Source organism: Pristiophorus japonicus, chromosome 8 (assembly GCF_044704955.1).
Source record: "Pristiophorus japonicus isolate sPriJap1 chromosome 8, sPriJap1.hap1, whole genome shotgun sequence".
NCBI lineage: Eukaryota > Metazoa > Chordata > Chondrichthyes > Pristiophoridae > Pristiophorus > Pristiophorus japonicus.
This window is the reverse complement of record NC_091984.1, coordinates 222,512,279-222,584,367: the sequence shown is the minus strand read 5'-3', so window position 1 is coordinate 222,584,367 and position 72,089 is coordinate 222,512,279. Positions and strand designations below refer to the sequence as shown.

At 46.7% G+C, this 72,089-nt stretch overlaps 1 protein-coding gene across 2 annotated transcripts; it reads left to right on the top strand.

Annotated features, from left to right (window-relative positions):
* Positions 1–12,942: 12,942 nt before the first annotated feature.
* On the top strand, positions 12,943–68,480 carry tmem119b (transmembrane protein 119b). Of its 2 annotated transcripts, none has more exons than XM_070886387.1 (2): positions 12,943–12,983; positions 65,216–68,480. In XM_070886387.1, exon 2 carries the CDS (start codon positions 65,244–65,246, stop codon positions 66,393–66,395), a length of 1,152 nt encoding a protein of 383 aa, XP_070742488.1. In that variant the 5' UTR covers positions 12,943–12,983; positions 65,216–65,243; the 3' UTR covers positions 66,396–68,480. The 2 variants fall into 2 exon arrangements, with proteins under 2 accessions (XP_070742488.1, XP_070742487.1); XM_070886386.1 differs by lacking the exon at positions 12,943–12,983 and adding an exon at positions 40,278–40,582.
* The last annotated feature ends 3,609 nt before the right edge of the window (positions 68,481–72,089 follow it).

Below are 72,089 nucleotides of genomic sequence, written 5' to 3'. Positions count from 1 at the left end.
TGAGCCCTATTCATACCAAGCTAAGAACTTACACTAAAGAGCTGATCCCTGTAATTGGCAGTGCAGCAGTAAAAGTCTCCTATGATGGAGCAGTGCACAAACTACCACTATGGATTGTACCAGGATATGGCCCCACACTGTTCGGCAGAAGCTGGCTGGGAAAAATCTGCTGGAACTGGGACGATATCCTAGCGCTTTCGTCCGTCGATGACGCCTCATGTGCCCAGGTTCTTAGCAAGTTTCCGTCATTGTTTGAGCCAGGCATTGGAAATTTCTCTGAGGTGAAGGTGCAGATCCACTTGATTCCCAGTACACGACCCACTTCAAGGCACGTGCGGTGCCATACATGATGCAAGAGAAAGTGGAGATCGAGCTGGACAGGCTGCAATGAGAGAGCATCATCGTGCCATTTGAGTTCAACGAGTGGGACAGTCCGATTGTTCCGGTTCTCAAGGGCGATGGCACGGTCAGAATTTGTGGGACTATAAAGTAACGATTAGCCATTTTTCGCTGCAGGACCAGTACCCGCTGCCCAAGGCAGATGACCTATTTACGAAGCTGGCAGGAGGGAAGACATTCACCAAGTTGGACCTGACCTCGGCCTACATGACGCAGGAGCTGGCGGAATCTTCGAAAGGCCTCACCTGCATCAACACGCACAAAGGTCTGTTCATCGACAATAGATACCCGTTTGGGATTCAAACAGCCGCGGTTATTTTTCAAAGGAACATGGAGAGTCTGCTAAAGTCAGTCCCGCGCACTGTGGTTTTCCAGGACAACATATTGATCACAGGTCGGGACACCATCGAACACTTGCAGAACCTGGAAGAGGTTGTTAGTCGGTTGGATCGTGTGGGACTCAGGTTGAAACGCTCGAAGTGTGTTTTCATGGCGCCAGAGGTCGCGTTCTTAGGGAGAAGAAACGCAGCAGACGGCATCAGACCCACCGACGCCAAGACGGAGGCCATCAAGAACGCGGCGAGACCACAGAACGTGATGGAGCTGCGGTCGTTCCTGGTACTCCTCAACTATTTTGGTAATTTCCTACCCGGGTTAAGCACCTTGCTAAAACCTCTACACATGTTGCTACGCAAAGGAGATGACTGGGTATGGGGGAAATCACAAGAGATTGCTTTTGAGAAATCCAGAAATCTGTTATGTTCCAACAAACTGCTTGTTCTGTATGACCCATGCAAACATTTAGTACTAGCTTGCTGTCATGTATTCAACCAGCATTGTAACCCATGTATAATCTGATCTAAGTTGTACACTGTGAGAACAATGACCACTAGGTGGGAGACACTCCTAACCTGGACCTTCAGGTATAAAAGGGGAAGCTCCACCCACCTTCATCACTTGAGTGCTAAGGAATAAAGGACAGGTCACAGACTGACCTTCTCTCAAGCATGGGCCTCTTGTGCATTTATACTGTGTAGTAAGGACGTATCACTTGCGATGCGTCTTCGTACGGGGTCGGGTGTGTGTTACAACAAGCAAACGAAACGGGAACATTGCAACCGGTCGCTTATGTGTCCAGGAGTTTGTCCAAGGCCGAAAGAGCCTACAGCATGATTGAAAAAGAAGCTCTGGCAAGCGTTTACGGGGTAAAAAAAATGCACCAGTATCTGATGAGACTTAAGTTTGAGTTAGAAACTGACCATAAGCCGCTCATATCTCTATTTTCAGAGAGCAAAGGTATTAATACCAATGCCTCTGCTCGCATCCAAAGATTGGCGCTCACGCTGTCTGCATATAACTATGTAATTCGCCACAGGCCGGGCACAGAGAACTGCGCTGACGCCCTCAGTCAGCTACCATTACCCACTACTGGGGTGGAAATGGCACAGCCTGCAGACTTGCCCTTGGTGATGGATGCATTTGAAAACAAAAAGTCACCCGTTACGGCCCGCCAGATCAGGACCTGGACCAGCCAGGATCCTTTACTGTCCCTTGTAAAAAAACTGTGTCCTCCATGGGAGCTGGTCCAGCGTCCCAGTGGAGATGTATGAAGAGATCGAGCCGTTCCAGCGGCGCAAAGATGAAATGTCCATACAGGCATTTTGTGGGGTAATCACATGGTTTTGCCTAAGAAAGGCAGGGAAACATTCATACACGACCTACACATTACCCACCCAGACATAGTAATGATGAAAGCTATAGCCTGATCCCATGTGTGGTGGCCCGGCATCGACTCAGATTTGGAGTCTTGCGTGTGCCAATGCAACACTTGCTCTCAACTGAGCAATGCACCCAGGGAGGCACCGCTAAGTTTGTGGTCGTGACCCTCCAAACCGTGGTCTAGGATCCACGTTGACTTTGCTGGCCCATTTCTAGGCAAAATGTTCTTGGTTGTTGTGGATGCTTATTCAAAATGGATTGAGTGTGTAAGCACATCCACTGCCACCTATGAGCCATGTTTGCCACGCACGGCCTGCCTGATGTCCTTGTCAGCGACAATGGGCCGTGCTTCACCAGCGCTGAATTCAAGGAATTCATGACCCACAATGGGATCAAGCAGGTCACATCTGTCCCATTCAAGCCCGCATCCAACAGCCAGGCTTAACGGGCAGTCCAAACCATCATGCAAAGCTTGAAACGCGTGTCGGAAGGTTCCCTGCAGACCCGCCTGTCCCGAGTCCTGCTCAGCTACCATACTAGACCCCACTCGCTCACCGGGGTTCCCCCTGCTGAACAGCTCATGAAAAGGGCGGGAGTCGAGAGAGGCAGCGGCCTATAAAAGGCTCAGCAGTCCGGGGAGCGTCGAGAGAGGCGGGAGTCGAGAGAGGCAGCGGCCTATAAAAGGCTCAGCAGTCCGGGGAGCGTCGAGAGAGGCGGGAGTCGAGAGAGGCAGCGGCCTATAAAAGGCTCAGCAGTCCGGGGAGCGTCGAGAGAGGCGGGAGTCGAGAGAGGCAACGGCCTATAAAAGGCTCAGCAGTCTGGGGAGCGTCGAGAGAGGCGGGAGTCGAGAGAGGCAGCGGCCTATAAAAGGCTCAGCAGTCCGGGGAGCGTCGAGAGAGGCGGGAGTCGAGAGAGGCAGCGGCCTATAAAAGGCTCAGCAGTCCGGGGAGCGTCGAGAGAGGCGGGAGTCGAGAGAGGCAGCGGCCTATAAAAGGCTCAGCAGTCCGGGGAGCGTCGAGAGAGGCGGGAGTCGAGAGAGGCGTACTTGTGCAGCTCCAGCTGAGAGAAGTCAAAAAAGAAGTAGAAAGAAATCAAAAGGTGACGTCACAGCCAACGTGGTAAGTGATTGGCTGCTAATTGGTGAGTAGTTTTTCTTTTTCTTTATTAGTCAGTAACTTTTAACATTGTTGTCGGCAATTTAAGTGTATCTAAGGGTTAAGTCATGGCAGGACAGCTCGGTCACGTGATATGCTCCTCCTGTACCATGTGGGAACACGGGGACAACACCAGTGTCCCTGACGACTACATGTGCGGGAAGTGTGTCCACCTCCGGCTACTGACGGTCCGCGTTGCGGAGTTGGAGCTGAAGGTGGATTCACTCTGGAGCATCCACGATGCTGAGAATGACGTGAGTATCACGTGTAGCGAGTTGGTCTTACCGCAGGAGAAGGGTCCACAGCCAGCGAGGGAATGGAAGACCAGCAGGAAGAGTAGTGCAAGGAAGGTAGTGCAGGGGTCCCCTGTGGTCATCCCACTGCAAAACAGATACACTGCTTTGAGTGCTGTTGAGGGGGATGACTCATCAGGAGCGGGCAGCAGCAGCCAAGTTCATGGCACCGTGGCTGGCTCTGTTGCACAGGAGGGCAGGAAAAAGAGTGGGTGAGCGATAGTGATAGGGGATTCAATTGTAAGGGGAATAGATAGGCGTTTCTGCGGCCGCAACTGAGACTCCAGGATGGTATGTTGCCTCCCTGGTGCAAGGGTCAAGGATGTCTCGGAGCGGGTGCAGGACATTCTAAAAAGGGAGGGAGAACAGCCAGTTGTCGTGGTGCACGTTGGTACCAATGACATAGGTAAAAAAAGGGATGAGTTCCTACGAAATGAATTTAAGGAGCTAGGAGCTAAATTAAAAAGTAGGACCTCAAAAGTAGTAATCTCGGGATTGCTACCAGTGCCACGTGCTAGTCAGAGTAGGAATCGCAGGATAGCTCAGATGAATACGTGGCTTGAGCAATGGTGCAGCAGGGAGGGATTCAAATTCCTGGGGCATTGGAACCGGTTCTGGGGGAGGTGGGACCAGTACAATCCGGACGGTCTGCACCTGGGCAGGACCGGAACCAATGTCCTCGGGGGAGTGTTTGCTAGTGCTGTTGGGGAGGAGTTAAACTAATATGGCAGGGGGATGGGAACCAATGCAGGGAGATAGAGGGAAATAAAAAGGAGGCAAAAACAAAAGACAGAAAGGAGATGAGGAAAAGTGGAGGGCAGAGAAACCCAAGGCAAAGAACAAAAAGGGCCATTGTACAGCAAAATTCTACAAGGACAGAGGGTGTTAAAAAAACAAGCCTAAAGGCTTTGTGTCTTAATGCAAGGAGTATCCGCAATAAGGTGGATGAATTAACTGTGCAAATAGATGTTAACAAATATGATGTGATTGGGATTACAGAGACGTGGCTCCAGGATGATCAGGGCTGGGAACTCAACATCCAGGGGTATTCAACATTCAGGAAGGATAGAATAAAAGGAAAAGGAGGTGGGGTAGCATTGCTGGTTAAGGAGGAGATTAAGGCAATAGTTAGGAAGGACATTAGCTTGGATGATGTGGAATCTATATGGGTAGAGCTGCAGAACACCAAAGGGCAAAAAACGTTAGTGGGAGTTGTGTACAGACCTCCAAACAGTAGTAGTGATGTTGGGGAGGGCATTAAACATGAAATTAGGGGTGCGTGCAATAAAGGTGCAGCAGTTATAATGGGTGACTTTAATATGCACATAGATTGGGCTAACCAAACTGGAAGCAATACGGTGGAGGAGGATTTTCTGGAGTGCATAAGGGATGGTTTTTTAGACCAATATGTCGAGGAACCAACTAGGGGGGAGGCCATCTTAGACTGGGTGTTGTGTAATGAGAGAGGATTAATTAGCAATCTCGTTGTGCGAGGCCCCTTGGGGAAGAGTGACCATAATATGGTAGAATTCTGCATTGGGATGGAGAATGAAACAGTTAATTCAGAGACCATGGTCCAGAACTTAAAGAAGGCTAACTTTGAAGGTATGAGGCGTGAATTGGCTGGAATGGATTGGCGAATGATACTTAAGGGGTTGACTGTGGATGGGCAATGGCAGACATTTAGAGACCGCATGGATGAACTACAACAATTGTACATTCCTGTCTGGCATAAAAATAAAAAAGGGAAGGTGGCTCAACCGTGGCTATCAAGGGAAATCAGGGATAGTATTAAAGCCAAGGAAGTGGCATACAAATTGGCCAGAAATAGCAATGAACCTGGGGACTGGGAGAAATTTAGAACTCAGCAGAGGAGGACAAAGGGTTTGATTAGGGCAGGGAAAATGGAGTATGAGAAGAAGCTTGCAGGGAACATTAAGACGGATTGCAAAAGTTTCTATAGATATGTAAAGAGAAAAAGGTTAGTAAAGACAAACGTAGGTCCCCTGCAGTCAGAATCAGGGGAAGTCATAACGGGGAACAAAGAAATGGCGGACTAATTGAACAAGTACTTTGGTTCGGTATTCACGAAGGAGGACACAAACAACCTTCCGGTTATAAAAGGGGTCGGGGGGTCTAGTAAGGAGGAGGAACTGAGGGAAATCCTTATTAGCCGGGAAATTGTGTTGGGGAAATTGATGGGATTGAAGGCCGATAAATCCCCAGGGCCTGATGGACTGCATCCCAGAGTACTTAAGGAGGTGGCCTTGGAAATAGTGGATGCGTTGACAGTCATTTTCCAACATTCCATTGACTCTGGATCAGTTCCTATGGAGTGGAGGGTAGCCAATGTAACCCCACTTTTTAAAAAAAGAGGGAGAGAGAAAACAGGGAATTATAGGCCGGTCAGCCTGACATCGGTAGTGGGTAAAATGATGGAATCAATTATTAAGGATGTCATAGCAGTGCAATTGGAAAGAGGTGACATGATAGGTCCAAGTCAGCATGGATTTGTGAAAGGGAAATCATGCTTGACAAATCTTCTGGAATTTTTTGAGGATGTTTCCAGTAGAGTGGACAAGGGAGAACCAGTTGATGTGGTATATTTGGACTTTCAGAAGGCGTTCGACAAGGTCCCACACAAGAGATTGATGTGCAAAGTTAGAGCACATGGGATTGGGGGTAGTGTACTGACATGGATTGAGAACTGGTTGTCAGACAGGAAGCAAAGAGTAGGAGTAAATGGGGACTTTTCAGAATGGCAGGCAGTGACTAGTGGGGTACCGCAAGGTTCTGTGCTGGGGCCCCAGCTGTTTACACTGTACATTAATGATTTAGATGAGGGGATTAAATGCAGTATCTCCAAATTTGCGGATGACACTAAGTTGGGTGGCAGTGTGAGCTGCGAGGAGGATGCTGTGAGGCTGCAGAGCGACTTGGATAGGTTAGGTGAGTGGGCAAATGCATGGCAGATGAAGTATAATGTGGATAAATGTGAGGTTATCCACTTTGGTGGTAAAAACAGAAAGACAGACTATTATCTGAATGGTGACAGATTAGGAAAAGGGGAGGTGCAAAGAGACCTGGGTGTCATGGTACATCAGTCATTGAAGGTTGGCATGCAGGTGCAGCAGGCGGTTAAGAAAGCAAATGGCATGTTGGCCTTCATAGCGAGGGGATTTGAGTACAGGGGCAGGGAGGTGTTGCTACAGTTGTACAGGGCATTGGTGAGGCCACACCTGGAGTATTGTGTACAGTTTTGGTCTCCTAACCTGAGGAAGGACATTCTTGCTATTGAGGGAGTGCAGCGAAGGTTCACCAGACTGATTCCCGGGATGGCGGGACTGACCTATCAAGAAAGACTGGATCAACTGGGCTTGTATTCACTGGAGTTCAGAAGAATGAGAGGGGACCTCATAGAAACATTTAAAATTCTGACGGGGTTAGACAGGTTAGATGCAGGAAGAATGTTCCCAATGTTGGGGAAGTCCAGAACCAGAGGTCACAGTCTAAGGATAAGGGGTAAGCCATTTAGGACCGAGATGCGGAGGAACTTCTTCACCCAGAGAGTGGTGAACCTGTGGAATTCTCTACCACAGAAAGTTGTTGAGGCCAATTCACTAAATATATTCAAAAAGGAGTTAGATGAGGTCCTTACTACTAGGGGGATCAAGGGGTATGGCGAGAAAGCAGGAATGGGGTACTGAAGTTGAATGTTCAGCCATGAACTCATTGAATGGCGGTGTAGGCTAGAAGGGCCGAATGGCCTACTCCTGCACCTATTTTCTATGTTTCTATGTTTCTAAAACAAGGCTCGCTCTAGTCCACCCTGATCTCCATGATCATGTCGAGTGTAGGCGGCATCAACAAAGCATGTACCATGATCGCGCAAATTTGTCACGCGATATTGAAGTCAATGACTCTGTATTTGTACTCAACTATGGACATGGTCCCAAATGGCTTGTTGGCACTGTCAAAGCCAAAGAAGGGAGTAGGGTGTTTCAGGTCAAACTTGCAAATGGACTAACTTGCAGAAAGCATTTGGACCAAACCAAACTGCGATTCACAGACATCCATGAAGAAGACACCACCAACTTTGACCCTCCAACACACACCCAAGTGGCAACCGACATCACAGTTGACCACGAAGCTGAACTCATCATCCCCAGCAGCCCAGCAAGGCCAGCTGCGCAGCAGCCCAGCGAAGGCCCAACCAACTCACCTGCACCTGTGTTTGTACCGAGACGATCGACTCGGGAGCGGAAAGCCCCAGATCGTCTCACCCTGTTAATAAATGTACTATTGACTTTGGGGGGGAGAGTGATGTTATGTATGCAACAACATATAACCAGCATTCTACCGCCACCAGAGGGCGCATCTGTTGGGGTCCCAAGGATATAAGGAGGACTACCATGCTGTGCCAGCACTCTGGAGTCAGAATAAAGAGACTAAGGTCACACTTACTCAAGCCTACAGTACTCAGTCACATTGCTTTATTCGAGACGTAACAGTTTCAAAGGCCTGAGGATTGTACTGAGAAGAAAGGACTGAGAGGAAAGGGGAGTTTTGAGGTCCTGGGAAGAATGAGTTGGAGGAGACTGTGCGAGGAACGTTATTTTAACACTATGTGGAGGCAGGGCAGGGAGGCGGAGGAGTAGTTAGAAGAACTGAGACTGAGGATGAACAAGTTAGACTAGCTGGGAGCATGGGATAGAGCTCTTCAAAGCAGCTCATATTGGCAGTGCAGAGATAGAGTTGCTGCATCTGTTTTCCAGTCGTCCACCATACGAAGTGGGTTGTTACACACTTTATGGACATGATCCAGTGACATCAATGCCAATGGTTTTTCTCCTCACGGCACCATCTGTTCTCAAGGATGAAATCTCTTCACTAAAAAGGCAAAAGTATTTCATGCAAATAATATCAGTATTTATGGTTTCATTCTTGGTCAGAGAGGGTGACAAGCACCTTATCCCCAAGCTTTCTCTAACCAGCCAGCAGAGATTAGGTTACAGTGGCCCTGATGTGACTTTAAGAACATTAGAACATAAGAAATAGGAGCAGGAGTAGGCCATATGGCCCCTCGAGTCTGCTCCACCATTTAATAAGATCATGGCTGATCCGATCATGGACTCAGCTCCACTTCCCTGCCCGCTCCCCATTGCACCTTATTTCCTTATCGTTTGAGAAACTGTCTATTTCTGTCTTAAATTTATTCAATGTTCCAGCTTCCACAGTTCTCTGAGGCAGTGAATTCCACAGTTTTACAACCCTCTGAGAAAAGAAATTTCTCTTCATCTCAGTTTTACATGAGCGGCCCCTTATTCTAAGATTATGCCCCCTAGTTCTAGTCTCCCTTATCAGTGGAAACATCCTCTCTGCATCCCCCTCATAATCTTATACATTTCAATAAGGTCACCTCTCATTCTTCTGAATTCCAATGAGTAGAGGCCCAACCTACTCAAACTTTCCTCATAAGTCAATCCCCTCATCTCCAGAACCTAGTGAACCTTGTCTGAACTGCCTCCAAAGCAAGTATATCCTTTCGTAAATATGGAAACCAAAACTGCACGCAGTATTCCAGGTGTGGCCTCACCAATACCTGTATAACTGTAACAAGACTTTCCTACTTTTATACTCCATCCCCTTTGCAATAAAAGCCAAAATTCCATTGGTCTTCCTGATCACTTGCTGTACCTGCATTTGTGTTTCATGCACAAGTATCCCCAGGTCCCGCTGTACTGCAGCACTTTACAATCTTTCTCCATTTAAATAATAACTTGCTCTTTGATTTTTTTTCTGCCAAAGAGCATGACCTCACACTTTTTAACATTATATTCCATCTGCCAAATTTTTGCCCACTCACTTAGCCTGTCTATGTCCTTTTGCAGATTTTTTGTGTCCTCCTCACACATTGCTTTTCCTCCCATCTTTTTATCGTCAGCAAACATGGCTACATTACACTCGGTCCCTTCTTCCAAGTCATTAATGTAGATTGTAAATAGTTAGGGTCCCAGCACTGATCCCTGTGGCACCCCACTAGTTACTGATTGCCAACCCGAGAATGAACCATTTATCCCTGCTCTCTGTTTTCTGTTAGTTAACCAATCCTCTATCCATGCTAATATATTACCCCCAACCCCGTGAACTTTTATCTTGTGCAGTAACCTTTTATGTGGCACCTTGTCAAATGCCTTCTGGAAGTCTAAATACATCACATCCACTGGTTCCCCTTTATCCACCCTGTTCGTTACATCCTCAAAGAATTCCAGCAAATTTGTCAAACATGACTTCCCCTTCATAATCGGGCAGCATTTCAGAACATAGTGGGAGGGGGGGGTTGCATTAGAAGGCAAATTATGGGAAAAAAAATGCAATCTTTTTGATATATTGATAGGATTTGATGAAGAAGGGTAGAAGGAGGCTCGGTGGAGTACAAACTCTGGCACGGACCTGTTGGGCCGAATGGCCTGTTTCTGTGCTGTATGTACTTTGCAATAAAAAATACTTCTTGATATATTTGGGAATGGTAACCTGGTGCAGTTTTATTAGTACAGCCGAATGTGAGTTTATCGCAAAAAATAAGCATTTTTAATCATGTCTAGTTCACCACCTGTGAGTAAAGTATTTTAAATAACTGAAGATGAGTTTTAAAAATCTGTACAGAACCAATTACTCGTTTCAATGGTGTACAGAAGTCAGTTTCTTGGTGAATTAAATATATTTTTATTTTTAAAAGCTCTTAAAAGGTGCCGATGAGTATTCTTGCTCCGAAAAAGACCAGCTTCATTTGAAGAGCCTCCTGCGAACGGGCGTAATTAGCGGAAACTCGCCAGGGCGATTCATTCGATCTGTGGGCGGACCGGCTCCCAGCGCAAAGATTTTTTAAACTCGTCGATTTGCGGCGGGCGTAATTTATGCTTGAAATTCCTCGACCTTGTGCTTGGTTTGGTCGATTTTGGCCGGATTGCACTGGATGCACCAACACAGCCAAGCCGAAACTCTACCCGCAAATGTATCTCGATAAGGTCTCTTTCCCAATACTCTGTCCTTTCCCCTGTTACATACGTTGCATTGGGCCAGAAACCACTGCAATGGCGATATTATGTTGCGCTCCCTGATCCTCCCGCGGTGAATTCACGCCACAATTAGCCGGAATTAGAAGCCAGGAGCGGTGCGGCCAATGTCTGACACACATCCCGGGGCTTGGGGCCCAATGGAACAGGGCGTTTAATATTTCCATTAACGTAAAAGAGTGAAACAAGTTGGGCCAGTTTGCCATTGTCATACTTTAAATATTGATTAGTAGTTCGATTTTTTCCTTATTTTGTATTTAATTCTTGTTGCTTATAATTGGGGCACCAGTCTGCTTCAATATAGGCCGCTCACTGTTACTGCAAGGCCCAGTGTCTGGTTAACTTCACTTCTGACAATCCGTCTTGTCAAGTAAGTGGCTGACTGCTTTATTTTAAACAAGGTTATGACATTAACGAAAGGCTGGTTTGATAGAGAAAGACTGAAGCTGCCATTCTGTCTCTCTGTATAATACCTCATATACTGTGTGATCATTTCACTCTCATTCGAGCCTTACATGGTGTCAGGCACGTTATTGGCTGAATGCTAGGGGTTCAGTTGTTTACGAACTGCACTTCTAAGAAAGACCGAATATATTTGGTAAAATTGTTTATATTTTCTTTCCTGATAATAAGATGGACTAGTATGAAAGAAAATTCCTCAAACCCACACTGAACAACGCCAGGAAGTTCCTGAATCTCCCATCACGAGACTTTTGTTTTGTTTAAAAATAAATCCATACAATCCCATGACATATGAGCTAATCGTCTTGTTCCAAAATAGCTGAATTTGAGTCGAACTCGCCTTTTAAACCCAGAGGGTTTCATTTAGTGGGAACGTCAAACTGTCAAAACCTGCCGAGCGATGGAATACTTTACTGATGCTGAGCCCTCCAGTGCCATTCTGCAAGGGGCTAAGTGACTCTGGCCATCACAGTGCCAGCTGTGACTCAGTGGGTAGCGCCCTCGCCTCTGGGCCAGACGGTTGTGGGTTCAAGTCCCACTCCAGGGACATGAGCACATAAATCCAGGCTGATGCACTGTCGGAGGTGCTGTTTTTCGGATGAGATATAAACCGAGGCTTTATCAGGTGGATGTAAAAGATCCCATGTCACTATTTTGAAGAAGAGCAGGGGGGGTTATCCTCAGTCTCCTGGTCAATATTTATCCTTTAATCATTATCACATTGCTGTTTGTGGGAGCTTGCTCTGCGCACGTTAGCTACCGCATTTCCCACATTACAACAGTGACTACATCCCAAAGGTACTTAATTGGCTGTAAAGGCTTTGAAGTGGTCGTGAAAGCCGCTATATAAATGTAAGTCTTTCTTTCTTTAGATCAGCAAATTTGATCTCGCCATTGATTTCAATGGGGGGCGGAGCTCGGATAATTAGCTGTCCACCTTTATAGCGAAGGCCTCTGCAGGATAGTGCGTAAGTGCCAGCCATTTATGGCATGGCGTAAGAAACAGTACCATAATAATGGCTTGTAGCTTAGCGCAAGTTTCAGCAAATTCAGGCCCAACTTTGCTGAGGTATTTCAGGAATTCCTCGATTTTAAGCCCCGTGTCCCCTAGTGTTATCTGCTCCCCTTCTAAAGGTGCAGACTCTTGTTGGCTTGTGGCTCCAGTACCTTACCCCACTAGCCACGCTTCATGTGTGAACCTCGACAATGAGTGTTGACAGACTCCTGAACCACAGTGGGCATCAGAGCCTGAGCCTAATCTGGTTGCCAGGCAACACGAGCCAAGGCCCGCTGCCCATCGGGGATGACTGGATAACGATCAGGAGCAGGACATATGGCTTATTCCTTTCCTCCTCCATAGTCCAGGGACACAGAAGCCAATTGTAATGCAATATTAAGCATTTACACAAGGACGACAAGTACTATTTTACTATTAACCGTGTACTAGACTGATGGTGAAGTACAGTGCACCTCTGTTTGTTGCTGGCTAAAGGCCTGATTTATTCCCATATATTCCCACCCGTTCTCAAAGCTCCTTCTGTAAAAATCTGATTGATCAGTGACTTGGAATAATGTGCATAATCTGAGAGCAGTTTGCCAGCTGTGGTTTTTCTGATTCAGCTTTTTAATTCTGTCTGTACTGTAACTTGCCAAGACGGATAAAATAAATGATTTTTTTTCCTATTTCAGCATTAGCTGCTGCAGTGTCGCCCAGATGGAGAACAGTCAAACCCAATCTTTCCATAGACCACGCACAGTATACCCCATCATTGAATCCACCCCACCCATTTAGGCACCTCAATACTGAAGGAGCAGGAACATGGTGCACTGAACATCGGTGGAGGCCTCTAATAATAAAACACAAGACCCCCAGAGACCCCGTGAGTTTAACTTGAAGTGTGTATTGGTTCATAACCATGAATTGTGTGCTTTCAGCCTTCAACTGGTGCTGATCTTCTGTGACCTGAACTCCAATGGAAAAATATCTTTAATCTCCTGAGGGAAGGTTCGGCATAAACACGGCAGGATTTCCGTTTGTCTCTTTCACCTTGTTCACCTTCAGTGCTTTCTGTTTCCTTTCTCGCGTTTGACATCTGTAACTTTTTCCAGTTCTGACGAAAGGTCGTCGACCTGAAACGTTAACTCTGTTTTACTCTCTCTCCACAGATACTGCCTGAACTGTTGAGTGTTTCCAGCATTTTCTGTTTATATTTCTGCATAAATACTCCCCGATTCCTTCAGGGGATCAAGCAAAGCTCCATGGTATTCATCCACCTCTACCTACTGTCCTCCATAACAACAAAAAACAACTTTTATTTATGTAGTGCCTTTAACGTAGTAAAACGTTCCAAGGTGCTTCACAGCAGTGTTTTAAGACAAAACAAATAAATTTGACACCAAGCCACATAAAAAGAAATTACGGCAGATGACCAAAAGCTTGGTCAAAGAGGTAGGTTTTAAGGAGCATCTTAAAGGGGGAAAGAGAGGTGTGGAGAGGCGAAGAGGTTTAGGGAGGGAGTTCCCGAGCTTGGGGCCTAGACAACAGAAGGCACAGCCACCAATGGTTGAGCGATTATAATCAGGGATGCTCAAGAGGGCAGAATTTGAAGAGCGCAGACATCTTGTGGGGTTGTGACGTTGAACGAGATTACAGAGATCGGGAGGGGCGAGGCCATGGAGGGATTTGTAAACAAGGATGAGAATTTTGAAATTGAGGCGTTGCTTAACCGGGAGCCAATGTAAGTCAGTGCGATGGATGATCTGGACTTGGTTCGAGTTAGGACACAGGGAGACGAGTTTTGGATGACCTCAAGTTTACGTAGGGTAGAATGTGGGAGGCCAGCCAAGAATGCGTTGGAGTAGTCAAGTCTAGAGGTAACAAAGACAACATCTGCCCCTCCAGCCGCACAGGCCTGTATCCTGTGTGTAAAGTCCTGTCCCCTCAGTACAGATTCACACGAGGCATGTAGTGAAGTCAAGGTCACTCTGGACCTGCACCTTTATTTCACAGCTCTGGAATGCTGCACTTGCCTGAGACCTGTCCTTATATACCTGACTCTTGCAAGTGCACCCCTGGTGGTAAGGTATGCTGGTGGTTACAGGTCATATCTTGTTACAGTCATGTAAAGCATGTTAGGATACAGTTATATATAATAATGTAAGATACATGACCCTGTGCAGTATTGATGATCTCAATCTACATCTATAACCTCCAATCCCATTCTCAGCCAGATAGTTATCCAGCTCCTTTTCGAAGGACTTAATTGGCACGAGTCAACTGCTTTTTCTTATAGTCTGTTCCACTGATGTACTTTTATGTTGGAGGGGGGGAGGAATGTGGCTTGTTAATTTTACATCAGTGCCCTTGAGTTCTGTGCTCAGTCCTCATCCTATTAATCTATCGCTTAATCTCACCCCCCTTTTCACCCCTCCACTCAAAACGTAACAAAAAAAAATTATCTGGTCATTATTACATTGCTGTTTGTGGGAGCTTGCTGTGCGCAAATTGGCTGCCACATTTCCCACATTACAACAGTGACTACACTCCAAAAGTGCTTCATTGGCTGTAAAGTGCTTTGAGACGTCCGGTGGCCATGAAAGGCACCATATAAATGTAAGTCTTTCTTTTACTCTCCATCTCTTCTTTCAGAGTTTTTAATAACGTTGGTCGGACTTTACATACTGCCAGGTCTTAGTAAAGTTGTGAAATGGAACCAGTGGATCTGATCCACAACCAGAATCGAGCATTTCCCGCTCTCCCTCGCTCCCACCGACCCTGTCTCTAGAAGTGCTGAGTGAGCAGCCAGTTGTTTGCACACAGCAGTCCCAGACCCCTCTGCCGCTTCACAAACCTTTACTTTTCTTCAAATCCTGAGGCAAGAAAGTGAAGCCATGGAATCCTCTGCACCACTTGCGGGCGAGGGGGAAGGGGGTGGTCTGTGCTTTAAACTCCTTGCATCTGTTAATGTGTTTTCTCTAAATGTCTGTAGTTGTTTAAACATTCCTTGTGGTACTGTGACCAATTCAAAGGGAGCTCGGGATGAGTAACTCATCAAAAAGCCCATTGCGTGTTCAAACTATTGCAGTGAATCACCCACGGGTCAGGGACTTAAACCACAAGCAGGATATTCCTTTATTATGATTTTTTGGGGGGAAGGGGGCTGGGAAGGGGATTGACGTCAGGGCCCATCAACAGGAAGGTGGCCATAGCTCCCCCTCTGCCTCAGGTGGTACATGCGCTGATCAATGTGGGTTGGTCTGATCCACAGTCTGCGCTGTGAGTGAGGAGCGGCGAGGTCGGGGCGAAGGAGCAGCGAGAGCTCGTAGAAGGATGTGATCAGGGCCCAGGAGAAGTGAGAGTTTGGGGCCCAGAAGAGGTGAAGGCCCAGGGGCAGCACAAGCCAGCCCACACTGCGATATGTGTGCGCACTAGTCCGTGCAGCAGAGCTGGTCTCCAGTGGCCCTGGTTAACCCTTGCCATTGGACCAAGACCTAGCTCTGTCAAGCCCGTGTGGTGGCTGATGTGCAACAGTCACCACATGGTAATAAAATCAACGCACAGGCATCTTCCACCCTTCAACATGTAGTTTGGGATCCGGAATGTTAGGTCCTTCAGTGAAACACCTGTGAACTCATCCCTTTTCGGTGTGGAAGCAAGTCATCCTCGATACGAGGGATCGCCTATGATGATGATGATGAGTCAGCTAATATCAGCCAGGGCAGCAATTGACAATGGTAAGATTTGCATTTATATAGCACCTTTCACGACTTCAGTTCGTTCCAAAGTGCTTTACGTCCAAAGTGCTTTTGGAGTGTAGTCACTGTTGTAATGTAGGAAACACAGCAGCTAATTTGCGCTCAGCAAGCTCCCACAAACAGCAATGTGATAATGAACAGATTAATCTGCTTTTAGTGATGTTGATTGAGGGATAAATATTGGCGAGGTCACCGGGGATAACTCCCCTGCTCTTCTTAGAAATAGTACCATGGGATCTTTACGTCCACCTGAGAGGGCAGACGGAGCCTCAGTTTAACATCTCATCCAAAAGGTGGCACCTCCAACAGCACAGCGATCCCTCAGAGCAGCAAGGTCAGCCTGGATTTTTGTGCTTAAGTTCTGGAGCAGGACTTGAACCCACAATCATCTGACTCAGAGGCAAGTGTGCTACCCACTGAGCCGCAGCTGACACTTGGCTGATGTTGGGTGAGAACATCAGTGGGCTAAGCTGCTGTACTCCCTGCTGTGAGCATCCTGCAACACCCACTGCCTGGGCTCCAGAGCAACTAATGACCATTCGGGTAAGTTACTGGGGGAATAGCTGTGCCCGAGGCTTTGCATCCCAGCCAGAGTCAGCACCCTCGGGAGAGTAGGAGAATATTTGGGGGGGACATAAATCATGGATGTGACTGAGGTATTGTGACTTTGACCAAGAATTTCTTCAGGAGTGGGGGTGTGTGGGGAGGGTGGGTAACTCCAGATACACATGTCAAGACGGTTTACGCCGATCTTCCACTGAAATTACGGCAGCTGGTCAGGTGGGCCTCCTGTGGAAGTTCCATGTTTGCCTTTTCTTTGGTTGGGGGTGAGGGTCAGAGGCTTATACAGACTGAGTCTCAGTGCAAAGATCCTTTTTATTATCGTAGTGTAGTGGTTATGTGACTGGACTAGTAATCCCGAGGCGTGGACAAATGATCTGGGAACATGAATCCAAATCCCAGCCCATCACTTCTGCTTCCCCTTTCCTCTCCCTATTTTCTTCTTTTTTATTTAACCCCCTCCCCCCATCCTCCCTACCTCTGTAACCTCCTCCATCCCCTACACCCCTCCGACATCCCTGCGCTCCTCCAATTCTGGTCTCTTGTGCATCCCCCGATTTCCATTGCTACACCATTGGTGGCCGTGCCTTCAGCTGCCTGGGCCCCAAGCTCTGGAATTCCCTCCTTAACCATCTCCGCCTCTCTCTCCTCCTTTAGGATTCTTCAAGACTGTGTCCTTGTGCAAGAACGGAAAGCTAGCAGGCAGGTACAGCAAGCAATAAGGAAGGCAAATGGCATGTTGTCCTTTATTGCAAGGTGTTGGAGTATAAGAGTAAGGAAGTCTTGCTACAATTGTACAGGGCCCTGGTGAGACCACACCTGGAGTACTGCGCACAGTTTGGGTCTCCTTATCGAAGGAAGGATATACTTGCCTTGGAGGTGGTGCAACGGAGGTTCACCAGACTGATTCCTGGGATGGAGGGCATTGTGTAGAATAGGCCTGTACTCTCTGGAGTTTAGGTGATCTTATTGAAACATATAAGATCCTCAGGGGGATTGACAGGGTAGATGCAGGAAGGATGTTTCCCCGGGCTGGGGAGTCTAGAATCAGGGGTCACAGTCTCAGGATAAGGGGTCAGCCATTAGGACTGAGCTGAGGAGGAATTTCTTCACTCAGAAGGTGGTGAACCTTTGGAATTCTCTGCCCCAGAGGGCTATGGATGCTGAGTAATTATAGACCGGTTAGCCTGACATCAGTAGTGGGGAAAACGTTGGAATCAATTATTAAAGATGAAATAGCAGAGCATTTGGAAAGCAGTGACAGGATCGATCCAAGTCAACATGGATATATGAAAGTGAAATCATGCTTGACAAATCTTCTAGAATTTTTGAGGATGTAACTAGTAGCGTGGATAAGGGAGAACCAGTGGATGTGGTGTATTTGGACTTTCAAAAGGCTTTTGACAAGGTCCTACACGAGATTGGTGTGCAAAACTAAAGCACATGGTATTGGGGGTAATGTACTGACGTGGATAGAGAACTGGTTGGCAGACAGGAAGCAGAGAGTCGGGATAAATGGGTCCTTTTCAGAATGGCAGGCAGTGACTAGTGGAGTGCCGCAGGGCTCAGTGCTGGAACCCCAGGTCTTTACAATATACATTAATGATTTGGATGAAGGAATTGAGTGTAATATCTCCAAGTTTGCAGATGACACTAAACTGGGTGGCGGTGTGAGCTGTGAGGAGGATGCTAAGAGGCTGCAGGGTGACTTGGACAGGTTAGGTGAGTGGGCAAATGCATGGCAGATGCAGTATAATGTGGATAAATGCGAGGTTATCTACTTTGGAGGCAAAAACATGAAGCCAGAATATTATTTGAATGGCGGCAGATTAGAAAAAGGGGAGGTGCAACGAGACCTGGGTATCATGGTACATTGAAAGTTGGCATGCAGGTACAGCAGGCGGTGAAGAAGGCAAATGGTATGTTGGCCTTCATAGCTAGGGGATTTGAGTATAGGAGCAGGGAGGTCTTCCTGCAGTTGTACAGTGCCTTGGTGAGGCCTCATCTGGAATATTGTGTTCAGTTTTGGTCTCCTAATCTGAGGAAGGACGTTCTTGCTATTGAGGGAGTGCAGTGAAGGTTCACCAGATTGATTCCCGGGATGGCTGGACTGACATATGAGGAGAGACTGGATCAACTGGGCCTTTATTCACTGGAGTTTAGAAGGATGAGAGGGGTTCTCATAGAAACATATAAAATTCTGACGGGACTGGACAGGTTAGATGCAGGAAGAATGTTTCCGATGTTGGGGAAGTCCAGAACCAGGGGACACAGTCTAAGGATAAGGGGTAAGCCATTTAGGATCGAGATGAGGAGAAACTTCTTCATTCAGAGTTGTTAACCTGTGGAATTCCCTACCGCAGAGAGTTGTTGATACCAGTTCATTGGATATATTCAAGAGGGAGTTAGATATAGCCCTTACGGCTAAAGGGGTATGGAGAGAAAGCAGGAAAAGGGTACTGAGATAAATGATCAGCCATGATCTTATTGAATGGTGGTGCAGGCTCGAAGGGCCGAATGGCCTACTCCTGCACCTACTTTCTATGTTTCTATGTTTCTATGTTTCTATGTTTCTATTACAGCAGCTGGGGAATTTAAATTCAGTTAATTAAATAAATCTGGAATTTTCTTTTAAATAGCTAGTATCAGTAATGTTGACCATGAAACTACCAGATTGATGTAAAAGCCCATCTGGTTCACTAATGTCCTTTAGGGAAGGAAATCTGCTGTCCTTACCCGGTCTGGCCTATATGTGACTCCAGACCCACAGCAATGTGGTTGACTCTTAACTGCCCTCTGAAATGACTTAGCAAGCCACTCAGTTCTTCAAGGGCAATTAGGGATGGGCAATAAATGCTGCCCTTGCCAGCGACGCCCACACCTCATGAACAAATTTTAAAAAAATCAAAACCACGATAAGGAGTTATACAAACATACAAAATTGTTGGGCAGGAAAGGACCAGCTGGTCTATCAAGCCTGCCCCACACCATGATGGCCGGAGCAGCGTGGCAAATTATCTTTTGCCATACGTCATATCAGCTATGGCTCAGTGGGTAGCACTCTTACTCTCTGAGTCAGAAAGTTGTGGGTGCAAGTCCCACTCCAGAGACTTGAGCACAAAAATCTAGGCTGAGGGACTGATGCACAGCCAGAGGTGCCGTCTTTTGCATGAGATGTTAAACTGAGGCCCTGTCTGCTCTCTCAGGTGGATATAAAAGATCCCACAGCCACTATTTAGCAGGGGAGTTATCCCCGGTGTGCTGGCCAATATTTACCCCTCGATCAACATCACTAAAACAGATTATCTGATCATCATCACATTGCTGATTGTGGGAGCTTGCTGTGTCCAAATTGGCTGCTGCGTTTCCTACATTACAACCGTGACTGCACTCCAAAAAGTACTTCATTGGCTGTAAAGCGTTTTGGCACATCTTGTGGTCATGAAAGACTCTATATAAATGCAAGTCTTTCTTTCTACATTCTGGTGAGTAATAGAATTCTTCTAGTGAATAATAAAATTCTACCATCTGGGGATCAAATAATAAACACACATCGACTAAAATGTCTTTTTTCGTATTCAATATTTAGTTATATATAATGTTGGCTAAATATGGCTGTTTGATGTCCTTCCTTCAGAGACATCGCCACTGAGTCGGATTTTCACTTTAGTCTCTGGCTCTGTTCATGATAGAAATGTTGAGGTCAGAGGAGAGCACCAAGGAAGAGGGAAAATTACATGGAATGTTCCCACGGACCAAAGGTTATCACCAACAAGCCAGAGATTCCATCGTCGACGTTAAGTATCTGGAGTCCACATCCTATCAATAGCCAGTCCCTGGCCTTCTCCCATTCCTCATCACCTTGACTGAATCCCAGACTCAGACTCGGATCACCCTCCTGTGCCGATGAATCCCAGTGTGGGGCCAATGATCAAAGAAAGTGTCCTGGTTGCCAAGAAACAGAACTTGAGGCAGGAGTACTGACTCACTTCAGTAACTAGAACAACAACAACTTGCATTTATATAATGCCTTTAACGTAGTGAAACATCCCAAGGTGCTTCACAGGAGTATTATGTGCTAAAAATTTGACCCCAAGCCCCAGAAGTAGAAATTAGCGCTGGAGACCAAAAGCTTGGTCAAAGAGGTATGTTTTAAGGAGCGGATCTTGAAGGAGGAAAAAGAGGTAGGAGGAGAGGTTTAGGGAGGGAGTTCCAGAGCTTGGGGCCTAGCCATGGAAGGTACGACCACCGATGGTTGAGCGATTATAATCAGGGATGTTCAAGAGGGCAGAGTTAGAGGAGCGCAGACATCTCGGGGGGTTCTGGGGCTGGAGGAGATTACAGAGATAGGGAGGGTTGAGGAGGCCATGGAAAGATTTGAAAACAAGAATGAGAATTTTGAAATCAAGGCGTTGCTTAACCGGAAGCCAATGTAGGTCAGCGAGCATAGGGGTGCTGGGTGAACGGGACTTGGTGCGAGTTAGGACACGGGCAGCCGAGTTTTGGATCACCTCTAGTTTATGTAAAAGGAAGGTGGATAGGTTGGTGCTCTGGGAGGATGAGATCAAGTGGGTCGGAGGGCCTTCTTCACTTGAGCCTACCTTGCAGTCTAGTCATCACGGTAGGTAGCCATCTCAAGTACCTTGCTTTCTCATTTTTAAAATCTTAGTTCTTTTTTTAAATTAAAAGCTAAGTGAAATTTTCACAGTGCAGACACGGTTTACACGTAAGGCAAAACAACTGTACCTTGATATTAATGTAAAAGGTAATTTTTGGATGTGTTCAAAGGCCAATTGTTACTTGACACATTAGCCTGTGCCAACATATGGAAATTTCCTTGGAGCTTCTCCTGCTGTTCTTCAGCGCAAGTGCGGCAGAAACACACTCACTCACGGCCATCCGATGAAGTTGCAGAAGCAGAGCGAGTGCGGCTCCAAGGAAATAGTCGGCCATGATATGATTGAAAGATTGAATTTTATATTAAGTGTGAAAGTGATTTAGTTAAATCCGAAACTACGGTCTTAAATCTAAAATATCTAAGTTTACTGATGATACAAAGCTAGGTGGGAATGTAGGTTGTGAGGAGGATGCAAAGAGGCTTCATAACAACATAGATACATAGAAATTAGGTGCAGGAGTAGGCCATTCGGCCCTTGGAGGCTGCACCGCCATTCAATATGATCATGGCTGATCATTTTTGCAACTTTAATAACCCATTCCTGCTTTCTCTCCATACCCCTTGATCCCTTTAGCCGTAAGGGCCACATGTAACTCCCTTTTGAATATATCTAACGAACTGGCCTCAACAACTTTCTGTGGTAGAGAATTCCACAGGTTCACAATTCTCTGAGTGAAGAAGTTTCTCCTCATCTCGGTCCTAAATGGCTTACCCCTTACCCTTAGCCTGTGACCCCTGGTTCTGGACTTCCCCAACATCAGGAACATTCTTCCTGCATCTAACCTGTCCAATCTCATCAGAATGTTATATGTTTCTATGAAATCCCCTCTTATTCTTCTAAATTCCAGTGAATATAAGCCTAGTCGATCCAGTCTTTCTTCATATGTCAGTCCTGCCATCCCGGGAGTCAGTCTGGTGAACCTTCGCTGCACTCCCTCAATAGCAATCTCCTTCCTCAGATTAGGAGACCAAAACTGTACACAATATTTAAGGTGTGGCCTCACCAAGGCCCTGTACAATGGCAGTAAGACCTCCCTGCTCCTATACTCAAATCCTCTCGCTATGAAGGCAAACATGCTATTTGCTTTCTTCACCGCCTGCTGTACCTGCATGCCAACTTTCAATGACTGATGTACCATGACACCCAGGTCTTGTTGCACCTCCCTTTTTCTAATCTTTCACCATTCAGATAATAATCTGTCTTCCTGTTTTTGCCACCAAAGTGGATAACCTCACATTTATCTACATTATACTGCATCTGCCATGCATTTGCCCACTCACCTAACCTGTCCAAGTCACTTTGCAACCTCTTAGCATCCTCCTCACAGCTCACACTGCCACCCAGCTTAGTCCCATCTGCAAACTTGAAGATATTACATTCAATTCCTTCGTCTAAATCATTAATGTATATTGTAAATAGCTGGGGTCCCAGCATTGAACCTTGTGGTACCCCACTAGACTTTGCCTGCCATTCTGAAAAGGACCCATTTATTCCTACTCTTTGCTTCTTGTCTGCCAACCAGTTCTCTATCCACATCAGTACATTATCCCCAATACCATGTGCTTTGAACACCAATCTCTTGTGTGGGACATTGTCAAAAACCTTTTGAAAGTCCAAATGCACCACATCCACTGGTTCTCCCTTGTCCACTCTACTCAAAAAATTCTAGAAGATTTATTAATCCATGCTGACTTGGACCGATCCTGTCACTGCTTTCCAAATGCCCTGCTATTACATCTTTAATAATTGATTCCAACATTTTCCCCACTATGTCAGGCTAACCGGTCTATAATTCCCTGTTTTCTCTCTCCCTCCTTTTTTAAAAAGTGGGGTTACATTAGCTACCCTCCAATCCATAGGAACTGATCCAGAGTCTATAGAATGTTGGAAAATGACCACCAATGCATCCAATATTTCTAGGGCCACTTCCTTAGGTACTCTGGGATGCAGCCTATCAGGCTCTGGGAATTTATCGGCCTTCAGTCCCATCAATTTCCCTAACACAATTTCCTGACTAATAAGGATTTCCTTCAGTTCCGCCTTCTCGCTAGACCCTCGGTCCTCTACTATTTCCGGAAGGTTATTTGTGTCTTCCTTAGTGAAGACACAAAGGAGATATAGACAGACTAAGTGAGTGGGCAAGAACGTGGCAAATGGAATATAATGTGGAAACATATGAAGTTATCCACTTTGGTAGGAAAAATGGAAAAACAGAGAATTGTTTAATCAGTGAGAGATTGGGAAATGTTGGTGTTCAGAGGGACCTGGGTGCCCTTGTAATGAATCACTGAAAGTTAACATGCAGGTACAGCAAGCAATTAAGAAAGCAAATGGTATGTTGGCCTTTATTACAAGAGAATTTGAATATGAGTAAAGACATTTTACTGCAACTATATAGGGCCATAGTGAGATGACACCTGGAGTATTGTGTACAATTTTGGTCTCCTTACCTAAGGAAGGATGTACTTGCCATAGAGGGAGTGCAACAAAGGTTCACCAGACTGATTCCTGGGATGGAGGGATTGTCTTATGAGGAGAGATTGAGTAGACCAGGCTTATATTCTCTCGAGTTTAGAAGAATAAGAGGTGATCTCATTGAGACATACAACATTATTACAGGGCTTGACAGGGTAGATGCAGGGAGGATGTTTTCCCTGGCTGGGGAGTCTCGAACCTTCTTCACACAGAGGATGGTGAATCTTTGGCATTTTCTACCCCAGAGGGCTATGGATGGTCAGTCGTTGAGTATATTCAAGACAGAGATTGATAGATTTTTAAATATTAAGGGAATCAAGAGATATGGGTTCAGTGCAGGAAAGTGGAGTTGAGGTAGAAGATCAGCCATGATCTCATTGAATGGTGGAGCAGGCTCGAGGGGCCAAATGGCCTACTTCTGCTCCTAGTTCTTATGTTCTTATGAGTTAATCAAGTGGTGGTGTGACCAGATAGCGCTGTGGATGATCTGCCTTTGCAGCACAAACTTATGGGTGAGTTTTACTTGATGTTTCTTTTTAGCTCTACTCAGTACAAACATAGTCCCTTTAAATAGAATTACAGATAGATCCTTTCTCAGTGCAAAGTATTTGTGAAATAGATTAAAGGAAGCAGTTAACTGGAGTCTGTTCGACACAAGTTAAGACACAAGCTGACATGTGTTACATAAAGGATAATGGTTAGGCTGAAGCACGGTCAATACAAAGTAATGCACGGGTTGGAGTGTTTTACACATTGGCTGAGAGTGTGCTGTGCCATTAAAACCATGAGGGCATGTGATCACGTAACTTTATGTCCAGTTGGATTCTCACAATAGAAGCTGTGAGTACCTGATTTATACAAAAGCTTTCCTTCGCCCATCCCAAGGTGTCCAGTTACCTCTCTGTCTCTCAATCCATCTGTCTGTCTGTCCATAAATCCATCCATCTCTCTCTCTCTGTTAATATATATTCACGTTTGGTGCAGGTATACTTTGGCAGCTCGCAAAAGGTTAAGATTATGGGACCGAAATTCAGCCTCCCAAAAAGGCCGTTTACCGCCGGAAAGCGGGGGCCAAGTGGCGGAGTCCAATGGCCACCGACAGCCAAATTCACCTCGAGTGTTATTCCGGCGGTCTCCACGTCTGCCCCGCTGCTGCCGAACCCACCTAAGTACGTCATCAAAGCACGCACCGCCAATCTCCTGCACCCCCATCAAAATTCAGCTACAAAAATCTTCGGGCTGCCGAGCAGTGCCCTCGACAGGTTTTTCTGTAGTGCACTATGTTTGCAATGTGTGCGACATGGCAGTGCGGCGGCCATTCAACGGGAGGAGGCACTGCCGTGGCCGCCATTGAATTTTTTTTGTCGGCCGGCTGCCAGGTCGGGCCGACAGTTGTGCCCCCGGGGAGGCCCGGCTGAAACCCTCCCTGGTGGCCCAGTCCTAACTCAAATAATGGCAGAGCTTGCAGCGCTCTCCCCTTTCAGTGACGGGGAGAGACGTGGTGACTCACACGCGTCATGACGTCATTAGCACCAGGCTGATGACTGACAGTGGCGGTGACTCTGTCCCACCTCTACTTCCACACCTCTAGAGTGCTCACCGCCGCACTACTGCCCCCAGTATGACCGACCTTCGGTCCGCTCCAAAAAAAATGACAAAGAGCTGAATTTCGCACAGGAGGCCACCTCATCCATCACCCTCACAGGCGGTCCCTCGTATAGAAACATATAAACATAGAAAGTAGGTGCAGGAGTAGGCCATTCAGCCCTTCGAGCCTGCACCACCATTCAATATGATCATGGCTGATCATGCAACTTCAGTACCCCATTCCTGCTTTCTCTCCATACCTCTTGATCCCTTTAGCCGTAAGGGCCACATCTAACTCCCTTTTGAATATATCTAACGAACTGGCCTCAACAACTTTCTGTGGTAGAAAATTCTACAGGTTCACAATTCTCTGAGTGAAGAAGTTTCTCCTCACCTCGGTCCTAAATGGCTTACCCCTTATCCTTAGACTGTGACCCTTGGTTCTGGACTTCCCCAACATCGGGAACATTCTTCCTGCATCTAACCTGTCCAATCCCGTCAGAATTTTACATGTTTCTAGGAGATCCCCTCTCATTCTTCTAAATTCCAGTGAATATAGTCTAGTCGACCCGGTCCTTCTTCATATGTCAGTCCTGCCATCCCGGGAATCAGTCTCGTGAACCTTCGCTGCATTCCCTCAATAGCAAGAATGTCCTTCCTCAGATTAGGAGACCAAATTGCACACAATACTCAAGGTATGGTCTCATCAAGGCCCTGTACAACTGCAGTAAGACCTCCCTGCTCCTATACTCAAATCCCTTCACTATGAAGGCCAGCATGCCATTTGCCTTCTTTACTGCCTGCTGTACCTGCATGCCTACTTTCAATGACTGATGTACCATGACACCCAGGTATCGTTACACCTCCCCTTTTACTAATCTGTCATCATTCAGATAATAATCTGCCTTCCTGTTTTTGCAACCAAAGTGGATAACGTCACACTTATTCACATATACTGCATCTGCCATGCATTTGCCCATTCACCTAACCTGTCCAAGTCCCCCTGCAGCCTCCTAGCATCCTCCTCGCAGCTCGCACCATCACCCAGCTTAGTGTCATCTGCAAACTTGGAGATATTACATTCAATTTCTTCGTCCAAATCATTAATGTATATTGTAAGTTGAGGATGACTTGCTTCCACGCCAAAAATGGATGAGCTCACAGGTGTTTCAATGAAGGACTTTAAATTCCAGGCCCAGAACTACATCCTGAAGGGTGGAAGATGCCTGTGAGTGGATTTATTTAACGTGGGGTGGCCGTTGCACACCAGCCACCACACAGGTTTGACAGAGCTAGGTCTTGGTCCAGTGGCAAGGGTTAACCGAGACGACTGGAGACCAACTCTGCTGCACGGACCTAGTGTGCACACATAGCGCAGTGTGGGCTGGCCCGTGCTGCCCCTGGGCACTCGCCTCTATTCGCCACTTCACCCACAGCAGCAGTGCGACCCGTTTCGGGCGACGCTGAATTTCTACCCCTTAGCTTATGCCGCCCCTTGAATATGTATTTCTCCAGGATGTGACTCAGAGCGGGCTGGATACTGTGAAAGGGTGTCTGTACTTTCTGATAGTTTATCGGGATGCTTTTAACTCCTTTAATTACAGGTGATTTTTTTCCCCCTCCTTGAAGGTGAGGAACTCGGTAATGAGGAATGAGTCGTTTTGATACCCAGTGCCAGCAACAAGCACTGCTGAGTTAGGTACAGCACGAGTTCGGTTCAGAGTAAAGCTCCCACCAGTTTGAATCAACATCGCACCTTCAACCCAACCTCAGCAAAAGAGCCCCACTGAACCAGCATGATATTCATTTCTTGCGATCACCTGTCAGAGCCTGGGTTTGTGCAGTGAATTCACACACTGCCCTTTCACTCCTGAAACCCGTGTTAGGATCCTGCTCACACTAATGGGATGACAATCTCCTCTCTTTGTCAGGTGCAAGAGTTTCTGCATGAGATTGGTTTACAACGTACATGGGCAGAAACTGCCATGGTCGCTATGTTTAGCAATGTTATAAATGCACTCGTGAAGAATCCTCTGCTTGATAGCTGCATCGGCCTTGGCTTGGTCTCGCCTCTGAGTCAGAAGGTTGTGGGTTCAAGCCCCTTCTCCAGATACTTGAGCACGTAATCTGGGCTGACACTTCCGTGTAGTACTGAGGCAGTGCTGTGCACTCTGAGGTCCCGTCTTTCAGCGGGGGAGGCATTGGTTACGCTGGGTTTTCTGAGATCGAAACAAAGAAATTTACAGCGAAGAAGGAGGCCATTTCGGCCCATCGTGTCCGCGCCGGCCGACAAAGAGCTGCAAGGCCCTCGGTCAGCAGCCCTGAAGGTTACCCCTGATCGACTAGGCTTATATTCAATGGAATGTAGAAGAATGAGAGGGGATCTCATAGAAACATATAAAATTCTGACGGGTTTGGACAGGTTAGATGCAGGAAGAATGTTCCCGATGTTGGGGAAGTCCAGAACCGAGGGTCACAGTCTAAGGATAAGGGGTAAGCCATTTAGGACTGAGATGAGGAGAAACTTCTTCACTCAGAGTTGTGAGCATGTGGAATTCTCTACCACAGAAAGTTGTTGAGGCCAGTTCGTTCGATATATTCAAAAGGGAGTTAGATGTGGCCCTTACGGCTAAAGGGATCAAGGGGCATGGCGAGAAAGCAGGAATGGGGTACTGAAGTGCATGATCAGCCATGATCATATTGAATGGTGGTGCAGGCTCGAAGGGCTGGATGGCCTACTCCTGCACCTATTTTCTATGTTTCTATGTTACATATAAACCTATGAACAATGAACAATGGCAGAAAGGTAAAGAGCACCCAGCCCAACCAGTCCACCCCACACAACTGCAACACCCCTTACACCAAAACATTCTACATTCCACCCCACTGATGAGACACTTCTAATTTTACTGGCCTCCTGCACAAACCAAGTTCCATTCTTGCAGCAAGCACCAATGGCAGCGAAAGTCTTGCAAAACAAAAAATGTTCCTTATGCAAAAATGGCACCCACCTCAGCAGGAGAAATCAATGCAGGTGGCAGATTGCAACTACACAGTAATGCTTCTTAAAAGCCACATGCTTTGTGTGAACTCTTGCAACACAGACCTAGATTGAAGAACTTCTGTTATTTGTACACAGATGGGCAATAAATGCTGGCCTTGCCAGCAATGCCCACATCCAATTAATAACAAAAAACTAACCAGTAGGTTTATTCACAGATAGTCATTTGTAGCAGGAAGCAATAATAGCGAGGTGTTTATATAATGACTTCAAGGCAGAAAGGAGAACGTAGGAGTTAAAGTGGCAGAAGGTGGGCAGTGGTGTTCCACAAGGAACAGTGCTGGGACCACTGTTGTTCACAACTTATATTAACAATTTAGACTTTGGGATCCAAAACACTTTTGAAATTTGCGGAGGACACTAAATTGGGTGGGGATAGCCAATACTGAGGAGGATTGCAACAATTCACAGGAAGACATTAATAAACTTGCAGAATGGGCTTATAATTGGCAAATGAAATTCAACACGGATAAATGTGAGGTATTACATTGTGATAGGAAGAATAGGGAGGTCACTTATCACTTGGAGGGTGCGAGTCTGGGTGGGGTAAAGGAACAAAGGGATCTCGGAGTACAAATACACAAATCGCTAAAAGTTGCAACACAGGCTAACAAGGCCATAAAAAAGAAAACCAGCACTAAGGTTTATTTCTAGAGGTATTGAATTGAAAAGTAGTGAAGTTATGCTAAGCTTGTATCGAACCTTGATTAGACCACATTTGAAGTACTGTGTATAATTGTGGTCGCCATATTATAAAAAGGATTTGGGGCACTGAAGAGGGTTCAGAGAAAATTTACAAGGATGATGCCGGAAATGTGAGGGTATACATATCAGGAAAGGATTGACCCATCCACCTCCACGGAGGTGTGTGGGGGGCCTGACCCATCCACCTCCATGGCACGAACCTGGTATTGCAGTACTTCCAGGAACGGTGCAGTGGCTCTAAGCCTTTTGGCTAAGAGCATTGGCGCAGAGTGATCCTTGATGTGTGCAAGGTGACCTCTGGCGTTTGTGATTTGACAAAGAATTGGAAAGATTGGCAACGAATAAAAAAAAAAAAGATGATCAGGTTGGGTCTCTTTTCGCTTGAAAAAAGAAGGCTGAGGGATGACCTAATTGAGGTCTTTAAAATTATGAAAGGTATTGATGGAGCAGATACAGAGAGAGTGTTTCCACTTGTGGGGAAGAGCATAACTAGAGGCCAGTAATATGAGATAGTCAGCAAGAAATCCAATAGGCAATTCAGAAGAAACTTCTTTACCCAAAGAGTGGTGAAAATGTGGAACTCGCTACCACAGGAGAATAGTATCAATGCATTTAAGGGGAGGCTAGATAAGCATATGAGGGAGAAGAGAAAAGAGGGTTATGCTGACAGAGTAGGATGAGGAAAGACGGGAGGAGGCTCGAGTGGAGCATAAATGCCGGCATGGACTGGTTGGGTCCAATGGCCTGTTTCTGTGCCATATATCCTATGTAATGTAAACGCAGCAACTTTGAAGAAGTGACACTGGATGTGGGAGCTGGAGGAGTGGGAAGTATATGAGGAGGTGTCATCTTCCCACAGAAGGCTGCAGATAAGGCTGCCTACGGCCTTTGGTGTCTCGTGACCCAGAACTCGTGGGTCCACGTCTAAAAGGACGGCTGCTGTGGGAGCATCGTACCTTTGCGCAGACTCTGAGATCTATCTCTGAGGAGGTGCAGCAGCTAACATGTGTGACTCTTGAATTTACAGCTCTCATTTTGCGGCAATTTCAGGAATCATTTTTCTTCATTGCAAGCAGCTTCATTTGCTTCTGCACCGAGACCAGCCGTTACTTCCAGCTCCACAGAGGCACAGATTGCAGAGGAGAGAATAGATGGGCCTCTGCTCACTGGCTTCCAGGCCATGGCAGCCGCTATGTATGCTGCTGCCTCTCAGGGCTTTCCGACTCCGACCATCCCGCTGATCAGTGGGAGCACGGATCCAGGGCCCAGCGGAATGGGATGGCTGGGGTCCGCCTGCCGGATACCACCAGGAGAGCAGTCTGTGCCTGGCCTCTGATCAGAGACCAGGTATTTTAATAAGAACATAAGAACATAAGAAATAGGAGCAGGAGTAAGCCATACGGCCCCTCGAGCCTGCTCCGCCATTCAATAAGATCATGGCTGATCTGATCATGGACTCAGCTCAACTTCCCCGCCCGCTCCCCATAACCCCTTATCCCCTTATCGTTTAAGAAACTGTCTACTTCTGTCTTAAAGTTATTCAATGTCCCAGCTTCCACAGCTCTCTGAGGCAGCGAACTCCACAGAAATTTCTCCTCATCTCAGTTTTAAAGGGACGGTCCCTTATTCTAAGATCATGCCCTCTAGTTCTAGTCTCCCCCATCAGTGGAAACATCCTCTCTGCATCCACCTTGTCAAGCCCCCTCATAATCTTATACGTTTCGATAAGATCACCTCTCATTCTTCTGAATTCCAATGAGTAGAGGCCCAATCTACTCAACCTTTCCTCATAAGTCAACCCTCCCATCCCTGGAATCAATCTAGTGAACCTTCTCTGAACTGCCTCCAAAGCAAGTATATTCTTTCGTAAATATGGAAATCAAAACTGCACGCAGTATTCCAGGTGTGGCCTCACCAATACCTTATATAACTGTAGCAAGACTTCCCTGCTTTTGTACTCCATCCTCTTTGCAATATAGGCCAAGATACCATTGGCCTTCCTGATCACTTGCTGTACCTGCATACTATCCTTTTGTGTTTCAGGTCCCGCTGTACTGCGGCACTTTGCAATCTTTCTCCATTTAAATAATAACTTGCTCTTTGATTTTTTTTCTGCCAAAGTGCACGACCTCACACTTTCCAACATTATGCAATGTATTACGTTACAAAGTATTACATAGTATTTGCAGCATGGGAACAGGCCATTCAGCCCAACAGGTCTGTGCTTCACACCAGCCTCCTCCCATCCTTCTTCATCTCACCCCATCAACATATCCTCCTGTTCCTTTCTTCCTGTCTTTATCCAGCTTCCCCTTAAATGCATTTATGCTTGTCGCCTCAACTTCTCCTTGCGATAGTGAGTTCCACATTCTAACCACTCTCTGGGCAAAGAAGTTTCTCCTGAATTTCCTACTGGATTTATTAATGACTCCCTTATATTTATGGCCCCGAGTTCTGGTCTCCTCTGCAAGTGGAAACATCTTCTCTATGTCTACCCTATTAAACCCTTTCATAATCTTAAAAACCTCTGTCAGGTCACCCCTCCGCCTTCTCGTTTCCAGAGAATACAGCCTCAGCCTGTTCGATCTTTCCTGATAGGTATAACTTCTCAGTTCTGGTATCATTCTGGTAAATCTTTCTGTACCTTCTCCAGTGTCTCTCCATCCTTTTTATGATTTCCAAAAAGAAAGAAGAGGATAATTTGAACGTTTTTCTTAAAAAAATGCATACAACAGAGAGATTAGGTTGTATTAACTGTACAAAGTAAAACAATAAAAATGTAGGAGAGCAAATTGGGAAGGAAAAATGGAGGAAAGCGAAAACAGGGCAAGCAGAAGTAAAGTGACATTTATTATCATAATATTATTGACTGTTTCAGACTCAAGGAAGACCAATATTTCCACAAACCTGGCAGCAGTCGCAGGGTTAATGTGTGTTGCCGTATATTTTGTAACGTTACATTTAGTTTGTGATACATCTGCCCAGTTGCTATGCCCCTATCGATCTCTTTGACTTTTATCCGCAACATCCTGCTCTCCCACACAACTTGCTGCCTTCTGCACATTTAGACATTCTGCTTTTCACACTCTTTACATCATCGACATTGTAAACAACAGAGGTCCCCAAACTGACTCTACTGGCATACTCTGCTTTTTAAACTGAGAGGACTTGGAGATGACCTGAGTGCAGTAAAGGAGAAGGAGGAGGCAAGGTAAATGAATGAAGAAGTACTGATAAGAATTACACAGGATATACGGCACAGAAACAGGCCATTACAGAGCATGTACAACACAGAAACAGGCCATCTGGCTCAACGAGTCCATGCCGGCGTTTATGTTCCACTCGAGCCTCCTCCCATCTTTCCTCATCTAAATCTATCAACGTAACCCTCCATTCCCTTCTCCCTCATATGCTTATCTAGCCCCTTAAATGCATCGATACTATTTGCTTCAACCGCTCCCTGTGGCAGCGAGTTCCACATTCGCCCCACTCTTTGGATAAAGAAGTTTCTTCTGAATTCCCTATTGGATTTTGTGGTGACGATCTTATATTGATGGCCTCTAGTTATGCTCTTCCTCACAAGTGGAAACACTCTCTCTGTATCCACTCTATCAAAACCTTTCATCATTTTAAAGACCTCTATTAGGTCACCCCTCAGTCTTCTTTTTTCAAGAGAAAAGAGACCCAGTCTGTTCATCCTTTCCTGATCTGTATGCCCTTGCATTGGCAAGAAATGCCAATCTTGGATTTCGAAAGCCTGGAGATTGTAGATGGAGTGGAAAACTGAGGGAAGGTAAGGAACTCCACAGTTGTGACCTCCAGGAAAAGCATCAGATTTCTATAGCACCTTTCACGACCACCGGACATCCCAAAACACTTTACAGCCAATGAAGTACTTTTGGAGTGTAGTCATTGTTATAATGTGGGAAACGCAGCAGCCAATTTGCACACAGCAAGCTCCCACAAACAGCAGTGTGATCATGGCTGGATAATCTGTTTTTTTTAGTGATGTTGATTGAGGGATAAATATTGGCTCCCTTGCTCTTCTTCGATATAGTGTCATGGGATCTTTTACATCCACCTGAAAGAGCAGACAGGACCTCGGTTTAATGTCTCATCTGAAAGACAGCACCTCTGACAGGGCAGCGCTCCCTTGGCACTGCACTGGAGTATCGGCCTAGATTGTTGTGCTCAAGGCTCAGGGGTGGGATTATGAACCCACAACCTTCTGACCCTGAGGTGATAGTGCTACTCACTGAGCCACAGCTGCTACTTAGTAGGAGATGGCATGATAGATCTTGATTTCGAAACAGTGAGGATACAGTGAGGAGGAAGGCTGTGTCGTACAACACATTTGGAGCTTACAAGAGAGGAAAGTGAAGAAAAACAACGACCATTGTGATATTAATAAAATAGAGAAAGGCCGGAAAGAATGCTGTGGAGAGGTTGGTGGTTGGGAGAGAATCGTCTACAGGATAATAAGCTGCTTCTTGTATGCTGCCCAGGAGGGCAAGAGAGGTTCTCGGAGAGCATCCCAGAGGTTTGTCCACCAGCAGCATTATCATTGACCACTACCTATTGGGTACCCCAATGTAGCTTTCAGTTTAGCCACCTGTGAGGGATGGTGTGAAACATATTTTTGGAAATGGAGAATGACCTCATTATGATCATTCAACCATTCCCTTAGATTCTCAAAGCATCCCAATACATATCTTTAGGGAGCACCTACTTTTCGTAATCCAATCTGATCGAGCAATTTCTGATTCTACTTTTGATCCTGAATTGTTTCCTTCATAACACACTCCAGTCTTGTTCACTGTCAAGTTACCAGCCTGTAATCTCCAGAATCATCGTTCTAATCCAATTAAAATCGGAACAGCAATGGTTTTCTGCTCCTGCCTCTGTATTTGAGGCACAGTGAAACATTTTGGCCACAGCTCCCACTCCTTCTAACCTCACTTCCTGAAGTATTCGTGGATAAATGCCCTCTGGGCCTATAATCCTGTGATTATTAAGGACCAATCCATTACTTTTCTCTGTATGCTTGGAATGCTCTTCCACCCATTCAATTCGGAAGGGAAAATCATTAGGTTGGCTAAAATGAAAAAGTACAGATAATATTTTCATTGTACTGTACAGTTCCTTGTCCCACTACCCCAAGCGTTTCATCTTTGAAACACCATACTGGATCTTCAATACTTTGCCTGCTTCTGAGATTCTAAACATGGTCTCTTTCAAATTTATTTTTCCAATCGTCTCTTTCCTGCAGGTTTTGAGCTAAGGCATGTTTTACAATCTGCCTCAATGATGAGCATTAGCCCCAACCTCAGGAGAGACATTCCTCCTCCCCCCCACCCCCCCTTCCCCCGCCCTCCCCCCTGTCCCCCAGTAGCACCAGCATGGCATTTCCATTCTACACAAGCCATGCCCAATGCTTTTCTGAATGGGATTCTCAGTCTGGTGCCAACTTTAGGGCAGTTTTGTGTGTGGCTTGTGCACACTAAAAGTGAGGGTTCAGGTTGCCCTGAGTTCAGGCCTTAGCACAGTCCATGCCTGCGTGCAGCAAGACCAGGACACTATTCAAGCTTGGGCTGATAAGTGCCAGGCAATGACTCTCCAACAAGCGAGAGTCTAACCACCGCCCCTTGACATCCAATGGCCATGACCATTGCCGAATTCCCCACCATTACCATCCTGGGGGTCACCATTGACCAGAAACTTAACTGGAACAGCCACATAAATACTGTGGCAACAAGAGTGGGTCAGAGGCTGAGTATTCTGCGATGAATGTTTCATGTCGTGACTCCCCAAAGCCTTTCTACCATCTACAAGGCACAAGTCAGGAGTGCAATGGAATGCTCTCCATTTGCCTGGATGAGTGCAGCTCCAACAACACTCAAGAAGCTCAACACCATCCAGGACAAAGCAGCCCGCTTGATTAGCACCCCATCCACCACCTTCAACATTCAATCCCTCCACCACTGACACACCGTGGCTGCATTGTGTACCATCCACAAGATACACTGCAGCAACTCGCCAAGGCTTCTTTGGCAGCATCTCCCAAACCCGCAACCTCTATCACCTTGAAGGACAAAGGCAGCAGGCGCATGGGAATACCGTCACTTGCAAGTTCCCCTCCAAGTCACACACCATCCTGACTTGGAGGTACATCGCCGTTCCTTCATCGTCGCTGGGTCAAAATCCTGAAACTCCCTCCCTAACAGCACTGTGTGAGTACCTTCACCACACGGACTGCAGCGGTTCAAGAAGGTGGCTCACCACCACCTTCTTAAGGGCAATTAGGGATGGGCAATAAATGCTGGCCTTGCCAGCAATGCCCATATCCCATGAATGAATTTTTAAAAAATAACAAATTTTCATCCCCAACCCAAGGGTAGATTAAACCTCAGGGCCCGGAGATGAAAGGGCAGCATTTTAACTGATGACTCTACCCAGTCATTATTGAAATTTTACTGACTAGCAAATGTTTGTGGTGAGCATCTGTTTAGGTTTAAGGTATCCATAGCGACCACATTTTTTTTCCATTTGTAAAGAATGAAAAATGTTATATTCAAGCAATAACATATATAGATGTTTGCTGTACCAAGGGATTGTGGACAGGATGGCCAATTGAAATACAAGACCACAGTTTGAATCCACAGGTCGAATTCACTGACTGACTGATTCACCATCGCCAGACCTGGAACATGTGACACAGTGACGACTTATCTCATTGGTCTATTCCAGAGTCATTGTCATAGTACCCCTCAGTCAAACGTGATATCGTGGTCAATAGCCAATTGGAACACAAGATTGTGTGCTGGTACAGTCAGCTCTTATTTCTCGAATCAAAAGTCTTCTGATTGTAGTTATTCTTTGTAAAATTAGGTTTTCAATTATGATGTGTACTTTTGAAAATAACCTAGTGCTTTTGGTCGGAGGCACTTGCTGCTGAGAGATTAAGGGGTGGAAATTTGGCGGCGCCCGTACTGAGGCAGTAATACCGCCTGGCCGTTAACTTTAGCGCCGGGCGATGTCTACCGCCTCAAAGTGCGATATATGGTTGTTTCACCCCAAGAGGAGAGTGGCGCGCTAAGGGAAGCATTTCACACGCCTCTTCGAGCGCTAACGATGTGATAGCGCAGGAGGCCCACTCACGTTTTTGATGCTGGGATGCCACCATCCTGCTGCCTGAAGAGGGGAAAGAAAACCTATGGAAAATTCCAACGACCTACACCCACACTTCCCCATTGTTGCTGTAAATAAACAGAAGTTAAAAAAATGTAATTCCACCATTACCGCCCCGGGATCATCGCTGTACCGACTGCTTTCCCTGTCGGGAGTAGTGCCAGGCGCTACAGCAGGTGAAATCAGTCAGGTTCGGGATATTGCACACGCGGTGATGTCACCCAGTGGGCGGGGCTAGCGAGCGCAGCGCAAACTGTCAGCGCCGCCACTAAACCTTCGCTGAAGTTCGCGGCAGGCGCTGACAGCGCGGTGCTCGGGCAGGACATGCTTAGCGCTCCATTAGCGTCTCTCTGGAGGTGCTAAAATGACGAATTTCGCACCTTTAGTGCCCAGTATCACTATCAGGTCGAGACACAGCACAGGCTGGGTGCAAGATAACGGCCGGGCAATTCCCCGCAGCTGCTACTGCTCCGCTGATGGGACTTAGTCGAAAGTGTAGCGGAAACTCCAAGAGCTCCGAGGAGTTTCCTGCCCAATGTTTCTTCGACTCTAATCCTGTGTCTTAAATTCAAGCTCAGCAAATGACTCCCAGCTACAGCAATGCAACTTTTCCATTGCCCACACCCTCATATTGCCAGTTTAGGAGGTGGCATCCCTCTTTCCTCTGTTTTTAGTGCACTGCTCAATATATTCGAACAAAGTCGAGGAAAGATTGGAGATGCTGGGTCTGTTTTCTTTGGAAAAGAGGGGGCTGAGGGCAGACCTGGTGGAGGTGTATAAAATTATGAGGGGCCTAGATAGAGTAGATAGGAAGGACCTGTTTCCCTTGGCAGAGGGGTCAACAACCAGGGGACATAGATTTAAAGTAATTTAGGGGGAGGTATATAGGAGATAGGAGGGAAAATTTCTTCACCCAGAGGGTGGTGGAGGTCTAGAACTCACTGTCTGAAAGGGTGATAGAGGCAGGAACCCTCACCACATTTAAAAGATACTTGGATGTGCACTGAAAGTGCCGTAACCTACAGGGCTACGGACCAAGAGCTGGAAAGTGGGATTAGGCTGGATAGGGCTTGGTTGGCCGGCGCAGGCACAATGTGTCCAATTGGCCTCCTTCCGTGCTGTAAATTTCTATGATTCTATGAAAGTCATTATCCTGTTTAAAATTCAAATCAACAGCTTAGTTAAGGTAGCAGATGAGAATTCGATGCAAATGTGTGTAAAAGTCTAACAGAAATATAAGAATTTACCCTCCAGCTGTTAGTCAATTTGTGCCAAATTATGGCCGATTTTGTGCCCTAAATTTGCACTCATTGAGGTCGAGACTGAGAAATGAAAGCTGCTTGTTTCATGTAGGATGCCCACAGCTGACAGAGAGAGCACCAGCAGATTGGAGAACTTCAAATGTAACGCCCCTATTTAAAAAAGGAGGCAGACAAAAAACAGGAAACTATAGATCAGTTAGCCTAACATCTGTGGTTGGGAAAATGTTGGAGTCCATTATTAAAGAAGCAGTAGCAGGACATTTGGAAAAGCAAAATTCGGTCAGGCAGAGTCAGCATGGATTTATGAAGGGGAGTCATGTTTGACAAATTTGTTGGAGTTCTTTGAAGATGTAACGAACAGGGTGGATAAAGGAGAACCAGTGGATGTGGTGTATTTGGACTTCCAGAAGACAAGGTGCCACATAAAAGGTTACTGCACAAGATAAAAATTCACGGGGTTGGGGGTAATATATTAGCATGGATAAATTGGCTAACTAACAGAAAACAGAGAGTCGGGATAAATGGTTCATTCTCTGGTTGACAACCAGTAACTAGTGGGGTGCCGCAGAGATCAGTGCTGGGACCCCAACTATTTACAATCTATATTAACGACTTGGAAGAAGGGACCGAGTGTAACGTAGCCAAGTTTGCTGATGATCCAAAGATGGGAGGAAAAGCAATGTGTGAGGAGGACACAAACAATCTGCAAAAGGACATAGACAGGCTAAGTGAGTGGGCAAATATTTGGCAGATGGAATATAATGTTGGAAAGTGTGAGGTCATGCACTTTGGCAGAAAAAAATCAAAGAGCAAGTTATTATTTAAATGGAGAAAGATTGCAAAATGCCACAGTACAGCGGGACCTGGGGGTACTTGTGCATGAAACACAAAAGGATAGTATGCAGGTACAGCAAGTGATCAGGAAGGCCAATGGTATCTTGGTCTTTATTGCAAAGGGGATGGAGTATAGAAGCAGTGAAGTCTTGCTACAGCTATATAAGGTATTGGTGGGGCCACACCTGGAATACTGCATGCAGTTTTGATTTCCATATTTACGAAAGGATATACTTGCTTTGGAGGCAGTTCAGAGAAGGTTCACTAGGTTGATTCTGGAGATGAGGGGGTTGACTTATGAGGAAAGGTTGAGTAGGTTGGGCCTCTACTCATTGGAATTCAGAAGAATGAGAGGTGATCTTATTGAAATGTATAAGATTATGAGGGGGATTGACAAGATGGATGCAGAGAGGATGTTTCCACTGATGGGGGAGACTAGAACTAGAGGGCATAATCTTAGAATAAGGGACCGCCCATTTAAAACAGAGATGAGGAGAAATTTCTTCTCTCAGAGGGTTGTAAATCTGTGGAATTCGCTGCCTCGGAGAGCCGTGGAAGCTGGGACATTGAATAAATTTAAGACAGAAATAGACTGTTTTTTGAGTGATAAGGGGATAAGGGGTTATGGGGAGCGGGCAGGGAATTGGAGCTGAGTCCATGATCAGATCAGCCATGATCTTATTAAATGATAGAGCAGGCTCGAGGGGCCGTTTGGCCTACTCCTGTTCCTAGTTCTTATGTTCTTATGTACTCCTTCATCTGACCTGGAGATGAGCCCAAGGTCAATGTTGTAACCCACTGCAAAATGACATGTTCATTTTAACCCATCACTTCTTGCATTGAATTGTTGGAGCAGGCCCGTCTCCGAAAGGCTCAGTGGGTGGCTGCATCGCCCAGTGCTCAACAGAGAGCAAGAGATCCCATTTTTGATTCCCAGAATCAACAGAACTCAGCCAAGGCAGCAAGAAGCAGTTGTCTACAATTGGCTTCTGCACTTCTGGGTTAGCGAGTGGAAAAATGAATCATATTTCCTGTTCCTAATCACTATCCAGTGACCACCACCAGAAGGTACACTTGTGGCCAACTTAGGAGAACAGAATCGGGCTTGGCTGTAATGCTGTCTCTAGTTCAATATTCCACTAGTCCTCACTGTCTAGGCTCACACGAGGAATATCCACTTACCAAAGAGCTGCAGGCATCCATAGAACAGCGCCCTGGCAGGAAAAGATAAAGAAATAACTTGCATTTATATAGTGCCTCTCACGGCCTTAGGATGTACTTTTGAAGTGTAGTCACGGTTGTAATATGGGAAACGCGGCAGCCAATTTGCACACAGCAAGCTCCCAAAAAACAGCAATGTGATAATTACCGGATAATCTGTTTGTGATATTGATTGTGGGATAAATATCGGCCGGGGATAACACCCTGCTCTGCTTTGAAATAGTGCCATGGGATCTTTTACATCCTCCTGAGAGGGCAGATGGGGCCTCGGTTTAACATTTCCTCCGAAGGTGGCACTTCTGACAGTGCAGCACTCCACTGGAGAGTCAGCCCAGAGTATGTGCTCTAGTCCCTGGAGTGGGACTTTTAACCCACAACCCACTGACTCAGTCGGTGAGAGCGCTGCCCACAGAGCCACAGTTGACCCACAGGAGGCTGCTCCTTTAGGAGTGAAGAGGGAAAACTGGGGTGGGGGTATCAAACCAGTTCACCCTCAGAGTTAAGCATCCATAAATAGCTTCCCATTGGATACATGCAACACATTCCATTTCTCAAAATACAGTTATTTTTTCCCCCTTTGTTTATAGAACATTGGGAACATAGTTTCTTTTTTTGGAGGGCATGTTGAAAAAACATTGACAACAGACTTTTGTATCTGTTAAACCTTCTTTGTATCTTTCTTAGTAACCAATGATTCCCTATAATCTTCTGCTCAACTGAAACACACGCACACACACAGCCCCCTCTCACTCACTCACTCACTCCCTCCCTGCAGCTAGATCCGCTGCATAAAGCAGGAGATCTCTGCGCTCAGAGCAGCACACAAGAATCTGACAGGAAGTCTGTTGCTGAAGTGCACTGCATCCCTGCAGCGCAGTCCCCACATTAAACTCCCAGCTAATGAAAACAAGCTGGTGAGCAGGAGAAAGAGAGAGAGAGAGAGAGAGAGAGCGCAGACCCCACAAGCCTAACTCCTAACCGATGGCTTGAGGGAATTGAACGTAAGATAGTTGGCAAGAGAAAGTTTTTGCAAGGACGACAAAAGACAGACAAGAAGCGTAAAAACTCCTTCCAACTTTCCAAGATATCTTTTGTACCCCAGCCACTCATTGAGAAGACGCTTGTTTTATTTGAAGCAAAAGGTCAGCGGGGTAAGTCGAAGTTTATATATTTTTTTGTCTGCGCTACAGCAGAAAGGAGATTTGTTTTCTCTCTCACTCTCAAAGTCTCTGCTCTGTTAAAGTTACAGCTGCAACAAATATCTTTGCAGCCATGTGATGCAGCTTACTGTGAAGGCAGCCTTAGTTTAAGCTGGTTCATGTAAGGAGAAAAATCGCTAATATTTGTTCAAAGTTTTCATTCTCTCCTTTTCCTGATCCCTCTCTCCTCTCCTCACCCCATCCCTCCCCGCTCCCCTTACTCTCTCCATTCCCAGCTTTCGTTTTTTTAAATATATTTAAGAAGGTATAGGATTTCCAAACCACTAAATAATATATATCGGGGCAAGATATCCTCTTTTCATTGTTTTAGCAAAATCATAAATTCGACTTTAAAGCCCTGTTTATGATTTTCCCTCCATTAGCAAAAAGGGTAGACGTCTTCACCCATTGTTTCCCACTGAAGTTTCTGCTGTTACCCTTTCTATCTGAACTGTGTGATGTGGAATTACAATACTGCATTTTAAAGAGGGGGTTTGCCCTGAATTGCATAAAATCACAATCTGTGAATGATAGAACTCTGAAATAAAAGCTGAATTTGCTGGCGGTGCAAAGCAGTTCAGTCAGCATATGAAAAAGACAGCATAGTCTTTCAGGTTTATGTATGATTTACTTGGCTCTGGGGCTACCCTCTCTTTCCTCCATTTGCTCTACCATTCCCTGCAGAATCTTCCTTCATTTTCTCCAGCTTTCTCATCGGTGTCTTTTCTCTCTATTCACACATTCCTGTCTTTCTTCTCCCTTTTCTTTCCTCCCGCACTTTCACTCGTTTGGCTCTGTCGCGCTCATCAAGTATGTTGCTTCTGGCAGCCTCTCGGTTTAGCTGCCCGCCGTCTCCTTCTGCCTCTCATTTTCCTCCTTTACTCCTGCACTTTCTCCTTCCTCTTCTCTGACACCCGGTCTCTCCTCTTTTCTTTGTGCTCTGTTCTTTTGCGTTCTCCGTCTGCAGGGGGTTAAACGGATTTGACTATTGCAGCTCTTCTGCATAACTGAGCCCTGACAATGAATGTTAGTGGGCTATTCGACCACTGGGAGCATTGCAACCCGTCGATAAGCCCCTGGTCCCCACTTGCCATCTCCTGGCACCAGCAGATAATATCGCGAAGTTGGAGAATGGGTCATTGCAGAAAAACATATTCAACGGAGCTATTCCAGAACGCTGAATCTCAACTCACGGCCAGCAACTTCACTCTAAGTCATAATAGTCAGGACCTTCACGGACTATCTTACACAAAACACTTGTTTGACGTAGATTCAAGTGAAAGGTGACTCGGCGGACAATGCAGCCCAAAACACAGTTTGTATCTTGAGTCAAGGCTCACTTGCAGACCAGTAACCCGATGATGTGTCTAACTGTTTCAGGACTGATTTGTGGGATACAGGCAGGGTGTAAGTTTCAGGACGAAACCATCTCTGGGCCAAACTGAGATTGTCTGAACGGAATGTGTTTATTTGGCGAATGCAGAGGGTATCCCAATTTTCAAAGAGTTTTGTTGTAGTGGCTTTCTATTCGCTACACATTGCGCCTTAGCTGGGGGAGGCCTGGGGCTGGTTATTGGGAAGGGCTGGTGATACCCGCGCTGGACGCCGGAGGGACTGGAGTGCATCATCACCCCAGGGAACAGAAATTGAATTTAATTTGGCAAAGTTCCCAGTTACTTGGTAAATTTGAGGGTTCCAGTGCCCTTACCAAAAGAGGGCACTTGATTTAAAGTTATTTTAAAATAGTTGTATCCCTTTCAGAGGGGCATTTGATTTTTGATTTCAACTGAAATGGTTGTATCCCTTCCAGTGGAGACAATCCTGACCTCCACTTGCCAACATGGTGAAGGTGGTGAGCGGGATACTGCAGAATAATGTTGCATCTTAACCAGGCCATGCGGCGGGTTCTCTCCCCAGCACCGACCCACACAGCATGGTACTGATATCGACATGAGTCGGTTATTGGCGGAGGGGTGGGGCTTGGGGTGGAGCACGATTCCCCAATGGAATGAATGGTGCCTTTGCTGAATGTACAATCGATTGCCAGCTGCTGTATCAGGAGCTGTCCTGGGGGTGCTCTGCGCCCCTCTCTAAACCCCTGGACATCTTTCCCTCCTGCTCAAAGTTATGTAGCTCGCCACATCTCAGGCTACGAACAGCCCAGGAATCAAACGCTGTGTCTTCCACACATCTGCTCCTTCTGTTAAATGACCAGAGAGCTGATTATAAAAGCTAAAAGTTAGTGGGACCAGTAGCAAATTGCCTCATCATGTTACCCTTGACATCCCAGGAAAGTTCCTTCAGATTTCTCCACCTCATCCCCACCCGCACCCCCCCCCCCCAATTTTCTCCAATCTTCTGAAGGGTTTTGGCTCATTCAGGGAGTTATATTTCACAGGCGCCAGTTCTTCATAGAATCATACAGCACAGAAGGCCATTCGGCCCATCGGAGTTATCCAATTGGTCCCATTCCTCTGATCTTTCTCCATAGCCCTGAAAATGCATCCCTTTCAAGCATGGAACCAATTCCCTTTAGAAAGTTATTATTCTATCTCCTTCCACTACCCTTTCAGGCAGTGCATTCCAGATTCACGCCGTTAACAAAATTAAATTCTCCTCATCTCCTCCCCGGTTCTTTTGCCAGGATACTTGCCCAAAAAGTTATTCAGCTGAGTCTAGACAATGAATATTTGCCGGCTATTCGACCACAGGAAGCATTAGAACCAAGCCCAATTCTGCATTCACTCAATATCCACAGCTGTGTACTTTCTAGCGTGGTCACTTATATATTTTATACCAGCAATAACTGGAATTTGAACTGCACAGTCACGGGACTGATGCAACAGGTTGCTTGCTGAAACAGAAGATCACTAGCTACCGAAATGAAAGCACTTGATTATATCCTTATGCTTTAACTCTAAATCTCTTTTTCCAATATGTGACCTCTGGATTATTATAACCTTATAGAAATCTCAGGCGTGCATACAGTGAGGTAATACTGGCCACATCATGCAAGGTTACACATAACTGACAATGCCGCTCTCTAACACTACAACAACAACAAATTGTATTTATATAGCGCCTTTAACGTAGTGAAACGACCCAAGGCGCTTCACAGGAGTATTATGAGATTTTAAAAAATTGACACCAAGCCGCATAAGTAGAAATTAGCACAGGTGACCAAAAGCTGGGTCAAAGAGGTGTTTTAAGTAGCGTCTCGAAGGAGAAAAGAGAGGCGATGAGGTTTAGACAGGGAGATCCAGAGCTTGGGTCCTAGGCAACCGAAGGCCCGGCCACCAACTGAGAACTAGCAGAATAAAAGTTTATTTAATGTGACTCCTGCTGTCCATGGTTCCCTGCACCTACCCTCACACGATTTCCCAGGTGAGGAGGTAGCCAGGCAAGTCTGTGAGTGATGTGGCTCTACCAGCAGGATAGGCTTGTGAGAAACGCCCCAGAAGGTGGCTCTATTTTTCCTTCTACCTTGTACCCCCAGCCCAGGATAGCACTCAAAGCTGTGCCGTGAATCACGGCTATGAGTCCATATCTTCCAAGCCTGTGACATGCCCCCCCCTCCCCCCATCTCGCAGTGCTTCTTGTAAAATATTTAAAAAAATAACATCTTTGATCCATCTTGGGACTCTGCCCTCCCATTCCATTTCTAACTTACTGGGGTAGATTTTCTGATCAGGTCTCCGATTGGTTAGGAGCTGAGCCCACTTGATGTTGCACAGTCAGTTTGGTCAATCTCCGGGCGATACTGGCTTAAAGGGGGGCTGATAAGGGTAAATTTGCAGGGCTGTGGGGGAAGAGCAGGGGGTGGGATTCATTGGGCAGCTTTTACAAACAGCCAGCACAGGTGCAATGGGCCGAATAGCCACCTACGCAGTAAGATTCTATGAATCATAGAAGACCATCAACTACTGTAATGAAAGCACCTGATTTCCTCCTCATGCTTTAACTCTAAGTCCTCCCATTCCAAAATGTAACCTCTTTGAAGGCATGATGGGTAAATTTAAAGGGATGTGGCCACTTACAGGAAGGTGGCCGCATAATGAGGATAACATGTGTTTTACAAAGGAGATGACATAGGCTGCTAATATTTATGCATATATATATATTTCAGCCTTTGCAACGTTTCATTGGATAATAGAAATGTTTGGTGAAACCACATGATTGTGCAATAAATGTGGGCCCAGATAATCGAGCCTGTGGCCAAAGAAATGGAATGGTTCAACGCTCTAACCCCCTGGCGAAAGGGCAGTGGTTCAGGATGAAATGGTAACGAGGAGAGTGACCCAGCTTTTCACTCCTGGGGACTGCCCACTCCTGGGTACTGCCCACTCCTGGGTACTGCCCACTCCTGGGGACTGCCCACTCCTGGGTACTGCCCACTCCTGGAGACTGCCCACTCCTGGGTACTGCCCACTCCTGGGGACTGCCCACTCCTGGGTACTGCCCACTCCTGGATACTGCCCACTCCTGGGGACTGCCCACTCCTGGGTACTGCCCACTCCTGGGTACTGCCCACTCCTGGGTTGCTGACCGACTCAACAAATTGCACCACCAATAAAATATATCTTAAAAGAAAAATGTTGAAATTACAAGTTCATGTGCTTAAAATAAATCTCACTTTGTCTTCCTCAAGCAATGCACCGGTTTCTGACCCTCGTTCAATGGTGGGACGGATTTGATAGTCGTGGCTTTGTATTCCGCTGCTTTTATTCTTAGTATATCCTGTGGAGGTTGGCAAAAGGAGCAGCGTTGCGCTCGTGTGGGTTACTGAGCGAGACACTTGCTGCAGCCTGTGAAATACCAATGTCTCACTGCAGTCCAATCCCCTGCAGAGTCACTCAATTTGATCCAGTCATACACTCTCGCTCCTATTCCCAATCACTGCCCTATTCTCCATTGCTGCCTCATTGCAAGTTACTCCTGTTATTAGTACACAAGTCAAACAAATGTTTTTGACAATTTAGTCATGTATTTATAGCATTCAACTATATTTATATTCTGCTGTTTGTAATTTGCTGTCTCTCAATCCTTCCTTTTGCTCTCCAACTCACTTTTCTTTTTCTTCCCCCTCTCATTCCCCTTCTCTCCCAATCCCTCTCTCTATCGTTTTCATAAGAAATAGGAGCAGGAATAGGCCGTACGGCCCTTTGATACTGCTCTGCCATTCAATAAGATCATGGCTGATCTTTGACCACAACACTTTCCCACCCAATCCCCACATCTCTTGATTCCTATAGAGATCCTTTCTTTTGCTGTCCCTCTCACTTTGTCCTTCTATTCCCTCGCTCATGTATACTCTCTCACCCTCTTTCATTACAACATTCACTACACTCCAAAAGTACTTCATTGGCTCTAAAATGCTTTGAGACATTCGGTGGTCGTGAAAGGCGCTATATAAATCCAAGCCTTTCTTTCTTTCTCATTTATTCTCTCTCTTATTCCCTCTACCCACTATCTCACTTCCTCTTTCTCATTGATACACTGACTCTCTCATTGATCAGCTCCTGCTGATCTTATTCTCTCTCACTCCCCATCTGTCATTGAGACACCCTTACTCCTTGTCTCTTATTGATACTCTCTCACTACCCCTGCTTAATCTTTTGCTCTCTCATTTATAACCTCCATTGAACCCTCTCATCATCATAGGCAGTCCCTCGAAATCGAGGAATACTTGCTTCCACTCTAAGAGTGAGTTCTCAGGTGACTGTACACTCCAATACGGGAATTACAGTCTCTGTCACAGGTGGGCAGACAGTGGTTGAAGGAAAGGGTGGGTGGGGAGTCTGGTTTGCCGTACGCTCCTTCCTCTGCCTGCGTTTGTTTTCTGCATGCTCTCGGCGACGAGACTCGAGGTGCTCAGCGGCCTCCCGGACGCTCTTCCTTCACTTAGGGCAGTCTTTGGCCAGGGACTCCCGGGTGTCGGTGGGGATGTTGCACTTTATCAACTACTCTCCTTCTCACTCCCTCCTTGTTGATTCTCTCTCTCTCTGTCTCCTTTCATTGATACTCTCAATCCTTCTACTCTTTCTCTCACTTCCTCTCTTACTCTCTCACACTCTCACTACTTTCCTCTCTTACTTTCTTGCCTCTTATTCTCTCTCTCTGTTGCTCCTTCTGGCTCTCACTGTTTCCTCTCGTGTTTTCTCACTCGCTTGTCCTCTGCTTGTCTCTCATTTTGTCTTTCCAATCTCCCTATTCAGCTCCCAATTCTTAACACTTCCTTTCTAGCCCATAACTCCATCTCACCTGCCTTTTCCTCGTTTCTCCCTCTCCTCCATACTCTGTCCATATCTGAATCGTAACCAACGGGGAATCAAAAACTAAAATGAAGACCTTGTGTAGCCACAGAGCTTCAGATTTGCGCAGTGTGCTTGGGTAGCTGAGCTGGCCTCCCTGTGATGTTTGGAGTCTGCATTAACTCTCCAGATTTATAGCACAATGATGACAGTTTCTGTTAGACTCATCAGGTCTCTGACCTGTTCCATTCTTCCTTTCTGGAACGTGGGCTTTTCTAATTCCCAGTGCTCCAAGGACCATTTACAACATAGTATGGGCTTTTTTTGCAATAAATTATATATTTCCGATCTTTGTGTGATCAGTTATCTTCATGTTTTCAGTTTTTCTCATATTAAGCAAAACAAAAATCCCACAGTTAGTCGGAAAAATAGGTCGAGTTTGGGATGTATTTTGTTAAAAAAAATAGCACTGGCTACCTTCACATCTGAAGTAATACTCCATGTGCTGTGGTTTCTCCAGCTGTGATGTCCAAGAATGTGAGAACTCTCACTTGATCCAATGTCTAAAACGGTACAGACCTCCCGGGGACTGACTACCTCCAATTATTTTCCATATTTTCCCCTTCCTCTCCTGAAGAAGATGCTGACACATGGTTCCACAGTCCGCAGATGCCCATTGGTATCTCATCCAAGTGACCATTCATTGCAAGCAACAGGGTAGTACGCGTCGGCAGGCCATTCAAACTTGCAGGCCTCATGGCCAAGTCTGATCCCGTCCTTAGCCATATCCACACACTGATTCAAGTAAGGGGTGCTGGACAGCAATTGGGTTCAGGGACCCCAGCTCATTTACCCCCCTCCGTAACCCAGGGGCAATTAGAGCTCGCTCCCCTACCACTGCCAGGGATTGAACCTAGGACCTGCCAGGGCTCTATAACTTAGCGATGCCCGGATAAATGCTCTGAGGTACTGGGGAATTACCATGCTAGCGCACAAACTAAGAAGCCACAATAACTTTTTAACCAAACACCTTGCTCACCACAATTTGGCTCAGCTGGTACATCGAGTTACATCAAGTCTATAACACAGAAACAGGCCATTCGGCCCCACTGACCTGTTCTGACATTTATGCTCCTCACGAGCCTCCTCCCAGCCCTCTTCATTTAACCCTATCAGTATAACCTTCTATTCCTTTCTCTCTCGTGTGCTTATCTAACTGCCCCTTAAACGCATTGATGCTATTTGCCTCAACTACTCCCTGTGGTAACGCATTCCACATTCTCACCACTCTCTGGGCAAAGAAGATTCTCCTGAATTCCCTATTGGATTTATTAGTGACTGTCTTATATTTATGACCTCTAATTTTGGACTCCCCTCTCCCCAAGTGGAGACATTTTAGAACATAAAAAATAGGAGCAGGAGTAGGCCATTTGGCCCCTCGAGCCTGCTCTGCCATTTAATAAGATCATGGCTGACCTGATCATGGGCTCAGCTCCACTTCCCTGCCCGCTGCCCATAACCCTTTACTCCCTTATCGCTCAAAAATCTGTCTATCTCAGCCTTAAATATATTTAATGATTCAGCCTCCACAGCTCTTTGGGGCAGAGAATTCCATAGACTTACAATTCTCTGAGAGAAGAAATTCCTCCTCATCTCTGTTTTAAATGGGCAGCCCCTTAGTCTGAGTTTTAGTTTCCCCTATGAGTGGAAATATCCTCTCTGCATCCGCCTTGTCGAGCCCTCTCATTATCTTGTTTCGATAAGATCACCTCTCATTCTTCTGAACTCCAATAAGTATAGGCCCAACCTACGCAACCTCTCCTGATAAGTCAACCCCCTCATCTTTGGAATCAACCTAGTGAACCTTCTCTGAACAGCCTCCAATGCAAGTATATCCTTCCTTAAATACGGAGACTAAAACTGTACGTAGTACTCGAGGTGTGGCCTCACCAATACCCTGTACAGTTGTAGCAGGACTTCTCTGCTTTTATACTCCATTGTCCTTGCAATAAAGGCCATCATTCCATTTGCCTTCCTGATTACTTGCTGTACCTGCATATTAACTTTTTGTGTTTCATGCACAAGGACCCCCAGGTCCCTCTGTACTGCAGCACTTGCAATTTTTCTCAATTTAAATTTAAATTTGCTTTTCTATTTTTTCTGCCAAAGTGGATAACCTCACACTTTCTCACATTATACTCCATCTGCCAAATGTTTGCCCACTCACTTAGCCTGTCTATATCCCTCTGCAGGTTTTTTGTGTCCTCCTCACAATTTGCTTTCCCACCCATCTTTGTATCATCAGCAAACTTGGCTACATTACACTCGGTCCCTTCATCCAAGTAATTAATATAGATTGTAAATAGTTGAAGCTTCAGCACCGAACCCTGCGGCACCCCACTAATTACTCTTTGCCAACCGGAAAATGACCCATTTATCCCAACTCTCTGTTTTCTGTTACTTAGCCAATCCTCTATTCATGCTAATATATTACCCCCAACCCTGTGAACTTTTATCATGTGCAGTCACCTTTTATGTGGCACCTTATCGAATGCCTTCTGGAAATCCAAATACACCACATCCACTGGTTCCCCTTTATCCACCCTGCTCGTTACATCCTCAAAGAACTCCAGCAAATTTGTCAAACGTGATTTCCCTTTCATAAAACCATGCTGACTCTGCTTGATTGAATTATGCTTTTCCAAATGTCCTGCTATGGCTTCCTTAATAATGGACTCCAGCATTTTCCCAATGACAGATGTTAGGCTAACTGGTCTATAGTTTCCTACTTTCTGTCTGCCTCATTTTTTAAATAGTGGGGTTACATTTGTGGCTTTCCAATTCCCTGGACCTCCCCAGAATCCAGGGAATTTTGGTAGATTACAAACAATGCATTCAGTGTCTGTGCAGCCACTCCTTTTAAGACCCTAGGATGCAAGCCATCAGGTCCAGGGAACTTGTCCGTCTTTAGTCCCATTATATTACTGAGCACTACTTCTTTAGTGATAGTGATTGTATTAGGTTCCTCACTTCCTATAGCCCCTTGATTATCCACTATTGGGATGTTTTTAGTATCTTCTACCGTGAAGACCGATACAAAATATTTGTTCAACGTCTCTGCCATTTCCCTGTTCCCCATTATTAATTCCCCAGTCTCATCCTCTCGTGGACCAACATTTACTTTAGCCACTCTTTTAATTTCATGTACCTGTCATGAAACTCTTACTATCTGTTTTTATATTTCGTGCTAGTTTACTTTCATAATCTATCTCTTTATTATTTCTTTAGTCGTTCTTTGCTGGCTTTTAAAAGTTTCCCAATCCCCTGGCCTCCCTCTACTCTTGGCCACATTGTATGCCCTTGTTTTCAATTTGATATTGTTATATATGTGGACTTGTATTTACTCTGTACAGCCACCAGAGGCTCTTCCCCTGGAGTCCCAAGGGATCCCAAAATCCCTTGGAGCACAGGTATTTAAGGAGGCTTCACAGGTTGGAGAGGCACTCTGGAGACCTGCAATAAAAGACTAAGGTCACACTTTACTTTGAGCTCACAGTGTTCAGTCTAACTCTTTCTCCATACACAACAACTGGCGACGAGATACAGATAGCGATCCCAAAGATGCAGAGAACAGTGGGCATCCTGGAGAAATTTTCGTAGGGAGATGATTGGGAAACTTTTGTGGAGTGCTTCGACAAATACTTCGTGGCCAACGAGCTGGATGGGGAAGAGAGCGCTGCCAAACAAAGGGCGATCCTCCTCACCGTCTGTGGGGCACCAATGTATGGCCTCATAAAGAATCTGCTCACTCCAGCGAAACCCATGGAGAAATTGTATGATGATTTGTGCACACTGGTCCGAGAGCATTTGAACCCGAAGGAAAGCGTTCTGATGGCGAGGTACCGGTTCTACATCTACCAAAAGGTCTCAAGGCCAGGAAATGGTGAGTTATGGCGCCGAGCTAAGATGCCTTGCAGGACATTGTGAATTTGAAGGACATTTGGAGCACATGCTCAGAGACTTTTTCGTACTTGGCATTGGCCACGAAACCATACTTCGCAAACTTTTGACTGTAGAGACCTCAACCTTGAGTAAGGCCATAGTGATAGCCCAGGCGTTCATTGCCACCAGTGACAATACTAAGCAAATCTTTCAGCACACAAGTGCTGCTACAAGTACTGTGAACAAAGTGATGTTGTTTTCGAATGGTAATGTACAGGGCAGGTCACACATACCTGCAGCTGCACGTCCGCAGATGACTCAGAGTCCACCATCAAGGGTGATGAATGCAAGGCCATTAACACCTTGTTGGCATGCGGGGGTAATCATCATTTCCATTCATGCCAATTCAAAGAGTACGTTTGCAAGGCTGTGGAACAATGGGACACCTCCAACGAGTGTGCAGTGAGCTGCTAAGTCTGTTAAACCTACAAACCACCATGTTGCAGAGGAGAACAGATCCATGGAGGATCACGACGAACCAGAGCCTTGGATCGAGGAGGCAGAGGTACATGGGATACACACATTCACCACGAATTGTCCCCCGATAATGCTGAATGTTAAACTAAATGGATTCCCAGTGTCAATGGAGCTGGACACGGGCGCGAGCCAGTCCATCATGGGCAAAAAGACTTTCGAAAGGTTGTGGTGCAACAAGGCCTCAAGGCCAGTCTTAACTCCAGTTCGCACGAAACTAAGAACTTACACGAAAGAACTGATTCCTGTAATCGGCAGTGCTGCCGTAAAGGTCTCCTACGATGGAGCGGTGCACAAGCTACCACTCTGGGTGGTACCGGGCGATGGTCCCACTCTGCTCGGCAGGAGCTGGCTGGGAAAGATACGCTGGAACTGGGACGACGTCCGAGCGCTATCACCCGCTGACCACACTTCATGTGCCCAGGTCTTAAACAAATTTCCTTCGCTGTTCGAACCAAGCATCGGGAAATTCCAAGGAGCAAAAGTGCAGATCCACCTAATTCCGGGGGCACGACCCATCCATCACAAGGCGAGAGCAGTACCATACATGATGAGAGAAAAGGTAGAGATCGAGCTAGACCAGCTGCAAAGAGAGGGCATCATTTCACCAATCGAGTTCAGCCAGTGGGCCAGTCCTATTGTCCCAATCTTCAAGGGAGATGGCACCATCAGAATCTGTGGCGATTACAAAGTAACTAACAATCGTTTCTCCCTGCAGGACCAATACCCACTACCAAAGGCTGACGACCTCTTCGCAACACTGGCGGGAGGAAAGACGTTCACGAAGTTGGATCTGACTTCAACCTTTATGAGCAGAAACTGGAGGAATCATCGAAGGCCCTCACCTGCATCAACACGCACAAAGGTCTTTTTGTTTATAACAGATGCCCGTTTGGAACCCGATCATTCCAGAGAAACATGGAAAGTTTACTGAAGTCAGTCCCGCATACCGTGATCTTCCAGGACGACATCTTGGTCACAGGTCGAAACACAGTCGAGCACCTGCAGAACCTGGAGGAGGTTCTTAGTCAACTCAACCACGTGGGGCTCAGGTTTAAATGCTTGAAGTGCGTTTTCCTGGCGCCTGAAGTGGAGTTCTTGGGAAGGAGGTTTGCGGCGGACGGCATCAGGCCCACCAACACGATGACGGAGGCAATCGAGAAGGCACCGAGGCCACAGAACGTGACGGAGCTGCGGTCGTTTCTGGGACTCTTGAACTACTTTGGTAACTTCTTACCGGGTCTCAGCAGACTAATAGACCCACTACATGTCTTACTACGAAAAGGGGGCGAATAGGTTTGGGGCAAAAGCCAAGAAAATGCCTTTGTAAAAGCGAGAAAATTGTTATGCTCAAACAAATTGCTTGTGTTGTATGATCCATGTAAGCGTTTGGTACTAGCATGTGATGCGTCGTCATATGGCGTCGGGTGTGTATTGCAACAAGCTAATGATTTCGGGAACTGCAACTGGTTGCTTATGCATCCAGGAGTCTGTCTAAGGCTGAGAGAGCCGACAGCATGATTGTAAAAGAAGCATTAGCGTGTGTCTATGTGGTAAAGAAAATACATCAATACCTGTTTGGGCTAAAATTCGAATTGGAAACTGACCATAAGCCACTTATATCCCTGTTTTCCGAGAGTAAATGGATAAATACCAACGCATCGACCCGCATCCAGAGATGGGCGCACACGTTGTCCGCATACAACTACGCCATCCGCCACAGGCCAGGCACAGAAAACTGCGCCTATGCTCTCAGTAGGCTGCCATTGCCCACCACGGGTGTGAAAATGGCGGAGGCCGCAGATCTAGCCAAGGTTATGGAAGCATTTGAGAGTGAGCAATCACCCGTTACTGCCCGACAGATCAAAACTTGGACAAGCCAAGATCCCTTATTATCTCTAGTCAAAAGCTGTGTGCTTCACGGGAGCTGGTCCAGTGTCCCAGTGGAAATGCAGGAAAAGATAAAGCCATTCCAGCGGCGCAAAGATGAAATGTCTATACAGGCAGACTGCCTCTGTGGGGCAATCGAGTATTGGTCCCCAAGAAGGGCAGACACACCTTCATCAATGACCTCCACAGTACCCACCCAGGCATCGTAATGATGAAAGTGATAGCCAGATCCCACGTGTGGTAGCCCGGTATCGATGCAGACTTAGAGTCCTGCGTTCACAGATGTAATACATGCTCGCAGTTAAGCAATGTACCCAGGGAGACACCACTAAGTTTTTGGTCTTGGCCCTCCAAACCGTGGCCTAGGGTACACATCGACTATGCAGGCCCATTCTTGGGTAAAATGTTCCTTCTGGTTGTAGACGCGTACTCCAAGTGGATTGAATGTGAGATAATGTCGGCTAGCACGTTCGCTGCCACTACTGTAAGCCTGCGGGCCATGTTTGCCACTCATGGCTTACCTGATGTCCTGATGAGCGACAACGGGCCATGTTTTACCAGTGCTGAGTTCAAAGAATTCATGATCCGTAACGGGATCAAACATGTCACATCTGCCTCGTTTAAACCAGCGTCCAATGGTCAGGCAGAGAGAGCAGTGCAAACCATCAAGAAAGGCTTGAAGAGGGTAACTGAAGGCTCACTGCAGACTCGCCTATCCCGAGTCCTGCTTAGCTACCGCATGAGACCCCACTCACTCACTGGGATCCCACCTGCTGAACTGCTCATGAAAAGAGTACTTAAGACAAGGATCTCGTTAGTTCACCCTGATCTACGTGAACAGGTAGAGAGCAGGCGGCTTCAACAAAGTGCATACCATGATAGCACAAATGTGTCAAACGAGATTGAAATCAATGGTCCTGTATTTTTATTAAATTATGGACAAGGTCCCAAGTGGCTTCCCGGCACTGTCGTGGCTAAAGAGGGGAGCAGGGTGTTTCGGGTCAAATTTTTAAATGGACTCATTCACCGGAAACACTTGGACCAAATCAAACTCAGATTCACAGACTATCCTGAGCAACCCACCTTGCACCTTACCTTTTTTGATCTCCCAACATACACACCAGTGGCAACCGACACCACGGTTGACCACGAAGCAGAATCCATCATCCACAGCAGCCCTGCAGGGCCCAACACACCAGGCAGCCCAGCAAGGCCAGCTGCACAGCAGCCCAGCGAGGGCCCAACAAATGATTCAACAACACCAACTTTCACACCGAGACGATCAACCAGGGCAAGAAGGGCTGAGATTGACTCACATTGTAAATAGTTACACTATTGACTTTGGGGGGGGGGGGAGTGTTGTTATATATGTGGACTTGTATTTACTCTGTACAGCCACCAGAGGGCTCATCCCCTGGAGTCCCAAGGGATCCCAAAATCCTTGGGAGCACAGGTATTTAAGGAGGCTTCACAGGTTGGAAGGCACTCTGGAGACCTGCAATAAAAGACTAAGGTCACACTTTACTTTGAGCTCACAGTGTTCAGTCCGATTCTTCCTTCATACACAACAGATACCATCCCTTATTTCCTTAGTTAGCCACGAATGCTTATCCCTTTTCTTACAGTCTTTCCTTCTTGTTGGGATATATTTTTGTTGCAAGTTATGAAATAACTTTCTCTACATCTACCCTATTCCATTACCTTAAAGACCTCCATATCAGGTCACCCCCTCAGCCTTCTCTTTTCCAGAGAAAAGAGCCCCAGCCTGTCAGCTTTTCCTGCTAATTATAACCTCTCAGTTCTGGTATCAATCTTGAGAGTCTTTTTCTCACCTTCTTCAACACCTTTTTATTATATGGAGACCAGAACTGTTCACAGCACACCAAGTGTAGTCTAAGCAAGGTTCGATGCAAGTTTAACATAGCTTCTCTGCTTTTCAATTCTATCCCTCTAAAAAAGAATCCCAGTGCGTTGTTTGCTTTTTTAACGGTCTTATAACCTGTGTCACTACTTTTAGTGAGCTGTGAATGTGTACCGCAGCTCCCCGTACTCCTCTACCGATTTAGACTCCATTTAGATGATGACAGCCATGGCACTCGCCTCTGAGTCAGAAGGTTGTGGGTTCAAGTCCTGATCCTGGGACTTGAGCACAAAAATCTAGGCTGATACTCCAAGGTAGTGCTGCACTGTCGGAGGTGCCATCTTTCGGATGGGACGTTAAACCGAGGCCCCGTCTGCTCTCTCAGATGGATGTAAAAGATCCCACGGCACTATTTCGAAGCGTTATCCCCAGTGTCCTGGCCAATATTTATCCCTCAATTAACATAACAAAAACAGATTATCTGGTCATTATCAGATTGCTGTGTGTGGGAGCTTGCTGTGCCACGTTTCCCACATTACAGCAGTGACTGGACTTCAAAAAGTATTTCATTGGCTGTAAAGCGCATCGAGTTGGCCAGTGGTCGTGAAAGGCACTATATAAATGCAAGTCTTGCTTTCTTTTATTATCCAAGCATTATGTGGCCTCTTTATTCTTCCTAACAAAATGCATCACCTCACATTTATCTGTATTGATATTAATTTGCCAATCACACGCCTGTTCTGCAATTTTATTTTTTCGCATTCTTTCTTTCTATTAACCACGCCCACCCCCCCATTTGGTGCTGTCCGTGGACTCTGAAATTGTACTTCCGATTCCCGAGTCCAAATCATTGATGTAAATGGTGAACTACTGTTGGCACGGTAACGACCCCACACTCGACTACACCACCATTGGCTGCCACTGTTTTGTGATTGTAGCGGCAGGTATTAAAGCAGGTTTCGCGCCCTCTCACACTCTCCGACTCCCCCAGGGATGGGATGCATAGCACACCTACCGTTCACTGCCAATTCTAGCCGGTAAACCGGAGGCAACGTCTAGCGCAGAAACTTGGCAGATAATTAAGGTGAAATAAACATCTGTTGAACAGTGTATGTGAGGAGATTACTAGCTATGGGGAAATGTCACCAGTCAGCCTGGTACTGAGACGTAAAAGACCAGGAAGGTCTTAGGCCCTGTGGAAATGAGGTGGCCTCCCATTAGAAACAAAGAAACATAGAAAATAGGTGCAGGAGTCGGCCATTCGGCCTTTCGAGCCTGCAACACCATTCAATATGATCATGGCTGATCATGCAACTTCAGTACCCCATTCCTGCTTTCTCTCCATACCCCTTGATCCCTTTAGCCATAAGGGCCACATTTAACTCCCTTTTGAATATATCTAACGAACTGGCCTCAACAACTTTCTGTGGTAGAGAATTCCACAGGTTCACAATTCTCTGAGTGAAGAAGTTTCTCCTCATCTCGGCCCTAAATGGCTTACCCCTTATTCTTAGACTGTGACCCCTGGTTCTAGACTTCCCCAACATCGGGAATATTTTTCCTGCCTCTAACCTGTCCAATCCTGTCAGAATATTATATGTTTCTATGAGAACCCCTCTCATTCTTTTAAATTCCAGTGAATATAAGCCTAGTTGATCCAATCTTTCTTCTTATGTCAGTCCTGCCATCCTGGGAATCAGTCTGGTGAACCTTTGCTGCACTCCCTCAATAGCAAGAATGTCCTTCCTCAGATTAGGAGACCAAAACGGTACACAATATTCAAGGTGTGGTCTCACCAAGGCCCTGTACAACTGCAGTAAGACCTCCCTGCTCCTATACTGATCCATATTGATCTCATAAACCAGTGCAGGGCACCGGCATAACTGCTGGGATCACAGCATGCTGAGGGACATCTTACTCCAGCAAGGAATCTTCAGGGAAGGAAGGGCGAAAAATCAGAGTGATACGAGCAGAGACCCTAAATGGAACAACTTTTATGCCCAGAAGCAAGGGTAAGTGGGTGTGAGTCTCTGAGACATTCAAAGGGCTTAGATGCATAAAGTGGGGCAATGAAGCGGGTCCAGAGATTCTGTCAGCATTTAAACTTGGGTAATTCAGTTCTAATCTTTCAATCACTTGCTGGTATCTGGTGTTTGTTCTACAGAGGTAACAGGTCAATCTCCTCTTCCCTCTCCCGTCCCTTCCTGAATACGCCGACTCATACTGGGATACTGAGCTCCAGCAGCTCCCCAGGACCTTGGCCAAGTGGCTATTCTTCATGAGTGAACCTAGACAGTGAGTGTTGGTAGCTGTTGAACTATGGTAGGTGTCACAACCAAGCCTGATCCTGTCCTGATGACCCCACATCCACACACTGTACTATTGGGCGGGGATTACTTATGGCGATCACACATGTCAATCCCCTCACTAGCCAAGCTGTGACGAGGCCGAATGTAACGCACTGACTGAGATTATTAGCTCATTGAGCGCAGAGCGGGACTGGGTTGGGATTTCCTGCTTTGTGTGGCATAGTCTGGTACATGTGGCAAGGAATGGTACATTTGTGATCACTGTTACAAGTCAGTCATTTATGTAAGTGTCAGAACAGCGAGTTGGATGGAATTCTCTCAAGATTGACCATGCAGACCTCTAGGTTCTCATACAGACATTTCACAGTTTGGTGGGTGTGAGTTTTTTTTAACTGTTAGGCCTGCATTGAGAATTGGCATTTAACATAGACAAGTGCAGTGTTATGCATGTAGGCAGGATCAACATTAAGTTTATGGGGAATAGAACTGAAGCCTGTGAAGTAAGAAAAAGATCTTGGTGTCATAATTCATAACTCTCTGAAGGTTCATGACCAATGCTGTGCCGCTGTAACTAAAGCAAATAAGGTACTGGGCTGCATTCAGCGGACAATTCAATATAAAGCACAACATACAATGTTATCCTTGTACACAACCTTAGTTCGACTTCACTTAGAATACTATTTTCAATTTTGGTCCCCTGACATGGTGGATGATAGTGAGGCTTTGGAAAGGTTCCGCGGAGAGCCACCAGATTGATTCCCAGTTTAAAGCAACTTAGCTACCTAGGTAGATTTAAAAATCTGAATCTTAATGGTTTGAGGCGCAATTTGATTGCGGTCTATAAAATAACAAAGGGGGTAGATTGTGTTCACATTGACAAGTTATTTCAAATAGGGAGGTTGGGAGGACCAGGGCTCATGTTTACAAGTTACGCAAGGGTAGAACCAGTTAGATAATAGGCAGTTCTTCTTTTCCCAGAGAATAGTAGACTTATGGAACAATGTGCTGATTGGCTATCTGCATTCAAAAGAGAGCTGGGCAGATTCCTGGCTGGGGCAGAGCTTGTGTCATACAAAAGGTAGATGCTGTAATGTATGCACCTGTCTGTATGCTCACAGTTTGTAGAGCTGTTGTCCCTTGGGAGCCGACGCCTCACAACTTGAGCCTCCTCCGGGAAATCTCCTCCGTGCCTTTCAGTTCTGCATGGAGGGGATTCCTGTACGGGCTGCTCCTGCACACTCTCCACCTTGCCATTCTGATCTGCCGTCCGGACACGCCATGGCGCACCATCTTGCCGTCCGGAGGAGGCGGGGGTCCCCAAAGGAGTGCTCCCTACGCGGGAGTCCTCCCCTTATTTATTGGAGACTTGGCCTGGAGGGTGGTGAACGGAGCAGTCCCGTGAAAATACGTTTTTAAGTCGCTTCACGGGCTCCCAGGCCGCCTGCAATTTCTGCGATCTAGAAGAGTCCGTGTTCCATGTTTTTATGGAATGTGCGAGGTTGCAGCCCCTGTTTCATTGTTTGAAGGGGCTGCTCCTCAAATTCTGGTTGCACTTCAGTCCCACACTCCTGATCTTTGGGCACCCTGTGCGGAGGGGAGCGGGCAGGTCGGAAGGCCTCCTCGTAGGACTGCTCTTGGGCACGGCCAAGGGGGCCAACAACCGGTCCAGGCAGCGGGCGGTCGAGGGGGTCGTTCAGCCCGACTGCCTGCCTCTCTTCCGCGGTTACATCCGAGCCAGGGTATCCCTGGAGATGGAGAACGTGGTGTCCACCGGTACGCTCGCGGCCTTCCGCGAGAGGTGGGCGCCGGAGGGACTGGAGTGCCTCATCACCGCCGGCAACCAAATTTTAATTTCATTTTAGGTCTAAATGATCATTTGTTTAATTTGCCGGTTTTAGTGCTCCCCCTTTTAGCCAGGGGGCACTTCTGTCATTTGTGTTTCAGTGCCCTCAAAAAAAATAGTGGGCACTTGTTTGAAAGTGTTTGATGTGCCCCCCCTCCCTTTAATCAGGGGGCACTTGATTTATTGTTTTCTACAAAAATAGTTGTAGAGCCGTTGTCCCTCGGGAGGCTGTGCCTCACAACTTGAACCGCCTCTGGGAAATCCCCTCCGTGCCTTTCAGTTCTGCCCGGAGAGGATTCCTGTACGGGATGTTCTTGCACACTCTCCACGTTGCCATCCTTGTCTGAGTCCGGACACATCATGGCACACCGTCTTGCCTTCCGGAGGAGGCGGGGGTCCCCAGTGGAGTGCACTCTACGCGGGAGTCCTCCCACTATTTATTGGGGACTTGGCCTGGAGGGTGGTGCACGGAGCAGTCCCGTGCAATAAGTTTTTACGTCGGTTCACGGGCTCCCAGGCCGCCTGCAATTTCTGCGGTCTGGAAGAGTCCGTGTTCCATTTTTTTTTTGAATGTGCGAGGTTGCAGCCCCTCTATTTGAAGGGGCTGCTCCTCAAATTCTGGCTGCTTTTCAGTCCCTCACTCCTGATCTTTGGGCATTCTGTGCGGAGGAGAGCGGGCAGGTCGGAAGGTCTCCTCATAGGACTGCTCCTGGGCACGGCCAAGGGGGCCATCAGCCAGTCCAGGCAACGGGCGGTCGAGGGGGTCGTTCAGCCCAACTGCCTGCCTCTCTTCCGCGGTTACATCCGAGTAAGTTTGTCGGTTTTAGTGCTCCCCCCCGCCCCCACCTTTTAACCAGGGAGCATTTGTATAATTTTTGTTTCTAGTGCCCTCAACAAAAACAAAACAAAAAAAAACAAGGGGGCACTTGAAAAGTTTTTGGAGTGTGCCCCCCCTTTAATCAGGGGGGCACTTGATTACTGATACAACTAAAATAGTTGTAGAGCTGTTGAGTTGTGAGTGGCTTACCCAATCACGTGATGTTCCCAAGACTCAATAAAACCCCGGCCAGTTAGGTTCAGGTGATCCACAATGAGGCAGGTGGTTGTGAGCCTGGTGGATGAACTGATAATGAGTAGCGTAATTGTTAAATCTTTGCTAACAAATCCACTAGTTCTTAATAGCAATGTGTTGCTATGAATTCTTAAGCAAAGAACCCATGAAGCAAATACATTACAGGTGCCAAGTAATTCAAGTCATGATCAATGTGATCTCCTGGACTAGTTTCGATAGCCTTAGGGAGGTCGGGGATGAATTTTCCAGCTTGTATCTCTCCCAGGAGATTACATGGCCCCTGGTGGGTAGGGAATGTCTGAGTCATGATGCGTAAGGCATCATCACTGTATGGGGCAGGCTAGATAGTCCAGCTGGTACTTTCCTGCCCGACATTTTCTTATGTTCGTATGTAACCCATGTGAAGACGCCATCTAACTGACCATAACTGTGGGCAGTGCAGGGGGTTAGAACATAATCTTTTCTCCTTTGGGAACTGGACTGATGGGATGAAAGTCTCTTTGTGCTGAAGTTAAGGGCTTCAAGTGAGTTTCGAAACATCTCAACCTTGCTCCTACTGAAAGAGGCAGTATAGCTTGACATTGTCCATAGTTCAATATAGACTATTACTCAATTTAAATTTAAATTTAAATTCCACTGTGTGATGTGAGAACAGCATATCACACTGGACCAGCAGAAAGCACACTGCTAAAGGAGGATTTAAGGTACATACTGGGACACTGTGGAGGAAACTTTAGCCTCTATCTAACCCGAGTCGTACCTGACCTGAACGTGCTTGATAGAGCAGTGCAGTGGGAGCTTTATCTGGCATCTAACCCGTGCTGTACCTCAACTAGAGGGCAAAGGGAGCTTTATACAAAACAGGGTAAAATTATAACTGGAAGAGTAGGAGCAATCATCGTACCTGAGAGTCAGGTCCATAATATCCAGAACCCTGGGGCGATCAGCATTTGCTCTTCAAGTGACATGGGCAGTGCCAGCTGGTTTACCTCCTTCACTCTCCGTGACACTGTACCATGTGACTCACTCTCCCGTACCATCTGACTCACTCTCCTGTATCATGTGACTCGCTCTCAGTGACACTGCCATTGTAGTGTCCGCTGTGGCTCAGTGAGTAGCATTTGGGCCTCTGGGGCAGATGGTTATGTTGTTCAAGTTCCACTCCAGAGACTTGAGCACAAAAATCTAGGCTGACACTCCAGTGGAGTGCTGCACTATCAGAGGTGCTGTCTTTTGGATGAGGAGTTAAACCGAGGCCCATCTGCCCTCTCAGGTGGATGTAAAAGATCCCACGGCACTATTTCGAAGAAGAGGAGGGGGAGTTATGCCCAGTGTCCTGACCAATATTTATCCCTCAATCAACATCACTAAAACAGATTATCTGGGTCATTATCACATTGCTGTTTGTGGGAGCTTGCTGTGCGCAAATTGGTTTCCGCGTTTCCTACATTACTAAGCGTTTTGGGATGCCCAATGGTTGCGACAGGTGTAAATGCAAGTCTTTCTTTCTCAAGGCTCTCTCTCAATGATACTGCACGTGACTGAATAGTGATATAATTATCTAGCTTTTCTTTTAAATTTACATGTGGATTCTGTTCCCTTTCACTTTCCTGACAGTCAGTCACCACAGGAGCTGTTCTTGAGTGCTCATGTGTTACCCTGCTCACTGCGGCCATGATCTGTACTTCCGGACCTGTGCATCTGGTACAAGCTTTGGGCCTGTTCTATTTCTTTCACTTTTTGCTTGATTGCCTGCAGATTTATCCTCTTTTGTATTTTCTTTTACTCTGCAAATCATTATCATCAGAGGCAGTCCCTCGAATCGAGGATGACTTGCTTCCACATCAAAAAGTTCACAGGTGTTTCAATGATGGACCTAAAATTCCAGGTCCGAACTAAATCTTGAAGGGTGGAAGATGCCTGTGCGTGGATTTTTTTAACATGTGGTGGCCATTGCACACCAGCCACTACAAGGGCTCGACAGAGCTGGGTCTTGGTCCAGTGGCAAGGGTTAACCAGGACGACCGGAGACCTGCTCTGCTGCACAGACCTAGTGCGCACACATGTCGTGGTGTGGGCTGGCCCGTGCTTCCCCTGGGCCCTCGCCTCTTTTGGGCCCCGAACTCACGCCCCTCCTGGGTTCCGATCACAACCCTCTACATTCTCTCGCCGCTCCTTTGCCCCGACCTCGCCGCTCCTGCAGTACCTGCCCACGCTCCAATCACCGACCTGGACCTTGATGACGTCACTCTTCACTGCCGTTGTTCTCCTGCTCCTGCACGTGTTGCTCCCTGGAGTGGTGTGCTGCACGCTGCTCCTTCCGCTCCCGGCCTGCTCCGGTGCTCTGCAAATACCCGCGCCGTGGTACAACACCAGAATAATTCAAAAGCAAAATACTGCAGATGCTGGAATCTGAAATAAAAACAGAAAATGCTGGAAATCTCAGCGGGTCAGGCAGCATCTGTGGAGAGAGAAACAGAGTTAACGTTTTGGGTCAGCGACCCTTCGTCAGAACTGGCAAATGTTCGAAATGAGCAGATTCTTAAGGAGCACTGAAAGGGGGAGGGGAGGAAAGAACAAAAGGGAAGACGGGCCGATTTGAAATGGTAATGGCAGAAATTAGAAGAAGACTAGACTAGATAGGGTGTGAATGGGGGGGGGGGGGTTAAAAAAAGGGGGAAAGGGAGAAAAATACGGGCAGAGGTTACGATCTGAAGTTGTTGAACTCGATGTTGAGTCCAGAAGGCTGTAAAGTGCCTAAATGAAAGATGAGGTGCTGTTCCTCGAGCTTGCGTTGAGCTTCATGGGAACAGTGCAGATGGCCGAGGACCGACCAGTTCCCAGCTCTTTGTTAAACGGCAGCAATTTGTTTTTAATTCATGCTGGACATTAATTATTTTCCACCACGGGCCTGGCAAAAACAGGAGGTTATTACAGGCCAGCGTTGCCCAGTAGCAGGGTGGTCATGGTCTACCCTCTCAGCCTGAGTTGTGTTCGGGCCTCCATCAGCGACTTTTGTGAATCACTGGATCGCGGTAACCAACAGAGCGATGGGGCGGGCTCAGATGGCATTGTAGGTCAACTCAGGCTGTAAATGAGAGCCCTGGAATTACTCCCAGGCATTTCTAGCTGTCTCTACAACGTACTACAGCAAGCTGTTCACACCTCGGCTCTGATGCTACATGCAGTTCCCCAGTCCGAGTAATCCAGGCCTTGTCACCCTGGCGCCTCTTTGTGCTTCTGTTGAATTTTGGCAGAGAGCTGCCTTAGTGGAGACTAAATCCTAAATCAGGTCACCAAGAAACTGGTCGTATCAGCAGCTTGAGATATATGCAAATTAATAGGAGCAGAGATTTTAAAAAATCATTCACGGGATGTGGGACGTCGCAGACAAGGCCGGCATTTATTGCCCATCCCTAATTGTCCCTTGAGAAGGTGGTGGTGAGCCACCTTCTTGAACCATTGCAGTCCAGTAGGTGACACTTCTTTGTAGTGGCAGTGAAGAGTCAACCACATTGCTGTGGGTCTGGAGTGACATATAGACCAGACCGGGTAAGGGCGGCAGATTTCCCTTCCGGTAGTTACATGGTAACCATGGTACCAGTTTTTTATTCCAGATTTATTTAATTAACTGAATTTAAATTCCCCAGCTGCCGTCTCCCGATCATTAGTCCAGCCCTCGGGATTACTAGTCCAGTGACATAACCATTGTGTTACCAGGGGCCGTATAGAAAGTTTAAATCTGAGGTTCCATACACCCGTGTGACCTGCAAAGGCGAAAGTTGGGATACCGTTGCTGCCGTGGAAGTACCTTTGTGCAGGTGCTAGTCTGTGCTACTTTCTCAACCCACGAGAAGGAAAGAAAGATTTTCATTTATATAGCGCCTTTCACGACCACCGGACGTTTCAAAGCACTTTTGGAGTGTAGTCACTGTTGTAATGTGGGAAACGTGGCTGCCAATTTGCGCAAGCAAGCTCCCACAAACAGCAATGTGATAATGACCAGATAATCTGTCTTCGGTGATGTTGATTGAGAGATAAATATTGCTCAGGATACCGGAGATAACTTCCCTGCTTTTCTTCGAAATAGTGCCATGGGATCTTTTACCTGAGAGAGCAGACAGGGCTTTGGTTTAGCGTCTCATCTGAAAGACGGCATCTCCGACAATGCAGCATTCCCTCAGCACTGCACTAGAGTGTCAGCCTAGATTTTTGTGCTCTAGTCTCTGGAGTGGACTTGAACCCACAACCTTCTGACTCAGAGGCGAGAGTGCTGCCCACTGAGCCATGGCTGACACTAGTATTGAAATAGTACAGATTTATTTAATGAACTGAATTCAAATTCCACAGCTGCCATGGAGGTGGGATTTGAACTCACGTCTCCGGATCATGAGTCCAGACTTAGCACATCCGTACGACAATGCTCCATCCACTGTTTAAACAGGTTAAGCCTCCAATAACTTCCGTTGACTTCAGTGGAAATAAATATCAGAAGAGATGTAAAGTCAGCTGTCGACTCGCTGTCGCCCGTTTTACATTATCGCACAAACTCAAAATCTACCCCAAACTCGGTGTCCATACATGCACACTTCGAATTAGGGTCACTGGATAGTAATTAGGAGCAGGAATTTAATTCATAGATTTCCCCCCCCCCCCCCCCTTATCTAGCCCAGGGCTGATGAGGCCCGTTATAAACCCCAGGCTTGTCCCACCAGAGGTCAGCACCTACCCTGGATTGAACCTAGGGCCTTTCTGGGCTGTGTAGCTCAGGACTTTCCTTCCTGAGAAATTGGGGCAGTTCATCGCAAATAATATTTGAAAAGTATTATCTTTTTTTTTAAAGCTCTATAACCTGTTCTTTTGTTCTTTCTCCATTCAAATAGATTCTTGAGCTCAGTGCGGAAGACGACAATGGCTGCTCCATTGGTGTTCTGGTTGCTTGTCCTCACAAGTGTGGGTCTGAATGCAGCTATGCCTATCAGCACAGATGTACCAATGTCATCAAATACCGCAGAATCATCGGGTGGTTACGAAAGCGAGACCCCTGTTACCGAAGTGTTGCTTTCGATGATGGATACTTCAACATTTGACAGCAGCACTGATACCGTTTTTAGAAGCGCCACTACTGCTATCCCTTCAGATCCTGTCCCTATTGGTGCTGCTATCATGGATTTTATCAACCATTATATGATCTTAATCATCATTGCTGCGATCCTTCTGGTCTTGCTGATTATCATTGTGTGCACTGTGGTGCTGGTGAAGCAGAACTACAAGGCTTCAGCCTACTACCCGTCTTCATACCCCAAGAAAACGTATGTGGATGAGCAGGACAAACGAGGTTCTGCCAAGAGCTTTGACGAAGTTCCTGAGAAGGTCAGCGATGACCCCAAGGAAGAGGGGGCAAACTCCTCCAAGCAGCTGAAAACAGACATACTCACAGTGACCCACAACCTCAAGAAGAAGACGCCATCCAAAGGAGAGGGCAAAGCTCAGGGTGAGGCGGCTGAAAAGGGGGAGCCATCCCAGGCAGCAGACCAGGAGGGTGGGACGGTCACATCGCCAGAAGTCGGAGCGAAAGACGGGGAAGGCCAGAAACCGGACGCAAGGGAAAGCAAGGGAGACAGCGCCACCAAATCACCAGGAACAGAGGGAAAAGAGGAAGGAGGTGAAACGCTGTCCAAGGAGGGAGAGCAAAAGGGAGGGGGAGAAGGAGCAGGAGGAGGAAGCAAGGAACAGGATGGTGAGGAGAGAAAGGACAAGGAGGCGGCGAAGAAATCGGAAACGGCAGGAGGCACAAGCACCAACTCTGACCAACTCTCTGCTGGCGGTATGGGCAGCAAGACTGCTGACAAACCACACACAAACACCACTGAGCAGGCAGCAGGTGCAGCCAAGGCGAAGGGCACGGATAATGCAGTGGGCCCAGAGGCTCAGAAGCCAAAGGAAGTTAAGTTAGCACAGCAAGGGTTGAATGAAGCCAATGCAGACAGCCTCGGCGACCTGGAGAAAACCCCACTCATCCCCAAGCCCGGGGCAGCGCCCAGCGACGCCGGAGCTTTTTAAAGAGCAATCAAAGGAGGAGGCAACATTAGATCGATATGGGATGTGGCAGAGGACTACTTGAATGTTGACTATCTGGAGTGTTATGCTCAGCTTACGACAAAGCCACACATTTTCAACCAGATGCTTTTTGTACCAAAAAAATTTCAGCGTAAAAAGATAACGCAGGAGGATGATAGCCAGAATAAAAACTGCGCCCATTTTGAAAAGTTTAAGAAAAAAATGAAGTTTTGTAATTTCTCTTAGTACAGTGTAGAAATGTTACCCTAGGCCCGTGAGATTGATTCTGATTCCCATGGTAACAGGGGGACAGTCAGCCTATAAACGGGATAACCACGAGAAAATTCCACTATCCAGGAATGCTTGAATTTGCTCTTTGGGCCGTTTAACCACTTTGAAGGATTGCAAAAATATTCATTGGATTTGATGGTATAAATGAGAAAAAAAAATGGCCCATCGGGTAACCCCAAATCAAAACCCCAGCCAACTGATTTGTTAGCTTAGGCGTTGACGTTTTCAGTCAAGTTGCCAGCCCGTTCCCCTCACCTGCAGCTACATGTCACCCATCTGACCAGATATTTGACAGTCGCATGTCACACAAAGCAGATTTTGAGTCCATGTTTTTGGGCTTAGCTGAAACAGAAGACGACACACCTCAGAGGCATGCGCAATTAGTTGATGCCGACTAGCAAGCATTCCTGCACACTAGAATGTAGTAAATAATGTTTTTCACTGTCCTCCGTAGAGTGTTAACATGTCAATTTAAAGGAACTAGTGTCCCCACAAATGCAGCCAAAGTAACTGGAGAAATGAATTGCTGGCTGCTTTAACACTAGCCTTGTCCAGCAAGACAATGACCAAAATATCGTAATCTAAAAGTGTTGGTTTTTGTGATAAAATATCAAATGCATTAGCGGCTGGCTCCAATTCCAAAATGGCCGTCCGCTCGAGTGTTTGAAGACAAAAGCACAACACAAACATTTTTTTTTAAGAATTAATATTAACACAGGTTGTTCAGGCAGGATCTGAACAAAATTAAACACGTAATTGGGGTAAAGCTCCTTGAAGGAAACTTAGCGCTTATCAGACTAAACTGCAATAGCCAATCAGGAAGCTTCAGCACAATAATCCTTCCATTTTTGCGGTGATTTCAACCGTGAGCTCTCCTTTGCTTTTATTTTTTATAGTGAAACTAGACACCATTGTGACAAACGCTTTAGAATCTTTCGGAATCCAAACGGCTGGGTTCCGTCCGTGTGTTACCGATGTAGAGAGCATTATGAGTGCCCGAGTACAGCTTTACTCGACAGGGCGCGATCCTGGGGAATCAGCCACTGCCACAATTCAATTCCTCCACGTTCAGGAAATCCATGGTTAATTTATGTTTTCGTGGGTCGTTTTAAAAAAATATTCGTTCATGGGATATGGGCTTTGCTGGGCAGGCCGGCATTTATTGCCCATCCCTCATTGCCCTTGAGAAGGCAGTGGTGAGCCACCTTCTTGAACCGTTGCAGTCCGTGTGGTGAAGGTGCTCCTACTGTGCTGTTAGAGAGTGAGTTCCAGGATTTTGACCCAGCGATAATGAAGGAACGGCGATATATTTCCAAGTCAGGATGATGTGTGACTGGGAGGGGAACGTGGAGGTGATGGTGTTCCCATGCGCCTGCTGCCCTTGTCCTTCTAGGTGGCAGCGGTCACGGGTTTGGGAGGTGCTGCCGAAGAAGCCTTGGCGAGTTGCTGCAGTGCATCTTGTAGATGGCACACACTGCAGCCACGGCGCGCCGGTGGTGGAGGGAGTGAATGTTTAAGGTGGTGATGGGGTGTCGATCAAGGGGGCTGCTTTGTCCTGGGTGGTGTCGAGCTTCTTGAGCGTTGTTGGAGTTGCACTCGTCCAGGCAAGCGGAGAGGCGAACAAATTATCCTCGACCTCCAGCCTGCACTCAACTCTCTCATGTAAAGAGTGCCGGAGCGACCCGGGTGTGGGCTGCCCGATTTGCTATTTCTTTCCTCAGCCTGTAGAGGCTGGAGTGTCCTCTCGGTGCGTCCCAACGCAGCATGGATTGGGCAACGGAGTGGAAAGAGGCGGGGTTGGGGGGGGGTGGGATCAAACCTGCAAGATCACCGATAATACGGAAAACCTGAAATAAAAGCAGAACATGAGGGAAATGCACAGCAGCTCTATCAGCATCAGGTTAAGATTGAGATGTGGATTAGCTGCACCGAGTTGACATACATCGGAAACGCTGACAGGCCTGCTGTGTATTTTCAGGCCACTCGACCACTCTTGAGGTAATTCATGTAGATCGATCAGAATTTTTTGACGTTTGTTTTATTAATCAGCAGCATAAAAATACGATCATGTTAGATTTTTTTAATTGGGCAAAATTTTCTTCCTGTTTTAAAATTATTTAACATTTCTCTGCGCCCCCCCCCCCCCCCCACCTCGCCCCATTAAATTTGTTCCTGTGGCTTGGGTCCCAGTGCACCCATTCTCTAAAAGAGACCTGTCACTTGTGTCACGGGCTATTGGGCGGTAAGGGGAGTTCATCATATCGCTGTTCCTTGATCGTTGCTGGGTCAAAATCCCAAGCCTCCCACCATGCGGGGGGTGGGGGGGGGGGGGGTACCTTCACCACGTGGCAATTAGGAATGGGCAATAAATGCTGAGAGGTTGAGCAGGTTGGGCCTAAACTCATTGGAGTTTAGAAGAATGAGAGGTGATCTTATTGAAACGTATAAGATTCTGAGAGGGCTTGACAGGGTAGATCCAGAGAGGATGTTTCCCCAAGTGGGAGAATCTAGAACTAGGGGGCAAAGTTTCAGAATATGGGGTCGCCCATTTAAAACGGAGATAAGGAGGAATTTCTTCTCTCAGAGGGTCATGAATCTTTGGAATTCTCTGTCCCAAAGAGCTGCGGAGGCTGGGTCATTGAATATAGTTAAGGTAGAGATAGACAGATCTTTGAATGATAAGGGAGTCAAGGGTTATGGGGAGCGGGCAGGGAAGTGGAGTTGAGGCCAAGATCAGATCAGCCATGATCTTATTGAATGGCGGAGCAGGCTCGAGGGGCCAAATGGCCTACTCCTGCTCCTACTTCTTATGTTCTTATGTTATGGACGCCCACATCCCAGGAACAAATTAAAAAAAACAAGGGCACTGCAGTAACAGCCCTTCAGATTTCTCTCCTCCCCACACACCCCCACATCCCCAGGGGCGTTTGATCTTTCAGTGCTTCTTCTCACCCTCCATTGATGAGGTCGAGAGCTGACTGCGTGAGGCCTGTGGCAGTGAATTCCCACCCAACACTCTGTGGCACTGCATACCATCCTCGGACAGCCATGTTTCTGTCATCACGTGTCACTGTCTTGCGATGAGAATCTCATATAACACACAAAGCTGGCCAATGTTAAACATTCTGCTTAATGCTTTTCTGTTGGGTTCAGAGATCACTGTAGTGGAACTTACTCCTGGCAAAGTACAATAATAAATCATTTTTAATAAAGCAATGCCTTTCTTATGTCTTATTTTGTTTTTAAACCCTCGTTATCCATTCCACAGATAGCAGCAGCTCTCCACTTCCTCGCTAGCATGGGCGCTCTTTGTGTGCAAACCTGAGACAGTGAGTGTTTGCATGGAATTCAGGTGGGAGGGGCCTCATGACCAAGCCCAACCTGTCAGCAGCCACTGTCCCATTTCCCATTACTAGACAGTGATTGGGAGCAGAACCCTAGCCGAGGGATGCTGAAAAAGAAAGAAAGACTTGCATTTATATCGCGCCTTTCACGACCATCGGACATCTCAAAGCACTTTACAGCCAATGAAGTACTTTTTGGAGTGTAATCACTTTGTAATGTAGGAAACGTGGCAGCCAATTTGCACACAGCAAGCTCCCACAAACAGCAAAGTGATAATGACCAGATAATTTGATATTTTTTTGAGATGTTGATTGATGGACAAATATTAGCCAGGACACCGGGGATAACTCCCCTGCTCTTCTTCAAAATAGTGCCATGGGATCTTTTACGTCCACCTGAGAGGGCAGACGGGGCCTCGGTTTAATGTTTCATCCGAAAGACGGCACCTCCGACAGTGCAGCGCTCCCTCAGCACTGCACTGGGAGTGGCAGCCTAGATTTTTTGTGCTCAAGTCCTTGGAGTGGGATTTGAACCCACAACCTTCTGGCCCAGAGGTGAGTGGACTGGCTGCTCGCAGAGCTGAGCACAGACCAGGGATTGGATGCCAAGATCTTCCCGTTTCCTGTAGCTTCACACCGGCTGGCGAGTGACATTTGCTCACTGAGCCATCGGGGGAGCTGATCCTTTTGCCCCATTGAGGCGAAACCTGACCCAAGCCACAGGGTCTACAAGAGGCAGCCTTGCAGCAAGACCCCCCCCCCCTCCCCCCCTCCGTGGCGAAGTGACGGAGCATCCCTCAGCAGCCCCTCCATGACAATGGGTCTGGGGGGTGTAAGTATTTGCTTAAGGGGTTGTTTGCTTAAAAAATCATAGCAACACATTGCTATTAAGAACTACAGGCAACTCGCGATTATCTGCACACGGATCCAACGGGAAACCGTTGTAACGGGATTTAAAATTTAGTCCCGGGAAGGCATCGGGCCGGTGTGTTTGGAGTCCTTTCGGCCGGGGGAAGGCATCGGGTTTTAACTTTATAATGTTAATCGCTCTAACGGAGAAATCGTTTACCTGTCATAGCCCAATCCCCGAGGGACCCGGATAATCGAGAGTTGCCTGGAGTTGGTTTATTAGCAAAGGTTTAACAATCACACTACACATTACCAGTTCATCCATCAGGCTCACAACCACCTGCCTCATCGTGGATTCCCCAAACTCAACTGGCTGGGGTTTTATGGAGTCTTGTGAACATCACGTGACTGGCTCAGCCACTCCTAACTCAACAGCTCTATAACTATTTTAAGTTGAAACCATAAATCATAAATTTAATAAGGGGGCACTAAAACCGACAAATAAAAAAAGTTAACTTTTAACCGTAAACTTAATTCAAATTAAAATTTAACTGCCGGTCCCTCCGGCGCCCACCTCTCACGGAAGGCCGCGAGCGTACCGTTGGACACCGTGTGCTCCATCTCCAGAGACACCCTGGCTCGAATGTAACCGTAGAAGAGAGGCAGGCAGTTGGGCTGAACGACCCCCTCGACTACTCGACAACTATTTTAAGTAGTTTTCTGTAGAATCACTGCATGCATGGTTCAAACCTGTGCGGGGACACCCCATTGGATTTCAAGATCAATGCCTTAACCACTCGGCCATCGCAGCTACACAATTGAACTACAACAGCTCTGCAACTATTTTGTAGGAAACAATTAAATCAAGTGCCCTCTGATTAAAGGGGGGGGGGGGAGGAGGGGAAACACACCAAATACTTTCAAACAAGTGCCCCCTTGTTTTTTATTTTTTTTTGAGGACTCTAAAACACAAATTATACAAGTACCCCATGGCTAAAGGGGGCGGGGGGCACTGAAACCGGCGCAATAAACAAATTAAACTTAAGACAAAACATCAAATTAAAATGTGGTTTCCGTGGGTGATGATGCACTCCGGTCCCTCCGGCGTCCACCTCTCGCAGAAGGCCGCGAGTGTACCAGTGGACACCGTGTGCTCCATCTCCAGGGACACCCTGGCTCGAATGTAACCGTAGAAGAGAGGCAGGCAGTTGGG

Coding starts and splice junctions, on each gene's coding strand:
- tmem119b (XM_070886387.1), top strand. CDS start 65,244: ATGGCTGCTCCATTGGTGTTCTGGTTGCTTGTCCTCACAAGTGTGGGT.